This window comes from Sitophilus oryzae, unplaced genomic scaffold (assembly GCF_002938485.1).
Source record: "Sitophilus oryzae breed Bouriz unplaced genomic scaffold, Soryzae_2.0 scaffold_1385_pilon_pilon, whole genome shotgun sequence".
NCBI lineage: Eukaryota > Metazoa > Arthropoda > Insecta > Coleoptera > Curculionidae > Sitophilus > Sitophilus oryzae.
The window spans coordinates 321,131-372,278 of record NW_022146043.1 but is presented as its reverse complement, the minus strand read 5'-3'; the positions used below and the strand labels follow the sequence as shown (position 1 = coordinate 372,278).

The 51,148-nt window shown below is 32.5% G+C and overlaps 1 protein-coding gene across 3 annotated transcripts; it reads left to right on the top strand.

The window, feature by feature from the left end:
* The first annotated feature begins 243 nt into the window (after positions 1 to 243).
* Positions 244 to 49,174, top strand: LOC115875385. 3 transcript variants are annotated; one of them, XM_030890816.1, is made up of 25 exons: positions 244 to 522; positions 594 to 614; positions 4,109 to 4,285; positions 4,339 to 4,496; positions 7,686 to 7,875; positions 13,207 to 13,503; positions 14,933 to 15,036; positions 15,098 to 15,198; positions 15,248 to 15,289; positions 19,802 to 20,031; positions 21,229 to 21,662; positions 22,283 to 22,625; positions 26,534 to 27,052; positions 28,343 to 28,588; positions 30,005 to 30,265; positions 33,303 to 33,644; positions 34,902 to 35,361; positions 36,038 to 36,440; positions 37,148 to 37,409; positions 37,874 to 38,136; positions 39,550 to 39,752; positions 40,061 to 40,308; positions 41,747 to 42,059; positions 44,496 to 44,828; positions 48,562 to 49,174. In XM_030890816.1, the coding sequence occupies exons 1-25, from the start codon at positions 313 to 315 to the stop codon at positions 48,945 to 48,947; spliced, it is 6,546 nt and encodes a 2,181-aa protein (XP_030746676.1). In that variant the 5' UTR covers positions 244 to 312; the 3' UTR covers positions 48,948 to 49,174. The 3 variants fall into 3 exon arrangements, with proteins under 3 accessions (XP_030746676.1, XP_030746675.1, XP_030746674.1); XM_030890815.1 differs by having other exon boundaries at positions 7,674 to 7,875; XM_030890814.1 differs by having other exon boundaries at positions 7,668 to 7,875.
* Positions 49,175 to 51,148: the final 1,974 nt, after the last annotated feature.

The window sequence follows — 51,148 nt, the reverse complement described above, 5'->3', positions numbered from 1 at the left end:
AATTTAAATTAAACTTACAAGATAGCAATAATTACTTTTGGAATGGACGCTTTAAACACTTTTCGGTATTGTTTCAATGACGGCGGTTTAAATTTTGAAAGATTTTATAATTTTTGAAGATTCTGACTTTGACAAGAGAAAATTATTTCTGTTATTGTTTGCGATCTTTTTGCCTTTATCTATGCTTTTATCTATGACGATAGTTTAGAGAGAAACGTCAATAGATTTCTGATACATGTCAAAACTGTCAAAATTACTTAAAGATTAGTTCATTAGTTCGTATTTTATTTTGCTAATTTGAGATTCATATCAATGTCCTTACATATAGAGTATCTGACCATCGAAAATGACGAAATAAAATGTTCAGATAGCATAGATTCGGACGACCATTCGCGTGGCAGTAAAAGTGCAGAATGTAGTATTGCTTCTGTTCTTTCCAAAGATAATCCAACCGAAAATGATAAAGATTCAACTGTAAGAAATGAAAAAGAATTATTTTTGCACGAACTAAATTTATTTCAAGTTAGTATTAGTTATTTTATTCTATATTATATCGATCCCTTTTATTATTACTTTTTTTTCTTAATTTTCAGGATAGTCTGTTTGATAATCGTGTAAGTATTATTAAATTTACTAGTAAGAATATTTTTATGAGAATTTTAGAATCATAAAGTTTATTAAAGTCTGTCTAAAGAGCCGGGGAAGTTTTCGACACACGACATTCGATGAATGACAGAAAATACAATTTTCCTGTGAGTTAGAATGAGAGATAACAACTGTTACTGTCGAGTATCGTCTTGTTGGGCAGACTATATATTATTTAAAAAATGTCTATACCTATGTGGCGGATTCATCTTTCCAAAAAAATCCTTTATGGGTATTTTGCCACTGCACTGCATGAAAATCTACAAAATAAAACTTATTAACTTTATTTTTAACAGAACGTCAACGGTTTCTTGTAGACGTATCTGTTTAAAAAAAGTAAAGAGTTCTCGAATAGTTGAATTGAAATATTTTAAATAGTTTTTTTTTCTCTATTCTTTGTATTTTTTTTGCTTCCGACGACGGAAAGAGATAACTTTCCGAAACGTTAAGCATTTTTTTTTCTTTGTTAGGCAAATTTGTATTACTATAAACATAACTTCTGACAAGCAGCGTCCGTTTAGGTTTAACGCAGAAGTGTTTACAAAAAAAATAATTATTTTATTTTGTAGATTTTCTTGCAGTGCAGTGGCGAAATACCCATAAAAGATTTTTTTGGAAAAATATATATTATTTGCTGTATAATAAATTTCTAGTGTTCTTCCAAGAACAGTTAACCTAATAGGACCGCTCATTCAGCCAGGTGCATGCGAAAACTACTTGCTTTGTGACGTCATTGTAGTCCTTGTCATGGTTATTAGTCCTTATTCGGCAACCAATAATACACACACGTGCATTATTAGTTGCCGAATGCAAAACGTTCATTATTTAGTTTATTTATTTAAACACTTTATATGTATGCAGTATAGAAAATTAACTGTATAAATCGTATTTAATACTCGCATTTTTAAGAACAACAGTTCCCAACATCACTTTTGCAAGCATTCTTTTTAGAGTACTTCCATATTTGGCTTTAAAATAATTAATAAACAATATCGTAGGCACTTAGTAAGCACTTTGTTACAATCCACAACACAAAATGAACGTATTTATACACTCTATAGCTCTAAAAACTTTAAAGACACCCTTTTCACATTTAAAATTGACAAAATAATTAACTCAAAATTTCTCAGCTGTTATTTTTATAAGTTTGCCATAGGCAACTAAAAATACACACTATCATGACAAGGACTACAATGACGTCATGACTGTCAGCTGAAGCGCGGGAAGAGGCGAACGTACGTCTTATGAGGATGAGCAATCCTATTAGTTCACCGTTCTTGGTGTTCTTCTATAGATACAAGGTGGTCCAATAATAGGGAATATCGATTATAAGTTCGATAATCCTTAATAGAACTTAAAAAAATATATATTTATGTGTATACCATTAGGGTGGGTCAAAAAAATCGACTATTTTTAATAGGAAATTCTTAATTTTAATTAGAAAGAAAAAATCATATCTGGGTATCTACTATTTGAAAAAAATTATTTTATATCATTTACACAAAGATATTTTTTTTGTAGAGAATTTAATTTCCTACTATATGTATATGAGACATAACAATATATGTATATATCTATTAATAGTAGATATCGAGATATAAATTTTTCTTTCTAATAATAAGGAAAAAATAGAAAAATGAAAGGCGAGGGACCTTCCTATTAAAATTAAGAGCTCATACTTGGAGAGAATTATTTTGAGGTGTCTACCAACCTTTTTTCAGAGTGTAAAGCAGAGGTGTAAAGTGAAAAAAAAATAGTCGATTTTTTGACCCACCCCAATACCCATATACAGGGTAGCGCACGTCATTCGCCTCGGTTGATTATACGAAAACGTAAAGATGTGGAAACAAAATATTTTATGGGTATATGTGGGAAGACAATGTGCATAATTTAAAATTATTTTGAAATATACAGGGTGTTTCAGAACTAAGATCAATACCAAAGTTATATTTTTTCTTATGGAACATCCGGTATTTTATTTCATTTTTGGATCCTTGGGTCCAAAAAAGGCATGTATTATAAGAGTTAAATATGTTTAAAATCATCCTAACCTGAAAATTTATACAGGTTGAGACAAAATTAATATGGAACATTAGTCGCTTTTAGAAGCAAGTTACTCCTTTATTTTAAAGGGAACACACAGTGTATTATTCCGGTGTTCAATGGGGAATTTATGCACCTTCAAAATATTATTAAGGTTGCCTACCCCTCAGACAAAGATTTTCTTAGATATTTTAATTTTTATGATTTTGCGTGAGTAGATCTTTATTAATTGAAAAAATCTAGGGGTGACATATCTTTTATCTTTTGTTAATTTAACAAAAATTAACGAATGTAGGGTACTCAAAGGTAATAAAAAGATACACATTTAAGACATATTTTAATTATTATAGAATAAAAACTAGATATAAACCTATAATTATGTGACAGAAATTAGCTAGATGAAATCAAATGCTCAAAATACTTCTTTTCCTGTTAACTGCATAAAATGATTTTCTTTTCAATAGGATCTTTTAATTTTAAAAGGCATATGTGGAGTTCTACCTCAAAAAGCTACAATAATTTCTCTCATGTTGTCGACAATAGTTGGTCGAGTTTTGTAAACACTGTTTTTAACATATCCCCATAAAAAAATCCAGACTAAATAAAATCAGGAGTATTTAAGTATTCTATTAATTGATGCACACTGCATTCACCAACTAATAGAATCATATCAATTCTCTCTGATGTAGAATAAGTTTGCATTTTCGGCGATTTTTTTTCTGAGATTTCTGAGATTTTTTTTTTATTTTAATTGGCGCAAAATGACTAGTTGTTAAACTTGGACTAATTAGACAGCTATCTTAAAGCATATACATAAAGCAAATCAAATCATGTAAATGAAAATATCTAGGAAAATCTTTGTTTGAGAGGGTTAGGCAACCTTAATAGTATTTTGAAGACACATGTTTTCTCCATTGAATATCGCAATAATATACTGGGTGTTCTATTTAAAATAAATGAGTAAAACGCTTTTAAAGGCGACCAATGTTCAATATTAATTTTGTCTCACCCTGTATAACTTTTTGCGACAAGTTTTAATTTGATTTAAAGTACAATAGTTAGTTTAACTACATATTAGGCTAAACCGGGTAAATTCCAATTTAGGTAGCTTTTATTATAATTTAAAAATTGTTCTTTATTTTTCGAAAATGTTGAATATGTCAAACCAAACCAAAAACCTTACATTTTAGTCATATACTTCTCTTATAAAACTCAACTTTATTTTTCTCCCAGAATCCGAAAATCAATTAATATATAGTGTGTTCCATTACAAAAAACACAACTTTGATATGTAACTTTTTTGGGGACACCCTGTTCATTTTCATTTCAATACAAACTGTCGTTCTCCTTGGAGCCTCCGCGGCGTATGAGAGGCGCCACCCTGTACACACATGTAGTTGTAATTTTGAAAATTTTGAAGGATCTAACTTTGATGAAGAATGGAGACAGGCCTGAAATAAGCGAAGATATTAAAATAGATCCTCCTAGTATGATATTTACAGGAGCATACGACGGAAAGGCATTCCATCAAGATTTAACCATTTCGAACTGCGGCAAAAAATCAGTTTTTATTAAAATTATGCCACCGAGTTCTCCGGTAATTTAAAAATAGATGTGATTTCATGGGCTGGATAAAAATGTTATTTTTAGGCTATAAAAATTCAACCGATTCTTATAGCACGCCGGTTGTCTCCGGGGCTGAATGTGGTCAAGAAAGTGAAATATTTGCACACTAAACCGATGGCCATTCCTCAAGTTACGATGGATATTTATATCAATAATCAAAGGATACAATATGAATTTTCAATGTAAGACAGGGTTCGGAAATAGTGCATCGACCACTTGTAACTCCTATAATAAAAAAAATAAGAATTTTGTATAAGTGTCAACCTAAAGTATGTGTTGGGATGTATTTCAGGAAAATATATATTATACAGGATGCTAAAATTCGACGTACGAGCATTGACATCTCGGTAACCGTAATAAATACAAACATAGCTCTGTTTTTTTTTTAATATTTAATCTATTATTTGTTTTTTTTAATGGAACACCCTGTATATTATTTGTTTGTTAGATGGAGAAATGAAAAATATTTTTTTTGCATTTATAGTATTTTAAAATTTTTAGCGGTTTTGAGGATATTCATGGTATTGTTTGTGGTATTATACAGGGTTGTTCACCACATACGACACGGAGTACTGTAGCTAAACGATTAGATTTTTACAAATTGTAAGTTTTGGGTTCGTTGAAGGACTATTAGAGCTACAATTTAAAAATATTTGTACAAGATACTGAGTGTCCCAAATAAATAAAAAATATCAAAGTTGTATTTTTTTAAATGGAACACCCTGTATATTATTGCATTTTTAGTTTCTACGATTAAAATAAAGGTAAATGTGATTAAGGTTTATTACACTTAAACCTTACCGTTTTTGAAATATTTTCAATTTTACGAAATTGCAGTATAAATTTTAAGGCTTCATTTCTCCGAGGATATCAAAGTTTTTAATACTAAATATTTACTGAAGTTTATTTATTGATCAGTTATTGTGTTGCAATAATAAAAATTATACTACCTTATACACAGTGTCTAAAAATTTATTTTAAATAATTACTAGCTTTAAACGGCAATAACTTATTTACTTTAAATAGAACACCCTGTATATTTTATGAGAATCAAATGCACAATTTAATTGTCTATCAAATTGTATTATACCATTTCGTACCTATACCTTCAAGTTTTCGTAGAAAATGCATTTTCTTATAATTTAGACCTCATTTATCAATATACCCATGGAATATTGACATTTTAGATTGTTTTTATAACAACAAATGTACAAAATGTACAGACTAGTAATATTATCGTTTTTACTAAAACGATAATATTACTAGCCCATTTGTATGCTAAAAGAAAACTATTTAAATCATTATAAAAGAGTATACCATTAATTAAATATACCACCAGTATTTCCACCCAAATACTAATTAACTACATACTAAATTGTGTTTGTTAATAAATTATTCTAAATAAATGTGGATTTGAATCAGAAATCAATATAATAATAAGTTATGAAAATGAACGTCTCTGTTGTTATAAATAAGCATGTGTCAAAAAATTAAATATCATTTTTAAAGTGTTACTTTTTACCACACTGTCTAATACACATACATAATTCAGTTTTTTAGTATTTGGAGCAATTATGATTTATCAACGCAAACAGTCAATTAATGTAGTTTGAATACTGGAATCATATTAATTGGTCCTCTTTAACAAATATTTAAACAGTTTTTTTATTTTTTAATGAAATAAACGAACTATATCGACAATATTAGTATCTGTACTCTTTAAAAATTTGGTACATGTTTAAAATAATCTAAAATGTCAGTATTCCATGGGTATATTGATAAATGAGTTCTAAATTACAAGTAAATGCATTTTCTACGGAAACTTGAAGAGATAGGTAAAAATGGTATAATACAATTTGATAGACAATTAAATTGTGCATCTGATTCGCATAAAATATACAGGGTGTTCCATTTAAATTAAACAAGTTATTGCCGTTTAAAGCTAGTAATTATTTAAAATAAATTTTTAGACACTCTGTATAAGGTAATAAAGTTTTTATTATTGCAATACAATAACTGATCAATAAATAAATTTCAGTAAATAATTAGTATTAAAAACTTTGATACCCTCGGAGAAATGAAGCCTTAAAACAGTTACTGCAATTTCACAAAATTGAAGATATTTAAAAAACGGTAAGGTTTAAGTGTAATAAACCTTAATCAAATTTAGCTTTATTTTAATCGTAGAAACTAAAAATGTAATAATATATAGGGTGTTCCATTTAAAAAAATACAACTTTGATATTTTTTATTTATTTGGGACACTCTGTATCTTGTAAAAATATTTTTAAATTGTAGCTCTAATAGTCCTTCAACGAACCCAAAACTTACAATTTGTAAAAATCTAGCCGTTTAGCTACAATACTCCGTGTCGTATATGGTGAACAACCCTGTATAACATAAAAAAAATTTTGAAGTACTTAAAAAAATGTTTATTTTGTAATTCTCCATCTAACAAAGAAGTAAAGTATAGGGCGTTACATTTAAAAAAAAGAAGAAAAATTATTTTATATTTTAGAAAGCTTTGAATAGAATTTTGAACACCCTGTGTGGTTTAAGATTACTATATTTATAGCAAAGTAAGTACAGATCAACTACAGTAAATACCTGATATAGTTTTGATTTCAGTACATTTCATGTATTTTTAATATTTTTTTTTAAGAAAAGCTGACACCACTTTATTTTTTTATTTATTTATTAATATTTTTGAAACTATCAATACATATTTAATAATATCTTAGGATTAAAGTTATCAAAAAGGAACCAAAATTGCAATAATATACAGTATGTTCCATTTAAAAAAAATCATTCGGATCCACTCACACTTTTTTGAGTAACTCTGTAGAAGCTAAAATATTTTCCTGAAATAGATCCTAATACATACTTTAGGATTTTGTATATAAACAAAATTTCTAACTTTTTATTATAGGAGCTACAGATGCCTGACGCACTATTTCCGAACCCTGCATAACTTAATGATACTTAATCTCTTTTTTCAATCTTGCAATGGTTAGATTGGAATAGACTTTAAGAGGTGTAGTCATTTCCGGTGAAACAGGAAGTGACCAAAAACAATTAAATACGACAATCAAGCCTAATTTATGTCATATACTAAGATTCCAATTCTCATTTGTTTATCTGAAAAAATAAAAAAGTTATAAGGGTGTGCCAGTTTTGAGACGCACCCGGTACAGTATATATACAACAGATGACAATAGATACAATAGAAAGGATAATTCAATAATAATCCGTTGTAGACATCAGTTGTTGCTATTAACTACTAATTTTCCTCTAAACAACATTAATGTTTAAGAGATCCCTTACATTATTTAATTATTATATTGTACTTTTAGTTTTAGTTTATTTTTTAGTTTTACCCTGTACCCTAAGGTAGAAATCTCTCCTAAAATATTGAATTTGGGCGAAATTGATGTTGGAAGTGTATCGGCAATGAAAAAAGTGTTCATTAAAAATGTCGGGACGAAGCAATCCAAATTTATGGTCGATCTTGGAAAAGACGAATTGGAACTAATTGTACAACCTACAAAAGGAATAGTTTCAGTATGTGTAGAATAGGGTGGAACCAAAAAAACAATTTTTCCAAAATATTTTTACACAAGCCTCAAAATGTGCCTGTAGATAAGTAATTTTTTTTCTCAAAAGCTGAGCGCCCTGCCTTTGTATCTTCAGGTTCCTCACGGGCGTTCAAAAGCTGAGATATTTTGAAAAATATTTTTTTTGCCGGTCAACATATTTGATAATTATTTATCTTTTACCTTTAACATACTGCTTAATATGACTATAAAATATAACCCAATAATGTTATCTAAATCACTTAAATTATTGTTTTCCGGTTCCTCAATATATTTGAAACTTGTCCACCTGCATGATAAACTACCATCTGTGGCACTTACCTGTCACAAACCTTGAGTTTCAGATTTATATCACTGATGTACAGTTCTTCAGCAAATTACTCTAAAAAATAATGGTATTTAAGATAATTACAAAAGGCCTATTTTTTGAAAGTTTTAACATCCTGTAATTTTAATAGTATGCGTTTCCGCACCCATGTTTATATGAAATATTTTTATATTTTTTGATGAGGATTCAATGAATACTTATTTAGTGTTTTGGCGAGTTAATGACATTAAATTTTTTGATGATGTGAAATGGATTAAGGCAAATTCATAGATCAAAAAATCACAGATCGTATTATAATCTATGATTCTACATACAGGGTGGCCCATTAGTACGAGGAAGTTCAATATCGTCGTTGTTGTCGAAGATATGAAAAAAAGTTTTATACAGATGTTGCACGGTTTATAATAGTGCATATTCCAAAAATATTTTATCACAAAAAAAGTTATGTTAAGGTTTTATTTTTTTTTAAATTACACCTCTCATTTTTTGTCCAGAATTGGATTCAGCAGTAAATTCTGCATATAGTACACTAATTTTATTTGAAGCACTATGCGGTGTTGCAGTTTTATTTCTTATTTACTAAAATTTTGGTTAAAAATACTATATCCGATAAGTGGTTAAAAACTGGAGTGAATATAACTTTATTAATACTTAGCTATATTTTCCTGAACACCAAAGATAACAGAATAAATCCACGAAGAAAAATTTAAATTATCCTATACAGGGTATTTCTTATGGCGTCACCACAATCGGAATATTTAAAATAATATATCTCTATTTTTTTAAATGCAACACCCTGTATATTATAAATCGTTTAGATGCAGACTTGAAAATTTTAGCGGTTTTTCATATGGGGTTTCCAACAGTAAAATACCAGACAAAGATCATATTGGGTGACTTTGCTAAAAAGTTATTGTTAGAACAGCCATATGTAACATAATACCGCAAATCTCTGCGAAACCGTTAAACATTTAGGAACACTGTAAATACAAGAAATGCTCGCTTTTTAATTTTGCATCTAAAAGAAAAATAATATACAGGGTGTCGTGTTTAAAAAAAAATGAAATATACTATTTTAAATATTGCGATGTAGGCGACACCATAAAAATTACCTTTTAAACCATGCAACCTTGCATCCTTTATAAACCATGCAACATCTATATAAATATATTTTACATATATTTGACAACAACGACGATATTGGACTTCCTCGCACTAATTGACCACCCTATATATGTATATAATCATAGATCCATACAGGGTAGTCCGAAAGTAAAAATATGTTGGTGGCGCCCTCTACAAGTCTTCTTTTTTTTCTTTTTCGTATCCGGACCATATAGGTACATAATGTACAATTATAATTTAAAATTCTTTAGCCCAGTACCGGGCGACGTCTAAAGCATTTTCATCGGCGTTCCATAAATTTTCAAGGGTACATGTATGAGGGCATCTTATGCATGACAGCAGATGCTCCATATTTTGGATTTCGCCGCATTCATTTTTTTGTGTCTTCATCCGTGATAAGTCCCCATTTCGCTTTGTTGGTTTTAACAGGCGCTACTCCTGTTCTGATGCGGTTTAGGGACTTCCACGTGACCCAATCAAGATGTTGGCCTGCAGAATCTTCTTCTCTAAGAGGATAATCAAGCGGTGGATCTTCTTGAACAGTTTTTAAAAAGTTTTTCCGAGATCGGAGTCTGCTTGATCCTTGGAACTCGCCAAAAAGCGGATGGCGCTCGTCGAACATCTGTTTAAACTTTTCAGTGTGTTCAGCCGCTTTGCGCCGCTGTGAGGGAGCTGCAAATCCGGAGGCTCTGTAAAGTTGAAATAAGCTTGTTGCTTTCATACACCCTGTTGTTATTCGGCACGTTTCATTTAAAGCAACATCAACTTGTTTGGCATGGCTCGATCTATTCCATACAGGACAGGCATATTCTCCCGTTGAAAAACATAAAGCCCGTGCAGTTGTTTTTAAGACAGATGGATTTGCGCCCCACTTGCTTCCAGTTAGCCTTCTCAAAATGTTATTTCTAGCGCTGACTTTCTGGCGAGTTTTCTGACAGTGGTACCTATATGTCAAGGTCCTGTCTAGTATCACTCCGAGATACTTCGGCTTTTCTGTATGCTCCAGCAAACTACCTCTCCACAAGATATTAAGCTTTGTTGCAGCGTCTCTATTGCGTAGGTGGAAAGCGGAAACCTGCGTCTTGGAAGGGTTGGGTTTAAGTGAGTTCCGGTCGTAGTAACTAGCCATTGTGTTAAGTGCACCTTCCAGTTTTTGTTCGACGCTGTGAAAGCTGGTATCTTGTACAGCTATTGCCAGGTCGTCAGCATAAAGAAAATGTTTTGAGTAGGCAGGGAGAGGTTGATCGTTGGTATATATATTAAATAGCATTGGCGCCAGGACGCTTCCTTGGGGCAGCCCATTCCTTTGAGTTCTCCATCTGCTCTTACTATTGTTCAGAGTGACACAAAAGCGTCGGTTCTGCATCATTGTCTCGATCACTTTTACCAGGTTATAATCCTTAATTGTAGCATATATTTTAGTTAGGAGGTGTTTATGAATGATGGTATCATATGCGGCGGTTAAATCGACAAGAGCGACTCCAGTGATCAGCTTCTCCTCGTATCCCCTCTCGATATGCTCTGTAAGAGCCAAGACCTGCCCAGTGCATGATTTTCCCGGCCTAAAGCCCGCTTGCTGAGGAATAAGTTTCGATTCTACGATTTTCTCCATGCGTCTGAGAATCATTCGCTCGTAAACTTTGTACAAATGACACAACAGGGAGATCGGTCTGTAGCTACTGGCCAGTCCTGGATCTTTAGCCGGTTTCAGCAGTGCTACAACTTTAGATTTTCGCCAAGATTTCGGGATTTTGTGGCTGTCGGTACATTCTTGAAAAAATTTCAAAACCCACATTTTTGTTGCTGGGCCGAAGTTTTTAATCTGCTCGGTACACAAATCGTCTACGCCTGCTGCCTTTCCGTTTTTCATATTGTTTAAAGCGTAATTGAGTTCTTTTAAACTGTAGGGATTCTCCAGGATGTTAATCTCGTTTGCTCGATCTCTCTCTAATCTTGGTATTCTAGTTCTCTTTTCGGGCTTTCCATTCTTCAGCAGCTGGTGGGCAATCTGGTCAGGTTTGATGTTACCGATTTGTTTCCTTTCAATTGGGTCGCCATCAAGTTTTTTTAGGAAATTCCATGCGATCTTACTACTGTGAGTCATATCAATTTGCTCTATCTTGTCTATCCATCTTTGCTGTCTGGAATTACTCAGTTCTTGCATTAACATTGAGCCACATTCTAGCGTGTCTTCACTAAAAGGATCCTTCTCAAAGAGTTCTTTGTACCTGGTTAACAGTTCTCTAGAATCGTTAGAAAGACCAGGAATATATTGTTCTCTGCAACCCCTTGGTATTGTATGTCTTGAGACTAGCCTCACTAGATCAATAAATCGTTCGTAGTTCTTTGGTATGGGCTCCAGTTCACTAATAGCTGAATCCAATTCACTAGAGAAATTCTGCCAGTTGGCTTTTTTGAAATTAAACCGACGCCTAAATGGAATATTTGGTGATCTGACGGCTGCGTATACGTCAATTCCTATTGGTTTGTGCTGAGTTTTAGGCACGGGATGGTATACTCTTTTAATACACTGCCCTTCCAATGCGAGGCTAGTGAAACATATATCGGGGTTATATCCACGTTTCCAGATGTTGCTGTGGAAAGAATGTGGAAGTTTATTATCGTGTATAAGGGTAAGATCACATGATTCTGCCCATTCTTCGACCAGGCTTCCGTTCGTGTCGGAATCTGTATATCCCCAGGCTGGGCTATGGCTATTAAAGTCACCCAAGACGAATTTAACCTTCTGAGAATCGAAATTCAATGGTGGTGTAAAGATAAAGGTTTCTGCCGGGGGCTTGTAGACGGAAGTGACAGTGTAATTTCCAATTTCCACTGTTAATATTTCGATGTTATTTGTGTTTGATGACCCAACTGATGTAATTACTTTGTCAGGTTTGACAAAGATTGCACTCCCATGTTTGTTATGAGGTAGTTCAATGGCCAATCGCATGCCAGGGATATTAGGTTGTTTTTGTGTGTGGTCCCTGTGTGTCTCCTGAATACACAGAACATCGCATTTATTAATTCTGCAAAAATCGGATAATAATTCCTGTTTGCTATTCGTAATACCCTCTATATTTTGGACGCCATCGTCAAGGTCGGTTCTGAGAAGAACCCTTGATGATTATTTCTCATGTTGGTTCGTACACTTCGGTCCGGTGGTGGAAGGATTGGCCGTCTAAAAGAAGACGTTTCCAGGGGACGCCAACAATAGTATTTTTTGTTTACTAATTTTGATACACTATTGCAATCGTGGAGGCTCCTTCCATGCCCCCCCCTCTACAAGTAGGAGTCATATTGACACCAAAATCAAATTTCACATGTCAAAAAATTCCCAGGTACCAATTTTCATCTAAATATTGACGTTACGTCAGAATTTATTTGGAAAAAATCGAAATAAAATGAAACTTCAATACCCTCTATCTCCGAAACTAAGCGTTTTAGGACATATATTTATACGAACTTTTCTACTAATTATTATCTGCAGGATATGCTGCCGAAGTTTCCGAAATACAGTTTTGACCACCCTGTAGGTCATATTATGATCTATGATTCTTATACCTAATGTATATTGTAACAAAGTTGAAGATTACAGTTGGGGGTTGGAACCTTTGGTGTTAAACAGCAAAATTAAACACTAAATCACCACAATACACCAAAAGACTTTTACTTTTACACTGGACGCACGTTTCGCTAACCATCATCGATGATTAAAAACTGAAAACTTAGTTAAAGACTTGTAGTTAAAGCAATGTAAAAGTAAAAGTGTTTTGTTATATTGTGGTGATTTAGTGTTTTATTTTAGAAAGTTGAACTTAAATATTTGTGTCTCGTCTTCTATAGCCGGGCGAAACTAAAGAAATAACGGTTGAGGTATTCCGTGATGTCCCCGGAGAGTTTTGCCAGGAGTTCTGGATCAAGACGGACCCGCTGCAAAGTATCAAAGTGCTGGGAAAATTTATAGAGCCGATGCTGACAGTGGTCTATCCTTTTTCGGGAAACGATCTCGCCATCCTCGTCTATCCCTCCACGTTCTTGGGCACTACAAGGCATCGCAACTTAATTATACGGAATCACAGTTCCTTTCCGGCCGTATTTTGTATCTCGAAAAAGATAAACGGGACAACATTCGAGAAAGTGGTAAGTTACTTTATTACAGGTCTTTTTTCATAATAAATTAAAGAGTGCATTAAGAAATGCACTCTTCTGCGTGCCTCCTCTGTATTTATCCACTGAGTATACAGGGTGTCCCAGACTGAGCGTGTATTAGAAGTTTCTAAAGAACCACAATATCTAGATCGGAGATTTTTTTGCACATCATCAGATCTATCGATTAAACATATTTTCAATATGGCGGCACTTCCGGAAATATTGGCAGTTGATAACAACTTTCTTATTTTAAATGGTTGCCCCCGTTTTTATTACGTACTTAGATTGTCTGTAAAATTCTATGAATTTTGATGTTAAACACTTTATATCTAACATTAACCGTTTTTGAAAAAAAAATATTTAAAATTTTTGGACGAAAAAAACTACCGGCAAAAAAAAATTGTATAGCCTAAAAGTCAAACGAGGGATTACCACAGTCACTGTGACATAAAGAGAAGACATGTGGCTATCTATTTCAAAAATTAAATTGTTCAAATGTCATATAATAATGGCGGTAGCTGTCATGTGTCATAGAATTGAGCGATTAAAAATTATCATAAATTATTTTTTTCAAATGAAAACCCACTTTTTTTTTATCCTACAAAGTTTTCCAATTCATTACTTTTTGAGTATACATGTTCCTGTACCTAAAATAAATTGTTTTTAAGTTATTTAAGATTTAGTTTCAAAACGTATATTTTTCTTGATTTTATCTAGCTTCCTTTGACATTAAGTGTCAAACAGTCACACAATTTATCCATCTGTCAGAAACTTTGAATAAGAAGACTAAGGAAGGAGCATATCAAAAATCTTAGGTACACCGCGATGGGCCTCAAATATGGCCGACTTAAATTCCGGTTTATCAGTGTCGTTCTAATTTTATTTAAAAAATGTAAAACTATGATGTAGGGTAGATGTGGGGTAGACTCAATAATTTGTTGTTTTATTTTACTTTGTGAATAAATGTTGGTAGTTATTAAAATTGTTATAAAAATATATAATTCTAAAAAAATAGATAAGTTATAATAAGTATTTATTAACACAAACATCCGATATACGCTACTGAAGCAGATAAGTCAAATTAACGTATCTAAATTCTTTGACATCTAATCTTTGACAAGTAATAAATAAAAGCTAAAATGCAAGAAAAATATATAATTTAGTTAATTTAAGTGAATTTCATAAATGATCGGTTTACTACACGTATGTATATTATATAGTCACTTATTAGCGAAAAGTTGTTCCATTATTTCACTCAATTTTTGCCGAGATCTACCGCACGCTACACAACCAACTATTTTAGAGTCTTTTTCGATAAATCGCGATAGTGTCACTGTTAATTTAAACAACTATTTCTAAGTCAAATAAATTTTATATGGAAATAAAATAAAGATTTCTATTATATTTCTTTTTTTTCTAGCCTTTTGATACAAACAGGGAAAGTGAAGAAAATTACAAACATTTCGAGATCTATCCTTTGGAAGCAAAGCTCAGTTCCGATGAGAGATGCTTAATAGAAATAAAGTAACAAACTCGGTGAACATTTTATAAGTATTTCTACTAAGACAGAATTATTTTCCTTAAGATATTCACCAAAAATGTCTAGCGGTCCTGCATCTTACCATATGGGAATGGTGTTTATTGATTTTATCAAATGTCAAACTATTTCGGAGCATAAGACGGAGAGTGAGTCGTAATAACCAATAAAAATACATTTTTAATTATCTATTATCAGTTAGTTTTGCAGAGGACAAAGAAGGAGAAGATAATATGTCTGGTATGGTATAATTTAATTTCTATCTATTTTTTGATTATACAGGGTGGCGCCTCTCATACGCCGCGGACGCTCCAAGGAGAACGACAGTTTGTATTGAAATGAAATTCTGTGAGCATATGTAGGTTAATTCAGAGCACATTTTAAAAATATAGAGAATTCTACAGGGTGTCCCCAAAAAAAGTTACATATCAAAGTTGTGTTTTTTGTAATGGAATACCCTATATATTAATTGCTTTTCGGATTCTGGGCGAAAAATAAAGGTGAGTTTTATAAGAGCAATATTAGACTAAAATGTAAGGTTTTTGACATGTTTAATATTTTCTAGAAATAAAGAACAATTTTTACAATAAAAGCTGCCTAAATTAGAATTTACCCGGTATAGCCTAATATGTAGTTAAATTAACTATAGTCTGTCCAACGAGAAGATCCTTGACAGTGATAGATGTGTCTGTCATTTTAATTTCAAAGTAGTTTATTTTATTTTACAAAGAAATAAGTTGGTACAACTGGAACGCATAGCAGGATATATTTAAAATTTGATTGACAAGATGACAAGTGATTACTTCAAAATATTGTGAAAAAAACTGTATAAAACTGAAAAAATGTAATCGAGTTATTTTATTTAATAAAAACGGTATGTGTTAATACAAAACAAACAAGAACAAGACACTACATACCAAAAAAAATATGAAAAAGAACTATTATTTACTTTCAAGCTTTATGAAACTACCCGCATTTATGATTATATTTATCAATATAACTTATGTACAAATACAAATTTGTAATATTCCACAGGAATAAATAAAACAACATAGATAAATAAAACAAACTATTTTATTAATAATAACACCTACCAAATAATATACCTTAAAGGTTGATTAATTAACTTTAATCTTAATTTTTTAAACCAGTACCTTTTGACATTATTTTTCTGCAGTACTAAAATCCATTATTTACCTATCGTGTGATGTCGATATTTTACAGCTACTCCAGTTTTTAGTATGTCTTTAGTTTGATCCTTCTACCATATACGAGATGCACTTATCTACGACGAAATGGTATACAAACTTTATCGATGGCAACTTCATTGGTGTATAAAACTTTCTGCCTGGGCAGCGAGTATAAACCATAAACTGTGCTCTGTGTCTACAGTTAATTTTCACTCGATTTTTCCTCCACTTGACTTCAAAAGACACAAAATACACGTAATAATACGAATCAAAATGCATCATCTTCCAAAACGCAGGGTATTTAACAAAAGTTGACACAAAATTCTAACCTATAATTTGGCAAGACTTTGACAAGCGTCAAAAATGACAAAATCTAAAAGGCGAGTTCATACGCATCGGCGTCCGTTTGTCGTTCATCGTTCCGTCAAACCAATAAAATTGAAATACGATCTGTCATTTTTTAAATAAACCAATAAAACTGGTTAAAAACAACAAGACACGACGTATGACGGATTTATATTTAAACCCATCCATAGATAACTTAAAAATTATTAGAAACTTTTTTTAGTAAAATAAATAGATTGGTATGGGACGTCATCTGCTTTTCTTCTGTCATCGTCTGTCGAAATCTTACCTGAGAAAAAAAACAGAGTATATAGTACTTTAAATCAAATTAAAACTTGATCCAGAAAGTCATACAGGGTGAGACAAAATTAATATTGAACATTGGTCACATTTAAAAGCATGTTACTCTCTTATTTTAAATGGAACACCCAGTATATTATTCCGATATTCAATGGAGAATTTATGTCTCTTCAAAATACTATTAAGGTTGCCTACCCCTCAAACAAAGATTTTCCTAGATATTTTCATTTACATGATTTGATCTGAGTAGATCTTTATTATTTGATAAAATCTAGGTGGCTGTGATATATCTGACGTTACTTCAACATTTTGTGTCAGTTAAAACAAAAAAAATTCTCAGAAATTTGCTGAAATTGCAAACTTATCTTACATCAGAGAGAATTGATATGATTCTGTTAGTTGGTGAATGCAGTGTGCATTCACCAATTAAGAGAATACTTAAATGCTTCTGCTTTTATCTAGTCTGTGTTTTTTTATGGGGATATGTTAAAGATAGTGAGTAGATAGTTTGATGTGTAACTTTTTTTGGGGACACCCTGTATAATTCTATATATTTTTATAAAATGCTTTCAGTGAATCTACATATATGCTGCCAAAATTTCATTTCGATATAAACTACCGTTCTCCTTGGAGCTTCCGCGGCCTATGAAAGGCGCCACCCTGTACAGGGTGGTCCGAAGTGTATTCCGGAAACTTCGGCAGCATATTCTGCAGATAAAAATAAGTAAAAAAGTTTGTATAAATGTATGTCCTAAAATGCTTAGTTTCAGAGATACAGGGTGTAGAAGTTTCATTTTTATTTCGATTTTTTCTAAATAATTTCTGAAGTAACCTCAATATTTGGATGAAAATTGGTGTCTGGGAGTTTTTTGACATGAGAAATTTGATTTTCATTCAATATGACTCCTACTAGTAGAGGGCGCCACCTACATGTGTTTAACTGTTTTGAAGCTTAATAACTTTTTGTCCGGACCTGTATAAAACTACCGAGTGAAAAAATATACATCTTTGTAACTTTCTACGTAAAAAATATCTCTTGGTAAAAATCGCTATGAGCAACCGTTCTTAAGATATTTAGAATGGAAATAGTCAAATACGTGTCATTATTAACGAAAAATAAACAAGTTGAGTAGATAGTTGATACACTGTGAGTAGATACACTGAAATAATAAATTTGGGAAATGTTTATTTTTTTGAATTAATCATAAATTTATCTACAAAAAATTATGATAAAACCCTGGATAAAACAGTTTCTGTTGAACTTTTGGCACAAAAACATTTCGAATTTTTGATTTCAGTCTAATAACTATTTAGTCAACATGTTTAATTTATGTCAATGATGACGGGTATTGATAATTTCGATTCCAAATATCTCGAACTCGTAGTGGTTTTTACCAAGAATTTTTTTTCACGTAAATATACGTCGTAAATGTATATTTTTTTTTACCCAGTAGTTTTATACAGGTACCGACGAAAAGTTATTACTCTTCAAACCAGTTAAAAAATATGTAGGTGGCGCCCTCTACTACTATGAGTCACATTGACATCAAAATCAAATTTTTTATGTCAAAAAACTCCCAAACACCAATTTCCATCCAAATATTGACGCTACTTCATAAACTATTTGGAAAAAATCGAAATACAAATGAAATTTCTACACCCTGTATTTCCGAAACTAAGCATTTTAGGACATACATTTATACGAACTTTATCTGTAGAATATTCTGCTGAAGTTTCCGGAATACAGTTCGGACCACCATGTATAGCTTATAGTAACAAAAACAAAATTCTGATTTGACATCCCTAATTCGTGGTACGTAAATTGTTTTTTATGACGATGTGCAAACGAGTAAAATTTCCTGTGCGCAAAAATAAACTCGCGTAAAATAACAATAAACAGCGTAATAGAGAGATATCGCTAAACCAAATAGCGTGCATGGACGTTAATAAGGCCAGGTGTTATTTCCTTTACGTCAGGTGGTATTAACTCTCTTCATTTATTGTTATCGGATCGGAAATAATTCTGTTCGCGTCGCGTCCGCTATTTAAACTTAACCTAACTTTGAATTTAAAACGTTGAAATTGTTTTGTTTACTAGGTATTTTAAAACTAGGTATTTTAAAACTAAAGGGCTAAAGTGCTTATTTCCAGTGCTTTATTATTCAGCGTCTGCCAGTGGGTTTAGGGCAACAAGCAACAAATTCTCTTAAAAGGGCTAAGTTGTCATCTGCTGTAAACCTAAGCCTCTTTATAGGTTCTTTAATATTGGAAGAGGTGGAATCCATATTTTGGGCCATATTTATTTAATTAAAAATAAACCCAGCTACTTAAATATCAAATTACCTAATAAAACTAAAGTAATAATTCAAAACAATTCAAACATAACCTAAAATAAAACATCTCGTCGGCCGGCCCCGGTTGTCAAATACCCGCACATGCCCATTTAAGCAATTTTTAAACGTTTTTTAGTAATAGCGCTTGGTGTAATTGATCCGCAAATTGCGTCAGGCGGTAACGTTATTAGCGGGTGTTGCGTTAAAAATTGACTCGCGCATATCGTAACCATGATAAGGTACGCGTAAATACTGCATGACGCTATTCGGTTTTCCGATATCTCTCTGTCAGGCGCTGTGCACAATTTTAGAGGCCATAAGTGGGCGTGCTATGTGCGCAAACTAGTAACCTAACTAGTGCCCGATTCCGAAAATTGGACCCACGAAATCTCTGATATTATCATGTAACATATTTTCATAGCATATATCTAAATATTTTTTTTGTATTGGATAAATTGATTCTGTGTACTTTTCTTTGGTCAGGCTACGTTCGAAATTACGAACTGCTGCAAATTTCTTTGAAAGTCTCAGTAGTTTTAATTTCTAGCGGTGTTTATCAGAAAGGAAACTTAATAATTTTTTAGACATATCAATTTTGTCAATGGATGAAAAAGATGTGCCAGAACTAGAGATTAATACCAAAGTAAATCGCAGCATATCAATGTATCTTTATGGAGAAACTGAAGTGCCTAACGTAATTTTGATACCACACAAGATCTATTTGGAGCGACTTACCATTAAGAATACCTATACCCAGCCTGTTCAAGTTACTAACGATTCAGAAAAAATGTCTCTTATTTTCAGATATAAAAAGGTAGGTATACACATATAGGTAACACTGCTTTTTTTTACAAACTTAAGTGCGTCATTAGACCTAAACCATAGTAGAATACATACTGTGCCTAAACTATGTAGTTAGACGTATTTCAGAAAACTATGCTCACTAGTGTAGGTTGATCCAAACAAGTGTGAGTTTTAAACGGAATACTTTGTATATATTATTAAATTTTTGGTTTGCTTCTTGATCAGTATTATATTCTTCCATCCTTTATTGTTCATGCATCTTTTTCCATCCTTTATTATACTGGCAAAGGAATCTGAAACAGTAATAGGAATAAGGAATAAAAACAACAACTTTAAGAAGTGTTCAAGAAGAGTTGAACGAATAATCCCACACGTTTTTCTTCATTTGAAAAATTCATATTTACAATTTAGTTCCGTCTCGATAAAATATTTTTTTTGCATCTCTGAGAGCCACAACAATAATTGTTCAATTATTTAACTTGTTTCCATGGCTAACTAAGTGAAATTGTTTAAAAAAGATTGGCTATAACTCTGTAATATTTCGTAAAAAAACATATTATGGCTTATATCGCTGGAATGTTTAAAAAATGGCGCTTTTAGTGAAGTCATAGACAACTTTGGTTTCCATTAAAAAAAAAAAACATAGGTTTGTGTCTCATGTAAAAAATGACAAGCTTTAGAAGAAAAAAACTGAGGACACAGTCTCATTAAGGATGCGATTCTCTACAACTTTCATCTGAAACCTTTTTGTCTAAAATAGATATAATATAGTAAATATTAGTGTAGTATATACAGGGTGAGATTCCTACAATGTTCTCTATGGGTATCTCGGAAACTATTGGAGATAGAGAGTCGGTTAAATAGGGAAAAAATTGCAGTTTTGTGGGGTCATAAATATGCGCCTCCTTGTTTTTTTTAGAAATATCTAGTAAGCCTATAAACTTTTTCTAAAATCCGAAAGACGCATAATATGTTTACCCTAACAAAACTACATTTCTTTCCCCATTTCGCCCACTCTCTAGCTCCGGTAATTTCTAAGATTATAGAAAACTCATCCTGTAAAGATTACAAAAGCATCTCAGATTATAGAGAATTAAGGCTTTCAATTCTTTGATCAATCTGATGAAGCGATAATTAATTTTATTGCATTTTCAATAATTAATCAGTAATTTTCTTCTCATTACCCTCAATTTTATCTATTTTTTAGTCTGCCTGTATAGAATTTGAACCTGAAGAACTTTTGTTACCGCCGAAAGAACCACAGCATCTTACTTTGAAAGTGAGACCGACAAAGTTAGGACATGAAACGTCGCAGGTTAAATTCGATTTGTTATATCGCGAAAGCAGCGGACTTAAACATGTGGGGCAAGTTTCCATGAACGTGTCTTATTACGCTGAAAATTCTCCAAATGACAAATTTTCACGGAAACGCAAAGAGTATTTCTTGTCCGGTATAACTCCAGAAATTACCAACGAAGTTGGCTATCTAACTGACGATGTGAGGTTCAACACAAAAATTGATAAGCCTGTTCAAGCCATCGTGGATAAAAGATATTTGGAGTCAGAAAAGGATAACGATGCTCTGATTGCATTACCCAATGACAGGCAGAGAACTTTAAGACCGTGGAGAAATAAGATACCGTGAGTACCATGTTATAGTGCATCCACATATTGTTTAAGTGTCATTAGTCATTCGGCTCTTTTGTCAATAGACTATCTTTTTCTCTATACAGGGTGTTTCAAAAAACATGTGCCATCTCTCGTGGGGAGATTCCTCACGTAAAAATATGATTTATGTTTCATATCAACATAGGTCTGATTCTGCTTTGTTTCGTAGCTACAGTGTGTTAAGGTCTTAATAGTTTTTCGATTTGTTATAATTTTCTTCCAAGTACTTTTAGCGTTTCATATGAAATTTTGAGGGTAAAAGTTACTATAAATGCGACATATTTTAAAGCCAAAAAAGTGCCGACATATTCACCAGTGACGTGCATATGGGTTATCACTGGAACATTTTTCTAAAAAAAAACATGTACACCCCTGACATTTTTTTCTCTTGTTAACGAAATAGTGTAGTCTTTTACTCGTTGAGAGATGCATATAAACTCCTCTTAAATTAACACTTCTGTCAATTTTTGGATGTTATCTGTACATATCTTGTACCTATAATTTCTTCTTCCGTTGAACAAATGAGTAACCTGAGTAATGAGACCTCTGTAGTGTATAATGTAATTATAGTATTTCTCTTAATCTAATTGCAGGTGCAAAACAATATTTACAAAACTGCCTCGCTTAATAACAACCTTTGATAAAGATTATGACCTCCATCCAAACCGAAAAATACTTAAAGACACAACCCAGTCATATTACAACAGTTACATCCATGCGATGTGTCTGAAAAGGAGCCATGGAAAAACTTTAGACGAAGAATGTTCTGACTACGATACTTCCAATCCAAATTTGGCTTTGATGGAAGGGACTAAATTCAAGGGGCTAAAACCGTTTGATATTTACGATGGGCACAAGAAGGCTCTATTTGTACCATTGACTCCTTATGAGATTTACAACATCGTCGTTACACCCACTTTTATTCAGCTTGGATTGGTAATATTTATTGTCCATAATTACGATACTTTTTATCCTATGATCATTTTTTACGACTTGTCCCCGTCTGAAAAAACATGTAGTACGACCCTGTGAAAGAACATGTAACTATGATTTTTCTGATCAATTTCTACCAGAGTCGATGTTGTATGTGCTTAGGAATGGTACTATTCTAAAACACTGCCAATCATCTAAAATTAAAACCTTAACATATTCTTGTTGGAATTTTTGGTTTACGAATAGTTCTACCATAATCTAACCAACCAATCGGTTGGTAAAAAATTAACTGTTTTTTTTGCTATCTACATAGACGTACTTACTGCTGGCTGAACTATTACAATTGTCTACAGATGATATAAGGTGATGATTTGAAAACTAGCAATCACCAATATTTCTTAGAAAAAATCAGGAAGATCATAAATAAATATACAGGGTGTCTCAGAAATAAGTGCAGATATTTTAACTGGTAGTATATTTCGACCCCAGAAACACGCCTATGAGTTTTTTTTTTGCAATTTGACATTTTCCGGGAAATTTTAAAAAACTTTTTAGTGCCACTTGTTTATTTACCTAAGATTTCCCTACCGTGTATCTAAACCTTGCAGTGTTGCCATCTTTTACGTTGTCCACATTCTACATATTTCTATATTTTTTATAAATTCACAGCAATTTTAAATTTCTTCACAAAAAATTAGGAATGTTAATTTTAATCTCTTATCAGTGCCTATTACTAATAGTTCTAGAAAAAAACATTAATTATTTTTAGTATAGTGTTTCCAAAGTCAATTGAAAGTACTAGGGTTTCACGAGATTCTCTAAATTCGAGATTTCTCGCCTCGTCTCGTCTCGTTGGTAAGGGGGTATGGGAGGGGGTTAAAAATTTAAAAAAATCGTAACTCCAAAATTACAGTAGCTAGCTAAACGCGGTTTTCAATTTAAGATTAGGAATAATATTTGCAACAAAATCAGTCAAAGTCGCAGTTTTTGAGATAAAAAAAATTGAAAAAAATTCCTTTACTTTGAAACTAAAAGAACTGCTTACCAACTTTTTGTTAACATATTTTAGTATGGGCGGCTATACGTGCCTCCGGGCGCCAATTTTTAATAATAATAAATCAGTTATTTATTTTCCAGACTCTCGAAATTTCGAGAATTTCGAATCGAGATCGAGAAATTGTCTTTGAATTGACGAAAAAGATTTCTCGTCTCGATGAAACCCTAGAAAGTACTGAGACTCGTAATTCCTATGTCGAGACGATGTCGACAAAGGCGCCGACAAAGACTGTGCCGAAATTAATTCCAACTAGTCCAACGAGTCCCAATCTATTCCAACTGACTTCGATAAACTATACATACCCTTTCAATGAAAACCTAACGGTAATCATTGAATATTAACTAAAACATTACTTTTATGAGGTTAGTTAATTAAAAAATAAATTTTAAAGAACTAGTTGGCACGTGGCATTCGTGGCGGACGGTTGTGCTGTAGCCATTATCGATGGCAAAAAAACAAAATATGTATTTTAAATTGTTGAGTTTTTTCTTTTAATTTATTTTGTGTAATAATAACACCATCTTAAAAATATAATGCATCTCTGCCAAACTCCTCAGGTGGTGTTATTTTCTGAATTATTTTTGAGCATGTACTTTTTTGGCCATGTGGCAACACAAGGCGTGGAATTACCTGAAATCCGGGTAATTGCAAGGTAGTTGCATGGTGATATCTGCCGGCGGTTCTCAAAATGTTGTCATTATTTTTTTAATTTTCAAAGTTAAATTACTCGGCTATTTTCAACTTATTTTAAAAATGGTAAAGAGAAAATATGTTTCTTTTGACCAGATACCAGATCTAACACCCCTTAAAATATCTGCACTTATTTCTGAGACACCCTGTATATCGGGTGATTAAGGGGAGATAAGGTATTTTTTACTTACTCTGTCGTCTCCAGATTTTTTTAATATAAACTTATCTTGTCTAATTGTTGAAAAGATCATTACTTTCTCTTTTAAAGTTTTATATCAAGATATTAAATCGTAAAATTAGTTGAGATATCGTTTAAAATTAAGCAACATATTATATACAGCAGCCTATCGGTTCCATTACATATTATTAAGGTATCTTCAACATATCTAAACCAGTTTATTAATTGTATTAGTAGTATTCACAAGTATACATATAGTCAATAGTATTGACACGTTTGTTTTGTAAAATATTGCTTCAAACATTTGCTAAAACAATTTTTGCATATTATCTCGAAACAACGTTTTTGGGATAAGGCAGGTTTTGCAACTTGACGCCTCATTTCCAATTACTCACTTCCAAATTGTCCCATTGTATAGTCTATGAAATGAATAACTTTGAATTTTGACCGTTATTTTTTACCAACATGGTAAATATAAAATTCCTCTGTCAAAAAAGTTACTGATATTCTTTAAATTGAGTGCCTGAACGAATCAGATAGGCAACTCTTTTTACTTTCGTGAAATAGAAAAGGAAAATAATAAAACAAGTGACAGTTCTTCCTCTTCTTACAAAAATCAACACAATTGTCAAAAGTAAAATGTCATCAGCTTTTGACATTTCTAAATATCAGACCAATGCCGTCTCTAATAGAACAGCCTCGGAGCGAGATTTATGACGTCACGCTAGTTAGATACTACTGATTAATAAATATGTTGTAGAATACATGGAAAACATAATAATTCCTCGTATTTTTGGTTTGTATTTTAAAAATGATATAGTTTACATGAAATATACATAATATACAGTTAATAAATACAATAGATATACCTATAGTAATAAATAACTTTGGCAAATAAATTATGAACTATACAAATGCAGCAAATGTTTTACAATATACAAATAATGAATTGATACATCAGATAATGGGTAAAATGTAAAATATATTTTAAATTTTGGGGTTTGAAAATCGATCTAATTTAACAAAAAACATTCAATATCTACTAATAGTGATGTATTATTATTTGCATTCACAAAATGTATATGTATATTTTGCAAGTATCAATGTTCGAAAAATTATATTTGCAAATAATACAATATCATAGAAAAAAGGCTGCAGCAATGGCTATGAAATAAAGATCGCTGTCATTTTATATGTAAAATTATTCTAAAATTTTTTATTTTCTTGGGATTTAGGTTCGGGAAAAACGCTGATTAAGTTTTCATTTGTTTTTTCATTATTTTTTTTGGTTAAAAAAACGTTTCGGCTAACATCATAGCCTTCATCAGTGTTGTGTCATATGAAAAAAATAGTGTCGAATATAATACAAAAAATTACATATAAAATATTCACACCACATAATGTTTACTGCAATTAATAAACTAATATAAACTTGTCAAAAGATGACCACGTATTTTTTTAAATTATTATTCATAACACTAAAACTATCTACATTGACTATGGAATACGATTTCAGCCATAGTAAGTAGTAGATATTGAATGTTGTTTGTTAAATTAGATCGATTTTCAAACCCCAAAATTTAAAATATATATTATTTATTACTATAAATAGGTATATATATTGTATTTATTAACTGTATATTATGTATATTTCATGTAAACTATATCATTTTTAAAATACAAACCAAAAATACGAGGAATTATTATGTTTTCCATATATTCTACAACATATTTATTAATCCGTAGTATTTAACTAGCGTGACGTCATAAATCTCGCTTCGAGGCTGTTCTATTAGAGACGGCATTGCGTCAGAATGGCCGCAAGTTGCTAACCTAATAAAATTAAACTATAAAAGCCCGCGGGAACTGTCAAATTCAAAGTTATTCGTTTCACAGGCTATATGTATATCGCGTTTAAGGAGTATGTAGAACATAATTTTTTTTATTTATATTTAGATGATATATAATCTCTATTTGTTTTTTTAGCTAGGTGCTAACACGACCTGTTCCGACCACTTCATGCTGGAAAACAGAAACAGATTCCCGATACACGTATCCGTCAGCGCGTTGTACCCGTCAATCGAGATCATCGAAAAGGAGTTTGTCCTAAAACCAGCATCCACCGAGACCGTCAATTTTATGTATCACACCCCGTCGGGCGGCAAACATCACAACCGCCTCTCCATTAACCTGAATTTCTTCTACTGCTTCGACGTGACGGTTCTGGCTAAGATCGCAGCGAACACGGTCAGGTGCCTGACCAAGGAAATCTCCATTATTCCCGCTGACAAAGTGGCTTTTCTGGAACTGAGAAATCCCATCAATAACGACGTGAAGTTTGAAATCGACACGGATTTTTACCATCTGGAGACTTTTCCTAGTAAAGGCGTCATACCGGCCAAAAGGAATCTGGCCTGCGCCATAACGTTGAATCCGGAGATGGGCTTTGTGGCAATGAAAGAGATCGTTTTAATTTCGGAAAGCGGAGCAAAGGAATTTATCGAAGTATGCTTAACCTATAGTGGTTGATTGAAGGAAAAAATGAGATGCGCATTGTTAGGGTGGGTTTACATCCATCCGTTATGCGTCGTCCGGCATCCCGTGTCTACAATCATATCTAAGGCGCGTTCTCACGAGTCAAGTTTAGTTGAACAACTTTAGTTGACCAACAAAAATTGAATAAAGACTTGATCAAGTAAAGTTCACATGTGCAGCAGAAATTTATAGTCCCGGTTCAGTTTAAAAATGGTGTCGATCGAAATTGTTTGTGAATGTGTACAGGTGATTACATTTTTGTGACAAGACGAATTAAAAAAAATATGCGATGGAATCAAATATCGTAAAATACGTCGTTTTTGTCTCATTGTTAACACTATTTTTTTATTTTCAATAATATTTCTTGCCAAAAACTATCAAAACCGTGGCCAGTTGATTGACTGCCAAGTTCACACGTTTCAAGACTTGTTTCAACTTGAAAGCGATTGGGGACTTGAACGACAAAAGTTTGAATGGATCAAACTTTTGTTGAACAACTAAAAAGTTGATCAAGTCCATTGTAACAGTAGTTCTCACTATAGTTTTTATTCAATTTTTGTTGATCAACTAAAGTTGTTCAGCTAAACTTGACTCGTGAGAACGCGCCTTAGTATGAGTTATCATTTTTGAACTAAACCAATTAAATTGCATAAAATAAACACAGACACATGAAGGACGCATGTAAACTTACACTTATTAGCAAATTTCTGTTTTTGCAACGAATGCGATTCAAAACTTTTGATGCTTACTTTAAAGTTATAAAGCGGGCCTCACACGATCATTATTATCGACATTATTTCTAAACACTGTGAGTAATATTGACTGTGCGAGAGCAAAAATAAAAATACCGATGGGACTCTCAGTATACTGATATACTTTGGCAATCCTGAAAGTATTTTGGGATATTGGCAGTCTCCAACAATTCTGACTGTATCAATACAAAACTGACAACTATCAATAATACTGATTGTGTGAGGCCTGCTCTAGGAAAATTTACACACGAAATTATTGCACAAGGTGTTTTAAAGTTAGGATAAAAAACAACCCCTCGATTAATTCTTTATAAAATGCCAAATACTAAAGTTTATAAAAAAAACTTTGTTTTGGAATTAAAGTTGATATATAGTTTGCTAAAAAAATCATGAAAAATGATATGCTGTGTATTTTTTATGTATTTGTCGTTAAATTACTATTAATGAATTAATTATAAATGTATAATAATTGAAAAATTGCCGAGTATTCAATTATATTAACTTTTAGGTGCATTTTGAAAAGAAAAAAGTCGAAATAGGTTTAAGCGCTGACAAGATCGTTTTCGACGACATCCCTTTAAATACAAAAGTAACAAAATTTTTGGCCGTTCAGAACAACAGTGAACAGCTGGTATCGGCTTCATTTTCTTTGGAGAATAGCGATATGTATCCAGAAATTGTCATTGAACCAACAACAGCTGTGATATGGCAGAAAAGCTTTATCGTGTTAACTATTAAGGCGACATTTACAGAGGTATGTATATGTAATACGTTAAAAGTTCAAAGCGTTAAACAGCCTCTACAGTATGCGGAAAACTCTTCGATACCAAGGTCGCGTTTCATGAGGCTGTTTCGACGACCGTTTTCAGTGATTTATCCCCATCACATATTTGTGATCTCTATCATCATTCCGGCTTTAGTAGATCTCTATCATAGGCATGATAATGGTATACTTTGAGCAAAATTTATAGACTTGCAGGTGTTAAAGCAATTATTTCTACAGGGTGAGTTTTCTACGATGTTCTCTATGGGTATCTCGGAAACTATTGGAGATAGAGAGTCGGTTAAATGGGGAAAGAATTGCAGTTTTGTGGGGTCATAAATATGCGTCTTTCAGATTTTTGAAAAATTTCATGGCTTACTAGATATTTCGAAAAAAACAAATTTCAGCTATTTTAAAAATTGTCCCTAATTCCATTATAATCTATTTTAGACAAAAAGTTTTCAGATAAAAGTTGTAGATAATCACATCCCTAATGAGTTTGTATTCTCCGATTTTTTCTAAAGTCTGTCATTTTTGACATATACCACAAACATATATTTTTTAAAATGGAAACCATAGTTGGCCATTACTTCATAAAAAGCGCCATTTTTTAAGCTTTTCAGCGATATAAGCTAAAATATGTTTTTTTTTAAATTACCGAGTTATAGCCAATTCTTATCATTTTTAAACAGTTTCACTTAGTTAGCCATGGAAACAAGTTCAATCGTCGTTGCTCTCAGAAATGTGAAACTGTCACATCCAAAGTTTGTATATTAAAATAAACAAAAATTGTAAATATGAATTTCGCAAATAAAGAAAACTGTGTAGGATTATTGGTTCAACTTTTATTGACCATAGGTACATTTTCGAGGATACGTTGACCGGTGAACGTTACTTTAGAACGTTTTTCAGAGAACGGTTTTCAACACATGTTAGAAAACTTAAATTTAGATACTCGCGCATCATTAGAGTGGTTCCAACATGACTTTCATTATGATGGTGCTTTTTATGAAGTCATGGCCAACTATGGTTTTTATTTAAAATAACATGTGTTTGTTTCATATGTCAAAAATGACAGGCTTTAGAAAAAATCGGAGAACACAAACTCATTAGGGATGTGATTATCTACAACTTTTATCTTAAAATTTTTTATCTAAAATAGATTATAATGGAATTAGGGATAATTTTTAAAACAGCCAAAGTTTTTTTTACGAAATATCTAGGCTCGCGGCTCTCTATCTCCAGTAGTTTCCGAGATACCCATAGAGAACATCGTAGGAAACTCACCCTGTATATATTTATTTTAGTCGTGCGTTCTAGTGTATTAATCATGCTTTTCCTTCAACTCCATCTACCGTTATGCAGATAAAGCAAGAATATGTTAATTGCAATTTAATTTTATTTTAGATGGTCAAATTTAACGCAACTTTAAGCGTAGTGTTTCAAGATGATGTTAGTAGGAAAGTATCGATAACAGGGAATGTGGCGTTTCCCGAGATACACTTTAGTACCAGCTTCATCAAATTGTCCAAGATTCCCTCTGGAGCTCTTTTGCGATCGCCTTTCAGAATACAAAATAAATCTCAAGTTGAGAATTATGTCACTTTCTTTCTACAGGATTATCCAGAATTTACAGTGAAAATGAAGCATGGCAAAGAAATAAAAACGGTACAATATGATACTATTTATTTTTGTGTATTAAATTTAGGGACTAAGGTGTGTCAACCGAGGCAAGTGATGATTGTCTAAGAGTGGGTTTACATGCATCCGTTATGCGTCATCCGTCGATGTTTTTATTCAAAAAGATGTTCGTTGGATCATTTCAAAAATGACATTTCATATTTAAATATAATTGGGGTGTCGACTGACAAAGCATTACTGATTTATTAATACTATAATACGTATTAATACTATAAAATGGATATAAATATGGCCCGAGAAGCATATAACAAATCTGTAAGATTTTTTTCATATTTAGATACTATTAGATTTATCAGTTTAAAAAAAAATATATAAAACTGCTTTAAGAATCCATGTAAACGATCAGATCATATAAAAAACTACAAATCTAATACATAGATCTATAAAATCGCGATTATTAACTTCGTCCCTCTCCTACAATCTACATCCACAGCTACATCTATAAGCAATACTAGATAAACTTTCAGTTACGTCATCAAGGGCGCCATTATTAAATTCATTGTTGCCAACCATGGACATAATCGGTGCCGGGCTGACTAACCGGAATTTAAATTTCCCGCTGGCGATTCAGGTGCCAGTTCTGCTAGAAAAATGTCAAGTTGCCACATTTATTTATTTATTTTGCTGACATTTTGATTAATGTGGACACTTTAGTTTTGTATTTCGAGTTTGTGTTTATGTGAATTGTATTACGATACTTTAAGCTTCATTTTTTACTAGCAGACCTTGCAGTCGAATAAATAGTTTCTTTTTAGAACCGTTTTAAGTGCGCAGTGTACAATATGCAGTTTAACAGCCGCTGCAAAAAAATTTATCGCAACCTTATTAGAATATTTTGAACGGGAAAACGGTAGTAATCGCCCTTTAGTGCTGTTAAGGAGGTGAGTTTTGTAGATGTAAACAATAACTGTTTATGTATTTATAATTAATTCATTTTTGCTTTCTAAAATATTTTGATTAAAAGAAAATATGTAAAACTGGGCAACGCTGTGACTAAAAGTTTATTTGGTATCATCTATATATCTACAATAACGGTCAAAGCCTCATATAAGCGCAAATATATTCTGTGTTGGGTTATAAATCGGGTGCGTCTCAAAAGTGGCTCACCCCTATAACTTTTTTATTTTTTCAGATAAAACAACGAGATTTGGTATGTTAGAATATAACATAAATTGGGATTGATTGACATATTCAATTGTTTTCTGTCACTTCCGGTTTCACCGGAAATGACTACAACTTTTGATTTTAAATGGCACCCTCGGTATTTTTTTACTTTATTCGATAGAAAATGAGATTCTGAATAGAATAACATATCTGGGGTCGAAATAAAAAAAAAATATTTGTTTTTAATTTGTTTTTTACTCCTAAAAATATTTGAACTTAATTATGAATCGAAAAAATAATAATTCTATACAAAAATGCAGTTGTTTGTACGTTATATCTAAAATTCCTAAGATTCCTTAATTATATAATTAATATAAAATAGTATAAAATATAAAAATAAAATCTGTGCAATAATTATTCTTGAAAACAAAGCTAATTGCAATATGTTAAACATATTTATGTTGTATAAATTATGAGAGGTTATTCCAATATTATCTGTCTAAATCATATCATTTCTGCTTATAAAAATTAAATTATTTGCAATATGCCACATATTTTGTGTGCTAATTGACATTAATCTGAAAGATTTACAAAACATTATCCACTAATGTTAGTTCCTACTGCAGTATTTTCTGTAAGTTATACTGAAAGCGTGAAAATATAAATTATAAAACTAAGTAGAATAAGTTCTAGGATAATTGAGGTTTTGTTGTATAAAATACATTTTTACGGATATACAGGAAAATCCATTATTGCTGTGGAAAAACTAATGTATGATATCTAAAATGTTTGTAAAAAATGTAAAATTTTCTACATTTTTTTGTAAAATGACTCATAGGCGTGTTTTTTGAGTTGAAACATACAACTAGTTAAAACACTTGTACTTATTTAAAGCCTGTATAAAGGCACTTATGCTATCCCTGTAGTTGCTATGATTTATAATTAAATTACATTCCTTTAAACTATCACCTATAGATCATACCAAATAAATTTTAGTCACGGTATTAAGTCTGACCGGCACAGCGTTGCCAACTTTTACATATTTTCTTTTAATTTCAATATTTTAGGAAACAAAAATAAATTAATTATAAATATATAAACAGTTATGATTTACATCAACAAAACTCACCTCCTTGATAGCATTTAAGGGACATAAAGGGTCCATTACTACCGCTTTCCCGTTCAAAATATTCTAATAGGGTTGCGATGAGTTTTTTACGGCTATTAAGCTATCTTGTACACTTCATACTAAAAGAGGTTCTAAAAAGAACAATGTTTGACTGCAAGGTCTGCTGGTAACAAGTTTTAAGCTTAAAGTATCACAACCAGTGCCGGACTTAGACATCCAGGGCCCCTAGCTACTTGACATTTGGGGCCCCCCCATGTCATAGTCAAATTTGGAAATTTACCGAAATAAATACACTAGTACAGAACATATAATTATTAATCGAGTTTAATGACTTTAATAAACATAAGTTTTGATAAGCCAGGCTTTTGAGCTTATATATAAAAGTGCCACTCATCGCATGGGGCCCCTAGGCTGGCTGGGACTCTAGGCCCGGGCCTTGCAGGCCTAGGCGGATATCCGGCCCTGATCACAACAAAATTCGTTTAAACCAAAAACACGTAATACAAAAGCAAAGTGTCAAAACGAATGACAATGTCAAGAAATAAAGAAATAAATGTGTCAATTTGACATTTTTGACAGCAGAGCTACCACCTGAATCCCCAGCGGGAAATTTAAATTCCAGTAAGTTAGCCCGCCGCTGAATATATCCATGGTTGGCAAGAATGAATTTAAAAATCTCACCCTCGATTACGCAACTAATAGTTTAATTAGTATCTCTTATATTGCAAAATAAAAACACTAAATCACCACAATATTAATTTATTCTTCCAGTTGTATTTGAAGGCTAACGAAAAGAGAGATCTTGTCTTGGAATTCTACCCAAAAGAACCAGTGGCCTACTGCATCTACCTGCCTTACGTCCTGAATGGTATCCTCGGGCCTGCTGAACTAAACAGACCTACTTCTATAAAGTGTTCTGAATACTTGAGAACTTCGAATACCAGCAGCTTACGAATCGGTATTCCCGCGCCTTCCAAGTTGAATACGGTGAAACTGCTGTGTGCCGCTGGAAGAAACTGGCTTAGTTTTAATACGTTGTCGATGACATTTTCAAATTTCGAAGAGTTATCGAATATTTTCAAGATCACTAACAATACAAGCGAGATACTAGAGGTTAGATTCTTTTTTTTGCACACTGGTAAAAATATATTCTTGACAAAAGAGTATACTTGGGTTCCAAGACTACATGACTGTCATATATGTCGATGTTTTGATATGTTCGTTTAAGTAACTACTTTCTCTAACTGAAATAATGCTAATTATTATATATACAGTATACAGGGTGCTACAAAGTCGAGGTACGAGCATTAGTATCTCGGTAACCATAAGATATACGAACATGGTTAAATTGGGACAAAGTTGCCGGTTTGGGATGTTCACAAAGATGCTATCAAAAAAGTTTTAAAAAGTTCAAGGATTGCTGAGTTTTTTGGAAAAAACGGATTTTTTTGAAAATCAATTTTATTTTTTCCTGTCGTTACTTTTTAGAAAATCAAAAAACTAGTTGCACATTATCATAGCCACTTTATTAGAGCTATCTGATAGTATTTTTAGATTTTCAAATTTGCTGATAATTTGTGAGTTACAGAAACTGACTTAATTTTTTTAAATACGGACCTGCACTTTTTATTTCAGTTTTTGAAAGAACTCGGTCTCCTGAGTACAATGACATGCCACACTTTATTTTTTTTCGTACATTTGAACACAATTTATTTAAACTCATTTTAAGTCCGGCTCTGTTTTTTTAAATATTTAATCTATTCATCGTTACAATATGGATACGCCTTCAAACTTAGTAAAACATTGAATACGGAAAATCAAATACAATAAAAAAATAAAAAATCTGTATCTCACAAGTTATCAGCTAATTTGAAAATCTAAAAATACTATCAGATAGCCCTAGTAAAGTAGCTTTGAGAATATGCAATTAGTTTTTTGTTTTTGTAAAAAATAACGACAGGAAAAAATAAAATTGATTTTCAAAAAATCGTGTTTTTCCAATGTCTCTCAAAAAAAACTCAAAGCACAAATTTTTGAATTATTCCTAGAAACAATAGCAGCACACAGTAAGGCACTCATTTTTTGTCAATCCGTCTCTGTGCTGGGACGCAACGCTCGAACCCCGCAGGTCGACGGACTGAACTCAAGTGAAAAGCTCTGCAATCTGTTTCTGTACTGACTGTGTAAAACTGACTGAAAATATTTAGGAGAGTGCAACTACTCTTTTCCTTCTACTATGATTATATGTCACTTTTATTGTTTCACTTCAAATATGCGCACGTAGTGCACTCACAATTTTTTTTTTATTTTATGTGTCTGTGTGCTCATCTCCTTTTAAGAAATGCATTAACCATATTATCTATTTGATAGATTTTCTTTAAAATTAAACAAACCGAAGCTTTTGTAATAACACCTGAAGCTCCTGAAGACTTTGAATCAATCGAACATATAGAAGTACCTATAGAACCAGAACAAACAGTGTCATTCAAAGTGAAGTTTATTTCGGATGCTGTTGGAAACTTTGTTGAAGAAATTCCAATTTATGTTTCAACTTATTCCGCTGTTACACCCTATAATTACTTGAAGTTAACTGGCAACTACCAGAAAGCATCAATTTCTATAGATAAAAAAATAATATATCTTCCTCCAGTCAATTTGAGTATTGCTCTTTCAAAGACGATTGAACTGAAATTGATCGGTCACAAATGTGAAGCGAACATTAACTATGTTTGCGAAGCAGAGTCAATTTCTGTGTCTTTCAAAAAATGTGAAAATATTTCCCCAATCGAAATAGATGCCTATTATAAGATTTCGTTTTGCTCTGCAGAAAGTAAGTATAGATAAGTGACCCAGTGTTACGAAAATTACTTTATAAGATGCGCAACCTTATGGGCGATTTCGTGGCACAAACTGTCCGAGATGTAGCTGGCGATACGGTCGCCGCTGGTCAACCTGTCCGAGATTTAGTTTAGCTCTGCGCCGCTGCGCGCTGATAGTCGTTTATAGCGCAGCGGGTAAAGAATACTGTACCGTAGTTCTGCTTTCAGTCGGCAGAGTGAGTGGTTGTTGGAGGCAGTTTTGCCAGAACTACGGATTAATCCGCAGATTTACGGATTTAGGGTACAGTATTAAAGAAAGAACGGCAGCAGAGTTGGCTTGGAAATGAAGATCGCTGTTATTTCATATAATAAATAATTTGCAGATCATCGCGATTTAAGCTAAAAACATAGACTTAATTCATAAAAACGACTTAAATAACGTTATATTGATTTAAGTCTTTACAAAAATGACTTGACTTAAGTGAAAGACTTAAGACTTAAATCATTTGAACTTTATGTTGAATTTGACTTAAGACTTGAGTCTTTTAGGCTGACTTGTTGCAGCTCTGTCCATTAGGTTGCGTATCTTCCCAATTTTATCAATCAACGGTAATATTGAATCGGCCAGATTGCTTCAGTGATACTGACAGATGAGGACCCGTCTTAAAGCTAATTTATTTAATGCAGATTGCCAGGTGGAAGCTACGATATCCTTTACTTGTCCTTGTGAAGCCAGTGCAGAATTAGTGGTAAACGCACGCGCAGACAATTCCTTACTGATCAATTACATGTCAAATTCCACATATTTGAAACAGTCCACGTACCCATATTTCCCCAATAACAGTGACCAATCTGCTTACGGAACTCTGATGCATTCAACTGTGCAAGTAATAGAACGGTGGTTGTTTAGCCAGGGATTTTACTATCGGCAGTACTATACCATTCCGGATGGTATATCCAGATATCCAGTGGACACACATGCAGGAGGGAAGAAATCTTTTGGAGGAAAGAAAAATCGCCAACCGTTGCCATTAGTCCAACTGTTGGTTAATTTAATTGATTCTTCTGTCATAAAATATATAGACAATGGGTAAACTATTTGTTTTACGTAATATGTAACATATTTTTTTTTAATGCAACTATGACACATTGAATATCAAGTTGGTTTACAAGTTAAATTAGAATAGGAAGTGTGTTTTATCAATCATAAAACATATAATGTACAGAGTGATTCAGCGTTCAGAAAAAGCTCTACAATATATTATTTTTTTTCAGAAATAGGCAATCCACCTGCGATGACTGGTTATATGACTAATAGACTAAACATCTGATATAGAGTTGTTTCATAACGCTGGGTCACCCTGTATATTCTGACTTATGACTATAATTATTTCTTCGGATTATATATTTTAAAAATCATATTCATTTTATTTTTAAATTTCTGATTAATAACAGAAATATACTCGGGAAATTAAAATAACTTTGGTTGCACATCATAATACGACCACCAGCAAACTCCATAAGACGACGCATAATGTCATTGATGACGTGCAACGAAAGTTGTTTTAATTACCCTTATACAGGGTGTTTCAAAAAACATGTGCCATCTTTCGTGGGGGATTCCTCACGTAAAATATTAAAAGTACTACTTGGAAGAAAATTATAATAAATTGAATTTTTAACTCCCTGTAGTTACGAAATAAAGCAGGATAGGACCTATATTGATATAAAAATCCCCGCACAAGTTATGGCACATGTTTTTTAAAACACCCTGTATATTAATGTTATATTTTTTAGTATCGCTCCATCGGAGGATCCTGTAAAGCTAGCAACATATAATTATACGACTTATCGCAACACAATATCCTTCTTAAAAAGTCAAAACATCTTTGTTCCTGGTCTTAGACCAGAACATCTTATGCAGTATTCAGAATATTTGATATTTAAGGAGGAATTAATTGACAAGGAACGAGGAGTTATTGAAGAGTCATTTAGCGAACTGCAATTTTATGCTTTTAGCAAGCAGAAATGGTTAGACTTGACACTTGTTATCATTAAAGTACGTATGAATTACACTTACAGCTAGTATATTTGTGTTAGAATCTCTCAGAGGTATTGTCAAAAATTCTAACTAGTAAATTATAAATAATTATATTTATACTGTTTAAAGAAAATTGTCCAATTTTGACTCGTAAATAATAGTGATTAATGGATATTGCAGTTATAACAACAGATAAAATATAAAATATATTATATAAACACGGTTATACAGGGTGAGTCTTATGGTACGTATACATCGGTGCGCTGCGCCGCGAACGAGCAGCGCGCGCCGAGCGTTGTCCGCGCGTTACTTTTATTGTTTTAACCAAGTTTTAACGAACAGCCCGCGATCCATAGAAATCCCGCGAGCATTCGTCTAGTCGTTAATAATATCTCTATCGTCCGAGAAGAACTACGCAATTTTAGCCGAGCCCGAATAAAAATTAGTGATTTACCAGTATTTTACTAAAATTTTTACTACAGGTATTGGTGTTAGAACGAATGATATCTGTAAGTAGCTGTCTAGAGAAAAACTTAATCCAAAACGAATATATCCTCAAAGAAAACGAAAATATTCTCAATTACTATAACAAACACTGTCAAAGATTTCCCAAAAAGTTCGAATGTGAAAGCAAATTGCTTCTATGGACAGAATATCACTACTACCAACAAAGATATATTTTGTGGCCTGACCAGAAATTCAAAAAATATCAAAGCGTCACCAGTTTTAAAGACTTTTATGACAGGTTTGGAAATTATGTTACTGTATGATCGAAAAAAAGGCGTCGAATACGGCTAAAGAATGACCAGATTTCCAGACACAAATCTATTTCCAAAACAACATTTTTTTTCGAAGTATCATAAGTATTGCCAAAATTTCCAAAACAACATTTTTTTTCGAAGTATCATAAGTATTGCAATATTCTTCTTCTTCTTCTTCTTCTTCTTCTTCTTCTTCTTCTTCTTCTTCTTCTTCTTCTTCTTCTTCTTCTTCTTCTTCTTCTTCTTCTTCTTCTTCTTCTTCTTCTTCTTCTTCTTCTTCTTCTTCTTCTTCTTCTTCTTCTTCTTCTTCTTCTTCTTCTTCTTCTTCTTCTTCTACTTCTTCTTCTTCTTCTTCTTCTTCTTCTTCTTCTTCTTCTTCTTCTTCTTCTTCTTCTTCTTCTTCTTCTTCTTCTTCTTCTTCTTCTTCTTCTTCTTCTTCTTCTTCTTCTTCTTCTTCTTCTTCTTCTTCTTCTTCTTCTTCTTCTTCTTCTTCTTCTTCTTCTTCTTCTTCTTCTTCTTCTTCTTCTTCTTCTTCTTCTTCTTCTTCTTCTTCTTCTTCTTCTTCTTCTTCTTCTTCTTCTTCTTCTTCTTCTTCTTCTTCTTCTTCTTCTTCTTCTTCTTCTTCTTCTTCTTCTTCTTCTTCTTCTTCTTCTTCTTCTTCTTCTTCTTCTTCTTCTTCTTCTTCTTCTTCTTCTTCTTCTTCTTCTTCTTCTTCTTCTTCTTCTTCTTCTTCTTCTTCTTCTTCTTCTTCTTCTTCTTCTTCTTCTTCTTCTTCTTCTTCTTCTTCTTCTTCTTCTTCTTCTTCTTCTTCTTCTTCTTCTTCTTCTTCTTCTTCTTCTTCTTCTTCTTCTTCTTCTTCTTCTTCTTCTTCTTCTTCTTCTTCTTCTTCTTCTTCTTCTTCTTCTTCTTCTTCTTCTTCTTCTTCTTCTTCTTCTTCTTCTTCTTCTTCTTCTTCTTCTTCTTCTTCTTCTTCTTCTTCTTCTTCTTCTTCTTCTTCTTCTTCTTCTTCTTCTTCTTCTTCTTCTTCTTCTTCTTCTTCTTCTACAATAAAACAAACTGATACGGAACGGAAGCATACGTATAGCGTTAAAAAATCAAAAATACAGAACGGATATGGAAACGGAAGGTATAGTGAGAATCAATCTTTAGGCATAAAAACCATATACAGGATGAGGAATTCACAAAATAAATTATAAATTATAACCTTATTAAGGGCAACTGGGAGTAAGTACCATTAAAATATAAAAAAAGAATAGTAGTAGGACCAAGTAGTTGAGATCTAGGGCTTGTCCTCACCAAAATTATCATCGATTGTCATTCCCCAGCCGTCTTCGATGTCGTTTTTTTCGATCGTATGGTATTTAAATTCATATTCTTCTCATTGTATTTGAATCTAGTTTTTTATTCGTAACTCTTACTGCTGCCTATTGTCCTTACGTGAAGAGCAAGCTGCAGGATATCTACGCAGTCCCGAAAAGTGAGGAGCATCTTATCCACAACGCCTGCAGACTGGTACAAACTTGGAGGAGCTTAAAGTTTAGTATAGATGTTTTTCCTCAATCTATTGTCTCTGGAAATGAAGTTAAAATTTTACTTATAGGTAAGAATATTTTTTAAAATGAAAACTGAGTTTCACTAACTATGTTAGCATCATCAGCAGATGATTAAAACTAAACTAAACTAGTCAGTTTAGTTTTAATCATTTGCTGATGATGCTTATATGGTATTTTCCAATATTCAAAGGCTCTTGGGATATTTATTATCACCTTCCGTGCATATGAATTCGAGACAACAGGCACTTTTTTAGATAGTTTATTTTGAATATAGCGGAATGACAAGATGACAAGATGACCAGAAGAAAAATGATTGGACATGGTTAATTATTAATTTTACTTTTTATAATTGTAGTTATGTACCTTTACACTGTCCTACCAAGTTACTACCCGACAAGTGAAGTTACAATAGAAACTCCTCTATCAGAACACGGCAAATGCACGTTGGATGTGCAAAATTGTGGTAATTCGCCTATTCAATATAAAGCAGCATTTTTTGGAAACGAATCTAACTTGTTTGACTTGGATAACTACGAAATCACTATTCAAAATGGTAAAAGTAAGAAGCTTGGTCTGAGGTATTTTGCCAGAAGTGTTTTTCAGGTAAAATTTTTTAATATCCATACACTACTATGTATTGTTTGTTCAGTGTGAAAATACGGGGTCCGGCAAGTGTGCGTCGGGCATTTGGGAATTTTGTTGTGCAAACCTAAAGTATGTTCTAGGATGTATTTCAGGAAAATATTTTAACTTCTACGGGATAGCTACTGAATTGGGACGATTTTTTTAATGGAACACTCTGTATGTTATTGCATTTTTGACTTCCTTTCAGATCACTTTACATAATTCCAAGATATGAGTAAATATATTCCTATAGTTTCAGAGATATTAATAAATAAAAATATATATTTTCAGCTTTTCTTAAAAATACAAGTACTGTCCTGAAATCAAAACTATATTTAGAATTTACTTTAGATGGTTTGTACTTAATTTGATATAAATATCGTAATCTTAAATCATACAAGGTCTTTAAAAATGCTCGCCAAACTTTCTAAAATATAAAATCATATTTCTTCCTTTTCTTAATTGTCCCTCCCATATGACTGGTGCGGGTCGTATAGAATAATTGGTTTTAACCTCAATATTATCTTATAGTGACCTAAGCCCCCCCAAAGGGCTTAAGCCCCTCTAGAAGTCTATGTCTCGTTGTGTAATTAAGACAGTTTACTATAGGCTTGGTGCATTCTCCGCTGGTGCTGCCACCATCAGAGAATATTGTAAACAATTGATATATACAAATACACAGGTTTGAATAGCGAGTATACGAAAAATGTATTATTTCATTATTCTAAAAGTGTTAGGAGGTATAATTTGTGATAATCCTAAAAATAAAAATAAAAAAGTAAATACATACATACATATATACACCTGCTACTCGCTGACGAGTATTCGACACACATAAAGAAAATGGTCACGCAAGGCGTTTTCTTTCATGAGCTTTTCTGTGACTGAAAAGCCCGATACGTGATGTTATCTGCCTACCGCACTCCGGACATTCAAAAATCTCATTGCTTTGTTGCCTCTTTACTTTTTGGTTGTCGCTGTTAACTGAGTTTACAACTCTTCTCCATTGAGTTCTATTATGAACTGCTTTTTCCCGCTCATTCTGCATGTTAAGCCCCTTTAAGTTTTCGTGGAAAATATCCTTGTACCTTTTCAGTTGTCCACCTGGCCTCCTCTTACCGTCTACAAGCTCACCGTAAAGCAGAGATTTTGGTATGCGGTTTTCTTGCATTCTGCATACGTGACCAGCCCATCTTCAGCGGGATTTTGTAACCATGACTTCGATACTCTCGCAGTTAGCTTTTTCAAGAGACATGGTGGAACCACCGGATTCTTAAGAGTTGTCTAAGGTGTCTCTGTTGCAACTTGTTTAATGCGTTCATGTGTCGGCGGTACGGCACCCAGGTTTCACTCCCATATAACAATGTGGGGATTATAATTGCTCGTATTTTTTACTATTTTATTTAAAAATCTGTAGGTATCCAGTATTTTGGTACTGTCTGGCGAGAGTTCAGGCCTCAACTACGCCAAGAGTCTCGTCTTTTCCGTAAACGGTGTTACCAATATTTCGGACTGTGATCTGATTAAAGTGCAAGTTCCGATTTATGAGAAAGTGAAGAAGAAGTTTCCCATCAAAACTCCTTACGGAAAAAATTACAAGGCCCAACTCTTTATGTGCTTCGGCAAAATAAATACCAAGGAAGATCTAATTTCGATTTCCGACTTAAAATCTAGACAGCTGCTCAGAGAATATACAATGGATCAGACTGAGTGCGAATTTCAAGATAAGGGTAATTATAAATACCGATTTAAAATGGTTGTTACATTGGATGCAAATTCGTATACAGGGAGGTAATAATTTCATTGCCAAACATTTAGCACAACAATCAAGTTCTTGTTTTCTTATAGCGACCATTTCGATTCTTTATAATATTAGACAGAGCAACAGAACTTTTAATAAAGCAACTTTTGTCTTATTTACCCGAAAAAAAATCTCTTGTAGATTCGAAAATACCAAAGTTGAGCATTGAAATTGTTACCACCCCACAGATATATTTGTATAACACCTTCGCTGCCTCGCCAAATTTGTCCAATCTATCTTTTCTGATTCTTTTTAATCAGTGTATACAGTGATGGGCAAACACCATAATATAATGAAATCTGGGTAAATACAGTGTATTTACCAGTAATAGTATAGGGTATATTGAATTTGGGTAAATTCTGTAAATAACAATATACCGGGTGTTGGCATCGTCGAGCGGGACATAGGAAATCCCATGTAAATTTTAATGGTGTCAATTATTGGCTTCCCTAATTATTTTAGAGAATAATTCTATTTAGGTTTATTGAAGAGCACTAAAACCCACATTCAAAAGAATAACTTTAGATATTTTTGATTAGCCCGTTTACGAGTTATCGCCGATTCCTTTTTAAATCTTTCTCCTTTCTTATGGCCCTGTATTTACTTATGAGCACCAGTCAAGGTAAAAGATAACTGTCTTGATAAGTTATTGAATATTGTAATAATACTATAATTAACCTTGTAATTGATTACTTTATTTTACTTTAATTCATATTAATTTGTATTTATAAATACATCTTTAAAATTTCCGATGTAGGAATGAGTTTTCAATAATAATAAAGCACTAAATAGGTAAATTTGTGAAATGACAACTTCATTTGACAGTTATCTTTTACCTTGACTGGTGCTCATAAGTAAATACAGGGCCATAAGAAAGAAGAAATATTTAAAAAGAAATCGGCGATAACTCGTAAACGAGCTCATCAAAAATATCTAAAGTTATTCTTTTGAATGTGGGTTTTAATAAACCTAAATAGAATTATTCTCTAAAATAATTAGGGAAGCCAATAATTGACCGCATTAAAATTTACATGGAATTTCCTATGTCCCGTCCGACGATGCAACACCCGGTATAATAATGTAAATATCTAAGAATAAATGGCCAGAAAACCACCAATTGGTTAAAGAATGCGTATCAAAAGGATGCACAGTAGCAATAATTTTATCATATACAGGGTGAGTCTTAAATAAGTGCAAATATTCTCATGGTTGGTAGATCTCGATAAAAAAAACATTTTCTTTCTGCCGTTTTTCAAATTAATCCAAAATAACCCAGTTATTTCATTATGAATATTTCCAAAACAAAGTGATTTTTTGTTAAAATTTTGAGAACAACTGGATCTTTTTCTGGACTTTGTTTCTTGTAAATTTAATCTACTACCTATATTGCCATATTATCAAGAAATTACGTTTTTTAACTAAAAACTAAACAAATTTCCAAAAAAAATTTCAAAAAATTCCCAATTTTCATTTTTTTTGAAAAAAAAAACTCAATCTTGTTTTTGGGGTCGAAATATATTAACCCTAAAGATATTTGCATTTATTTAAGACTCACCCTGATATACAGGGTGGTCCGAACTGTATTCCGGAAACTTCGGCAGCATATTCTGCATACAAAAATAAGTAAAAAAGTTCGTATAAATATGTATGTCCTAAAATGCCTAGTTTCGGAGATGCAGGGGTAGAAATTTCATTTTTTTTCAATTTCTGAAGTAATGTCAATATTTGGATGAGAATTGGTATCTGGGAGTTTTTTGACATAAGAAATTTGATTTTGATATAAATATAACTCCTACGTGTAGAGGGCGCCACCTACATATTTTTTAACTGGTGTGAAGGGTAGTAACTTTTCGTCCGTACCTTTCTCATGTCAAAAAACTCACAGACACCAATTTTCATCCAAATATTGACGTTACTTCAAAAATTATTTAGTAAAAAATCGAAATAAAAATGAAAATTCTACACCCTTTGGCCTTTATCTTCGAAACTAAGCATTTTAGGATATAAATGTATGAATTTTGTTACTTATTTTTATCTGCAGGATGTGTTGCCGAAGTTTCCGGAATACAGTTTGGACCACCTTGTCATACCAGGACCACCTTGTATAATAAATTCTATCAAAAACACGACAGCACAACGCCGATGATGCAATTTAAGTGTAAATACCCTTGTTTTATAAATACCCGTTATAATAGCAGGAATATATCCGCATATACCAGGAATATATCTACAATATTCCTCCATGGGTATATACCCGAGACCTTCTGGGTATATACCAGGTATATACACAAATTTTATTTGCCACCGCCCATCACTGAGTGAATATCATTTAGTTTTACTAAAGTATATATTTGTTTAATTTTAGGGGAAAGCTCCGTTGTCATTAACTTCTGTTTTCTTTCACAAGGTGAAAAGTCTTTTTACGTGTTCTTTTGCCATGAAGAAATAGGTGATTTTTGCGTGCTGTTTAAAACGTCGTCAACGTTGAAAACGAACAGTGTTGCTGATTCTATCCCGGTAGAGCTTTCCGAAAATTTTGCGAAACCTTGTATTTGCAAGACTTCCACTAATACCAAGTGCCCCAAAACCTTTAAGGTCGATATACCGTGCAGGAACGAGCGGTTTTGTAAAAGCATAAACACGATGATCCAGATGTGTTTCACCACAATTATTTTTAATCATTTAGAGACATTTTCAGGTAAGATTTGCGATTAAGAGTGGATAGAAAAATTTACATATTACATTGGTTATATTATTTTTATATTAAATAGTATACACCATTGATCATTTACAAAATAATTCATAATCTACTTGGACTGAATAATATGCTGGGCTTAATAATATACAGGGTGGTTCGAACTGTATTCCGGAAATTTCGTCAGCATATTCAGCAGATAAAAATAGGTAAAAAGTTCATATAAATGTATGTCTTAAAATGCTTAGTTTCGGAGATACAGGGTGTACAAGTTTCATATTTATTTTCAATTTTTTCTTAATAATTTATGAAGTAACGTCAATATTTGGATGAAAATTGGTGTCTGGAAGTTTTTTGACATGAGAAATTTTATTTTGATGTCAATATGACTACTACTTGTAGAGGGCGCCCCCTACATATTTTTTAACTGGTTTGAAGAGTAATAACTTTTCGTCCGTACCTGTATAAAATTAGTGGGCAAAAAAATGTAAATTAACGACGTTTTTTACGTAAAGAAGGTCTCTTGGTAAAAATCGCTACCAAGTAATGGTTCTCGAGATATTTGGAGTCGAAATTATCAACAACTGCAAACATAAATTAAACATGTTAACTAACAGTTATTAGACTGAAATCATAAACCTGAAATGTTTTCGTGCCAAAACTTCAACAGAAACTATTTTATCATCATTTTTCCGCAGAAAAAAATAAAAGTTTATAAAAAATTTCGAAAATTTTAGTCAATTAACTCTATCTACTCAGTGTGTTTATTTTTTGTCAATAATGACATGTATTGACTATTCCCATTTTAAATATCTTGAAAACGGTTGCTCGTAGAGATTTTTACTAAGAGACATTTTTTACGTAAAAAATCACGGAAATGTATAATTTTACACTCAGTAGTTTTATACAGGTGTGGACGAAAAGTTATTAGTCTTCAAAACAGTTAAAATATATGTAGGTGGCGCCCCCTACAAATAGGAGTCATATTGACATCAAAATCAAATTTTTCATGTCAAAAAAAACCCAGATACCAATTTTCATCCAAATATTGACGTTACATCAAAAATTATTTGAAAAAAATCGAAATAAAAATGAAAAATCTACACCCTGTATCTCCGAAACTAAGTATTTTAGGACATACATTTATACGAACTTTTTTACTTATTTTTAGCTGCAGAATATGATGCCGAAGCTTCCGGAATAAAGTTTAGACCACCCTGTATATTTAAAAATTTGAGAATGTACTAGGAGCCATTCAGTTACTTCAGTTATATCCAACTTGATATAAAATTTGCCCAAGGAGTCAGGGAAGATCATAGTACTAGGTACATCTTTTCTCTGATAGTTTGTTTTTTTATTCATCTCAATATCTTTATTTTTATTGGAGATATTCGCTTTTAAATAAGACAGTTACGATCTACAGATGATCTACAGCAATTTTAGCATTCATTTTGGGTCCTCATCAACACATTTATAAAATAGTATCTACTATTTTTGTAACGTTACTGTCATTGAAAAGTTATTGAGATGAATAAAAAAACAAACTATTGAGAAAAGATACACCTAGATGATAAAATGATTCTTAAATTCTTGCTAACGTTGTTATCCCTTATTAGTACGAGAGCTATAGTCTGTCCAACGAGAAACTAAGTATGAGAAGATCCTTGACAGTGATAGATGTGTCTGTCATTTTAATTTCAAACTAGTTTATTTTATTTTACAAAGAAATAAGTTGGTACAACTGGAACGCATAGCGGGAAATATTTAAAATTTGATTGACAAGATGACAAGTGATTACTTCAAAATATTGTGAAAAAAACTGTATAAAACTGAAAAAATGTAATCGAGTTATTTTATTTAATAAAAACGGTATGTGTTAATACAAAACAAACAAGAACAAGACACTACATACCAAAAAAATATAAAAAAGAACTATTATTTACTTTCAAGCTTTATGAAACTACCCGCATTTATGATTATATTTATCAATATAACTTATGTACAAATACAAATTTGTAATATTCCACAGGAATAAATAAAACAACATAGGTAAATAAAACAAACTATTTTATTAATAATAACACCTACCAAATTTTATACCTTAAAGGTTGATTAATTAACTTTAATCTTAATTTTTTTTAAACCAGTACCTTTTGACATTATTTTTCTGCAGTACTAAAATCCATTATTTACCTATCGTGTGATGTCGATATTTTACAGCTACTCCAGTTTTTAGTATGTGTTTAGTTTGATCCTTCTACCATATACGAGATGCACTTATCTACGACGAAATGGTATACAAACTTTATAAATGGCAACTTCATTGGTGTATAAGACTTTCTGCCTGGGCAGTGAGTATTAACCATAAACTGTGCTCTGGGTCTACAGTTAATTTTCACTCGATTTTTCCTCCACTTGACTTCAAAAGACACAAAACACACGTAATAATACGAATCAAAATGCATCATCTTCCAAAACGCAGGGTATTTAACAAAAGTTGACACAAAATTATAACCTATAATTTGGCAAGACTTTGACAAGCGTCAAAAATGACAAAAATCTAAAAGCGAGTTCATACGCATCGGCGTCCGTTTGTCGTTCATCGTTCCGTCAAACCAAGAAAATTGAAATACGATCTGTCATTTTTTAAATAAACCAATAAAACTGGTTAAAAACAACAAGACACGACGTATGACGGATTTATATTTAAACCCATCCATAGATAACTTAAAAATGATTAGAAACTTTTTTTAGTAAAATAAATAGATTGGTATGGGACGTCATCTGCTTTTCTTCTGTCATCGTCTGTCGAAATATTACCTGAGAAAAAAAAAACAGAGTATAGCAACGTCGGAAAAACATTTTTTTATGACGTCTGTGATATATCTTTTACTATGCTCTCTAAAACAGCATGCGGCCCGTCTGGCTGCCGGTAAATGTTGCGTTCCCTACTGCGCATTGAAAGAAGATGCTATATTTTTATTAGTCCTTTTAATTCTAGTATTGAATATAAATCGAACATGTCTCCATAGCGCAGTGCGTAGAGTTTCTAGTGAGTGACCACGAACCGATGATTCAGAGTTCGAATCCGGCTCAGGGCAAAGACTTTTTTATTTTATTTTCGTTTATATTCTGATAGTAAAGTACCTATTAAATATTTGTTTTTTTTTTAATTACCAGAATTATTTAATACTTTACTATCGGAATATAAACGAAAATAAAATAAAAAAGTCTGATCGGAAACTCTACTCACTGCGCTATGGAGACATGTTCGATTTATATTCAATAGATATTAGAATTTATAGGACTAAATTAACAAAAAAATATAGGATCTTCTTCCGATGCGCAGTAGTGAACGCAAGGGGTATCGGCAGCCAGACGGGGCGGATGCTGTTCCAGAGAGCATAGTAAAAGATATATCAAAGAGCCAGGCGTCTTAAAATACTTTCTCGAAAACGTTGCCAGCTCTTAGACTATATAGACTATAAGTAAAACAGCGAAATCTCTCTCGTTATGGAATTGAAATATAAAATGACACCAATCACAACAAAATCATATATCCGAAGAACGGAGGCATGAAAATGCAATAAATTTAAAAACTGCGTAATTTTCTAACCAATCGAAATCTTTAAATTCAACCAATAAAATTAATATCGTGAAAATGCTCGAAAATCAAGCTTTATTGTGTACCCTTTTATATTAACTCTTAATTTTGTTATTAAAAATTTTCTTTCAGATTCCGCCTTCATAGTGAGATTCCTCAAATATCACGCCGAGAATTCACCCAATGGCTCTTTACTACCGAGCGACGTGTTTGAAAGTTCAGCCGAGTTCGACATCACTCGATCCAAATCAATGTCTTCATCAACTAAAAGTATTTTTGTTAAGAATGTCATATCGAAAGACACAATATCTTTAGTATTTCACTGGGACGTACCGCAAAACCCGTCAGTTGAGAACCTGGAATTGAAAAAAACAAATGGCAAGGAAGTGCGATACTTCAAGTTGGTGTTTCCGAAACTAGAAGACGAAGTCAGTGGTAAAACTTATAGTATGAAAAGTAGCCAGGGTGGTATAAGTGGAGAGAGTAAGTTAAATAAAAACAAAAATGAGTCTGTTTAATGGAAGCGAAAAATTGAGACCCGTCCCAGTCGTGTAGAAAAATGGTTGTAACTTATATGGACCTATTATTTTTGACAAACTACTTAGTGTATTTTCTCCCTATTCGGTATAGTAGCGATAAAAACTTTTACAGGGGCGTGCTTATACAAAATTTTATGCTAAATGTATCATATTTTTTATAAATAATTTTGTACTAAAATTATGTATACAAATATAAACGTATAGAATACTAATTTTAAACTTTTCTTACTACCCTATTTCGCAAAACTGCACTTTGGTTATTTTTATACTTTTTGTAATTTTTTTTATAACCTATTATTAATAATACAGTACAGAGTCGTTTAGTACCATGCGGCGTCTTATGGAGTTTGCTGGTGGTCGTATTATGATGTGCAACCAAAGTTATTTTAATTTCCCTCTACATATGAGGCGGATTCATCTCTCTAAAAAATCCTATATGGGTATTTTACCGCAAGAAAATCTAAAAAATAAAATAGTTATTTTTTGTAAACACATATGCGTTAATCCAAACTGGTTAGGTTTACAGATATATAAATTTGCCTAACGAACAAAAAAATGCTTAACGTTTCGAAAAGTTTATCTCTTTCCGTCGTCGGAAGCAAAAAAAAATACAAAGAATAGAAAACTATTTAAAACATTTAAACTGAACTATTCGAGAACACTTTATTTTTGTTTAAAACAGATACGTCTACAAAAACCGTTGACGTTCTGTTAAAATGACATTATATCAAGTTAAACTTCAAAATTAACAATTACTACCTGATAACAACTACTTAATAAGGTAAAACCAGAAAATCACAAACTTTCTGTATGATTATTTTTAATTTTTACGTATGTTTATTTATGTTATGTTCTTTAAAATCAAAGAAGCGATTGCCATACATCATTAACATCTACAGATGCATGAACAATACATCTATTTTTATTAGATTGTATTAAAAAAGCATCTTTTACTTTTCTTTTAGAGGCTATCTCTTCTTTCATTATAATTTTGGCGCTATTAAAATTTATTCTGTGCCCTGTGTCCCATTAATGCTGACAAATCTTAGATTTGTGAAAATCTCCCTTTCTTAAATAATTTTTATGTTCTTTAATTCGAACATTTAAGGAACATTAATATTTCTCCAAACCTACGCCTATGAGCTCTGAGATGACGGAGTGCGACCATTGAACGGGAGCGTATAAAACGCTCTACCTCCCACCACCCGAACTTTTCCCACTCCAGAATTGAGCGAGAGTTGGAGGAGCCACCGCAATCAATCACCGGGTCCAGGGACCGTAGAATGTTCCCCCAGGAGCAAACGGGAACATTGCGGCATGATTAATGACACGGGACGCGGTACATGAGCCACCGAGTGGCGGAAAGACACTCCCTTTAAACACTTGTATTTTGCAGTAAAAACGGTTGGGGTTTGACAAAATAATGTCTTCCATCAAACAATAACTTTTAATACTGTAATTAAATATTAGGCTATACAAGGTCAACTAAAATTTGGGTAGCTGTTATCTAAATTTGAAATTTACTCTTCATTTTCACAAAGTGTGAAATATGTCAAAATCTTTAGATTTTAGGTATGTGCTTCTTCAATAAAACTCACTTTTATTTTTTTCCTAGAATCCGAAAATCAATTAATATATAGGGTGTTCCATTAGAAAAAACACAACTTTGATGTGTGACTTTTTTTGGGGACACCCTGTATAATTCTATATATTTTTATAAAATGCTTTCAGTGAATCTACATATATGCTGCCAAAATTTCATTTCGATATAAACTACCGTTCTCCTTGGAGCGTATGAAAGGCGCCACCCTGTACAGGGTGGTCCGAAGTGTATTCCGCAAACTTCGGCAGCATATTCTGCAGATAAAAATAAGTGAAAAAGTTTGTATAAATGTATGTCCTAAAATGCTTAGTTTCGGAGATACAGGGTGTAGAAGTTTCATTTTTATTTCGATTTTTTCCAAATAATTTCCGGAATAACGTCAATATTTTGATGAAAATTGGTATCTGGGAGTTTTTTGACAGGAGAAATTTGATTTTCATATCAATATGACTCCTATCTGCAGGGGGCGCCACCTACATGTGTTTTAACTGTTTTGAATAGTAATAACTTTTCGTCCGTGCCTGTATAAAACTATTCAGTGAAAAAATAAACATTTCCATGAGTTCTTAAGATATTT

Excerpts from the sequence above, each read along its gene's own strand:
- LOC115875385 (XM_030890814.1), top strand. The coding sequence starts at position 313 with ATGTCCTTACATATAGAGTATCTGACCATCGAAAATGACGAAATAAAA. Across the intron at positions 615-4,108 it reads ATAGTCTGTTTGATAATCGT|GATCTAACTTTGATGAAGAA; the intron begins GTAAGTATTATT and ends AAAATTTTGAAG. Across the intron at positions 40,309-41,746 it reads TTGCCAGAAGTGTTTTTCAG|GTATCCAGTATTTTGGTACT; the intron begins GTAAAATTTTTT and ends AAAAATCTGTAG.